We start from the raw sequence: 72,089 nt of genomic DNA, 5'->3' as shown, positions 1-72,089 counted from the left end.
CTGACAATGCTAAGTATTGACAAGGATATGGAACAACTGAAGACAGCACACATTGTTGGTATAAAAGCAAGGCAACCTGGCCACTTAGGGAGAAAAAAATCAGTTTCTTACAAAGTTAAACAAAAATATAATGTAATTGTAGTAGTGTAAAACTGCTTAAAAAAAAAAAAACCTCTAAAAATATGAGCAGCATAAAACAATAAAGTAATTTTCAGCTCATTCAGTGACTAATGCTGATGTTTGTAATTCACAGGCAGTCTTCCTTCTGGTCACTCAGGAACTTGGCCTCTTTCCATCCCATGGACCTGCCAATGACCAGAGCCTTTGTGTCCTCCACTGATCTTCTACACCATGCCAGGGGAAGAGAAAGTGGGGCAGACCTTGACATGATAAAGTTGACTTTTGTCTACCCTCATTCCATTCAGCAGACTTGACAACATGACAAGAACTAACTACAAGGGATCCTGGAAATGTAATCTAATTATGAGCCCAGAATTAGAGGAAAAGGATTTCCATTAACCCTTACCAGTGTACACTACTACTGTATATAAAATGTACAAAATCTCAAGACAGAGACATATCAAAGCAACTGTTTGCTATTCTTCCCCTAGGGCATAAATACCACCTAATTAGTTTTTGCATTAGAGAGACTGTAGAAAATAACATAAAGCTATATTTTATATTACAAACAGCAATTTTCACTTCAAGATCACAAGTTATTAGCTACACAACTGGTAGTTAAACATCAATAAATTGCTGTGTTCCCTATGATCAACTGCCAATCTCTAGTAATCATATATATTACTTTTAATTCACAACAGGTTAACTACTAATCCAGCAACAGAATTAAGAATTAGGGAGTAGAAGAATAAGTCCTATTCTGGGGGAGAACAATTCCTATTCTTAAATATAAAAAAGCCACAAAAAGGAAGAACTGTGCATTGTTATCTTCAAAAAAATCAAAATAAGTATAAAAACAATTATGTAATTTTCAAAAAAAATTCTTCTTGATGAAAGAAAAAGCAAATAAAATATATAAATGTAGAATTTTTTAAAATATAGAGGTCACTGTTATCATTTTAAAATGTTAGGAGGAAGTTTTTAATTAAAGTTTTTATTTTGAGATAATTATAAGTTCACATGCAATTGTAAGAAGTAATACAGAGAGATCTCAGATATGCTTTACTCAGTTCCCCCACTGGTAACATCTTACAAAACTATATTACTATATTATATTACAATATCTCAACCAGGGTCCCTCATGTTGCACTTTTATAGTCACACCTACTTCCATCCCTCCCCACACTTTCCCTAGCAACCACTAGTCTGTCCTCCATTTCTAAAATTTTGTCATTTCAAGTATATAAATAAATAACATTTGGCATTAGCTTTTTTCACTCACTATAATTTTGTGTATATAAAAAGACAAAATACTATAGATGGCCAATAGGCACATGAAAATATGCTCAACATAGCTAATTATTAGAGAAATACAAATCACAACTACAATGGGGTACCACCTCACACTGGTCAGAATGGCCATTATTAAAAGTCTACAAATAACAAATGCTGGAGAGGGTGTGGAGAAAAGGGAACCTTTCTTCACTACTGGTATGAATGTAAGCTGGTGCAGCCACTATGGAAAACAGTATGGCAGTTTCTCAGAAAACTAAAGAGACTTGTCATATGATCCAGCAATCCCACTCCTGGGCATATATCCAGACAAAACTCTAATTCAAAAAGATACATGTATCCCTATGTTTACAGCAGGACTACTGACAATAGCCAAGACATGGAAACAACGTAAATGTCCATTGACAGAGGAATGTATAAAGAAGATGTGGTACATATATACAATGGGATACTACTCAGCCATAAAAAAAAAAAAAAGAAAGAATGCCATTTGTAGCAACATGGATGGACAATGTATTATCATACTAAGTGAAGTAAATCAGAAAGAGAAAGACAAATGCCGTATGATATCAATTATATGTGGAACCTAAAATATTACACAAATGAACCTACGTATGAAACAGAAACAGACTCACAGACGTAGAGAACAGACCTGTAGTTGCCAAGCGGGAGGGGGCTGGGGGAGGGATGGAGTGGGAGGTTGGGGTTAGCAGATGCAAATTATTATATATAGAAAGGATAAACAACAAGGTCCTACTGTTGTAGGTCAAGGTTTAGCACAGAGAACTATATTCAATATCCTATGATAAACCATAATGGAAAATAATATTTTTTAAAATGTATATATATGTATAACTGAATCACTTTGTTGTACAAGAGTAATTAATACAACATTGTAAATCAATTCTATGTCAATTAAAAAAGTACAATAAAAAATTTCAAAAGACAAACCAATATAGTAAAATAATAATCCTAAATTGTTTATGCTCAATGATATACTTTAAAAATACCTGAATAATCGACAGAATGAAAGGAGAAATAGACAAATCTACAGTCGTGTTTAAAGCTTTTTCTTTTTTTTTGTGGTACACAGGCCTCTCACTGTTGTGGCCTCTCCCTTTGCGGAGCACAGGCTCCGGACGCGCAGGCTCAGCGGCCATGGCTCACGGGCCCAGCCGCTCCGCGGCATGTCGGATCTTCCTGGACCGGGGCACGAACCCGTGTCCCCTGCATCGGCAGGCGGACTCTCAACCACTGCACCACCAGGGAAGCCCATGTTTAAAGCTTTTTAAACAACTGTTTTAGTTACTGAGATAATGAGAAGATAACAAAAATAATCAGAATATGGGAGATTTGCAGTGAATCTTAACAAATGACATTATTAACATTTTTAGAATGCACATCAAACACTGTAGAATACATATTTTTTTCAAGTGTATGTGGAGCATTCACAAAAATAGACCACATATTGGGCTCCAAAGCAAGTATAAATAATTAGAAAAGATTGAATTCATTCAAATATTCCCTCTAAGTTCACAGGATTTAAAGTCAAAATCAATAATGAAAAGTTAACTAGAAAAATGCCCAAATATGTGGAAATTAAACAACAAACATAAAATAAGGTGAGTGCAAGAAGTAAAAGAGAAATTTTTAAATATTTTGAATTAATATGATAATGAAATAATAGAATTTTGAGATTAAGCTAAAAGAATTAATGAAAGGGAAATTTCCTATAAATACAATAATTAGAAAAAAAGGCAAGTTTAAAATCAAACTAGTTTTTACTCAAGAGGTTAGAAAAATAAGAGCATTATTTTTAGTCTGGAAAGAAGAAAATAATAAAGGAATGAATAGAAATCAGTGAAGTATAATTTCTACTGCTGTCCATGTTACTGCCTTTTCATCATAAAGAACTGGAAAACTGGACACTATATATGAAACAGCAGTTTTTCAGGCATTAAATTCCATCCAGCATAAGACTATAATTCCAAAATAAAATCGAATGAAATGAGGTGATATTTATGATACACTTGGATTTTCTTCTCTGGAAGTAAATTCTAGACAGTAGAATGGGGAGATGAGACCAAGCAGAACATTTTGGTATTGCACAATTGAATAAAACAGATTCAACTTTACAGACCATGAGTCAGCTGGAATTTATAGGGAAGAATATGCGTGAAGAGGGAGTTACTCTGAGAAACACCTCCACATCTCTGCATAAGAATCCCTTTGAATCTGTTACTAAAGAATTATCTGCACATATGTTGGATGAAATGTAGCAGACCAGAAAAAGTATTTCTCAGGAGATGTAAACTGAACAATTCCAAGAGTTTTCCAGGCCTGAAAGGCTACTGAGTTTCAATAAACTATAGAGGAGAGACATCATGAAATATCCAGGCTATACAATAGGGGTTCCAGATAGCTCACTCCTGAGTAGGAGGGCTAGAGTAAAAAGGCTACTTTAAACCTGCCTTAACAAAGCTTAAAAAAAAAATGGTTAAAATTACTGAATTGATCCACAAGTTAATTAGCTTCTTGCAAAAACATATCCAATATTCCTTAAAAGAACACAATAAGATCCAAGCACTCAAAGTTATAATAGCAATGTTCAGCATTTAATCAAAATTACTAGGTATGAAAGGAAGCAGGAATATGTGACCCAGAACCAAGAAAAATCAGCCAACAGAAGCAGATGCACAGAGGATAGAGTTGATGGACTGGCAAACAACAACTCTAAAAGAACTAGTATAAACATGCACCTGGATTTAGAGAAAAACTTAATATACAGTTGACCCTTGAACAACTTGGGGATTAGGAGCACCAACCCTCTAGAGCAACTGAAAAGCCACATATAACTAACTTATAGTCAGGCATCAGTGTATGTAGTTCTTCTGCATCTGTGGTTCTGTATCTGTGGTTCCACATCTGTACATTCAACCAACAACAGATTGTGTAGTATTTACAATTGAAAAAACTCTCAGTGTAAGTGGACCTGTGCAAGTTCAAACCTGTGTTGTTCCAGGGTCAACTGTATTGAAAAGGCACATAGAACATTTTTTAAAATCCTATTACGAATGAAAAACACAATCTCTCAGATGAAAAATGTACTTGATGAAGTTAATGGCAGATTAGACATTGCATAATAAAAGAAGACAGTTGAGCTTGACAATGTATAAGTGGAAAATATCCATATTGAATTACAAAGAGTAAAATGACTGAAAAAAAAAAACAAGTTATCAAGAATCCCATATCAGGTAGTTAAATGTTATGTGTAATTTGAGTCAGAGTGGAGTGTTAGAAAAAATATTTATATATATTATAACAATTTTTATTGTTATATGTTAACAATTTTTACCAAATTTGCTGAAAACAGAAGACCTCAATTCATTGACCACAAAACAGATTAAAACAAAGAAAAACAGACCAAGGTATATCATAATCAAATTGTGTAAAAACAACTGAAAAAACAGCCAAAGAATAAAGAAATAATACATAGAGAAAGAAATATAAGAATATCACAATCTTCTTACAAGAAGCAAAGCAAGTCAGAATATTATGGAACAATATTTTTAAAGTGCTGGAAAAAAGGCCTGTTACTTCAACATCCTATATTGATAGAATATATCCTTCAAAAATAAAGGTGAAATAAAGACATTTGTATTCAAACAAAAGTTTAGAGAAAGAGTTAGTAGTAGATCTGAACTACAAGAAATTAAACAGGAATTTCTTTAAGGAAATAGAAAATAATACCAAGTGGAAATCTGGATCTGCAAAAATAAATGAAGAATGCTGGAAATAATAAATATTTGGATAAATTAAAAGGACTTTTTCTTATTTTCTAAAATTCCATAAAGAAGTATTTACTGTTTAAAGAAAATTAATTTCAATGAAAGTACACTCTAAAGTTTTAACACATGCAGAAAGAAGACATTTGACAAAACAGAACAAAGAATCAGGTGGGGTATGTACAGGTGAAAGATTGTTACATTATACTTGAATTGACATGATGTTACAAGGAAGTAGAAGATAATATTCTGTAACATCAAAAAACCCGAACGAAGTTTTTGGCCAGCCCAAATAAATTAAAGATGCACGTTGAAAACCTTTAGATAGGAGTCTGCAAACTTTCCTTCAAAGGGCTAGACAGTAAGTGCTGTAGGCTTGCAGGCCAATCATTCTCTGTCTTACCCACTCAACTCTGGCAGAGTAGCACAATAGCATCCTTAGACAACTACAGAGACAATATGTAAACTAATGTGTTTGGCTCTGTTCCTTTAAAACTTAATCTGCAAACCACACTGCCATCTCAAGGCCATAGTTACCAACCCCTGCTGTAGAGTAATGACTAAAAATTTCAAACAAAGGTTATAAACAATACGTCAATAGGAGAGATAAATAATAATTGATTATGAACTCAATTCAACTAAAAATTCAACAAAGAAGAAAAAGAGATTAGAGGAGACAAAGAAAACAATAACAAATAGAAGGTTTTAGAGGTTTTCTTCCATGCTTTAAAAAACTAATAGCAAGATTATAACAGTTGATAATTTTAGTACATGTAAATGTCCTAAACACTCAAAAAAACAAAGTAGCGAATACAGCCTAGATAAAGACATGAGACCCAATCATACGTTGTCTACAAGGAGCTCACTTTAAATATAAGATACAGAGATTTTAAAAGTAAAATGATGGAATATGCAGTTCCGTGGAAAAAAAATTCCAGGTCCTGTATTAACTTCAGATAAAATGGTCTTTAAACAAGTAGTATTGCCAGGGCTATAAATGGATATTTCCTAATAATAAAGGCTCAGTTCATCTTGAACACAAAACTATTCTAAATATGTATGTATGGACATCATAACTAAACTTTAAAACATCTGAAACAAGAATTGAAGGAAAAATTGAAAAATCCAAAATTAGATGTGAACATTTCAATACTCTTCCTAGTATTTGACAGTATAGCTAAAGTGAAGCTTATCAAGCTTATAGAAGATTTGAACAATACTACTAATAATTGACATTTATAGGGCACTCCACCCAATAACATCAGAATATTCTTTTCAGATGCATATAAAACATTCACACACAAAAAAGACCACACTCTGGGCAATAACACATCTTCATAAATACAAGAAGATTTAAATCACAAACAGTAAGTTTTCCAATTCATAGGTAAATAAAAATCAGTAAGATAAAAGAATCTGAAAAATCCTGACATATTTGGAGATTATACAATGCACAATTTTCCAGTTGTCAGATAAGTAATGGGGATGTAATGTACAATGTTGATTAATGTAAACAACACTGCTCTGTGTTAAGACAGGAAATCACAGAGTTCTCATCACAAGAAAAAATTTTTTTTCTCTTTCTTTTCTTTTGTATTTATATGAGATGATGGATGTTCACTAAACTCACTGGTGTAATCAGTTTGTGATGTATGTAAGTCAAATCTTTATGCTGTAAATCTTAAACATATACAGTGCTCTATGTCAATTATAGTTCAGTAAAACTGGAAGAAAAAAAAAGAATGCACTCTAAATAGTCCATTGTCAAATAACAAGATACAAGTGGAATTAGAAAATAATTTGAAAATTGGACAATAACACAACATATCAAAATCATGAGATACAGCTAGAGCAGAGCTTAGAGGAAATTTTGCAACTTTAAATGTTTGTATTTGACTAGAGTAAAAAGGTCTAAAAATCAATAATTTGTTTCCACCACGAGGAAGTGAATGAAAAAAAATAGTGTATATCAAATGCAAAGTAAGTAGAAGGAAGAAAATGATAGAAATAAGAGAAGAATGTAATCGAATAGGAAATGGACACAGAGAAAATCAATGAATCCAAAAGATTTTTCTTTCCTAAAGATCTGTAAGATTGATGAACTCCTGATCATGAACAAAGAAAGAAATGACAATCCTCCCAATATCAGGAATGAAAGAAGGGATATGTCTGTAGATGTTACAGATATTAAATGTATATTAAGAAAGTATTTTAGGAGATCGGGGAAGATAGTGGAAGAGTAAAACGCGGAGATCACCTTGCTCCCCACAGATACACCAGAAATACATCTACATGTGGAAAAACTCCTATAGAACACCTACTGAACGCTGGCAGAAGACATCAGAACTCCCAAAAGGCAAGAAACTCCCCACGTACCAGGGTAGGGCAAAAGAAAAAAGAAAAAACAGAGACAAAAGAATAGGGACGGGACCCGCACCAGTGGGAGGGAGCTGTGAAGGAGGAAAGGTTTCCACACACTAGGAAGCCCCTTTGTGGGCGGGTGGAGGGGGGAAGCTTCAGAGCGGCGGTGGAGAGCACAGCAACAGGGGTCCGAAGGGCAAAGCCGAGAGATTCCCGCATAGAGGATTGGTGTGGACCGGCACTCATCAGCCCGAGAGGCTTGTTTGCTCACCCGCCGGGGCGGGCGGGGCTGAGAGCTGAGGCTTGGGCTTCGGTCGGAGCGCAGGGAGAGGACTGGGGTTGGCGGTGCAAACACAGCCTGAAGGGGGTTAGTGCACCACGGCTAGCCAGGAGGGAGTCCGGGGAAAAGCCTGGGCCTGCCGAAGAGGCAAGAGACTTTTTTCTTCCCTCTTTGTTTCCTGGTGTGCGAGGAGAGGGGGTTAACAGCGCTGCTTAAAGGAGCTCCAGAGACAGGCACGAGCCGCGGCTAACAGAGCGGACCCCAGATACGGGCATGAGACGCTAAGGCTGCCGCTGCTGCCACCAAGAAGCCTGTGTGCGAGCACAGGTCACTCTCCACACCTCCCTTCCGGGGAGCCTGTACAGCCAGCCACTGCCGCGGTCCCGGGATCCAGGGACAACTTCCCCAAGAGAACACACGGCGCGCCTCAGGCTGGTGCAACGTCACACTGGCCTCTGCCGCTGCAGGCTCGCCCCGCGTCCACACCCCTCCCTCCCCCCGGCCTGAGTGAGCCAGAGCCCCCGAAGCAGCTTCTCCTTTAACCCCGTCCTGTCTGAGCGAAGAACAGATGCCCTCCGGCGACCTACATGCAGAGGCGGGGCCAAATCCAAAGGTGATCCCCGGGAGCTGTGCGAACAAAGAAGAGAAAGGGGAATCTCTCCCAGCAGCCTCAAAAGCAGCGGATTAAAGCTCCACAATCAACTTGATGTACCCTCCATCCGTGGAATATATGAATAGACAACAAATCATCCCAAATTGAGGAGGTGGACTTTGAGAGCAAGGTTTATTATTTTTTTCACCTTTTCCTCTTTTTGTGAGTGTGTATGCTTCTGTGTGAGATTTTGTCTGTACAGCTTTGCTTTCACCATTTGTCCTAGGGTTCTATCCGTCCAATTTTATTTTTTAAAAAAATTTATTTGCTTAATAATTATTTTTTATTTTAATAACTTTATTTTATTTTATCTTACTTTATTTTATCCTCTTTCTTTCTTTCATTCTTTCTTTCTAATTTTTCTCCCTTTTATTCTGAGCCGTGTGGATGAAAGGCTCTAGGTGCTGCAGCCAGGAGTCAGAGCTGTGCCTCTGAGGTAGGAGAACCAACTTCAGGACACTGGTCCACAACAGACCTCCCAGCTCCACATAATATCAAATGGTGAAAATCTCCCAGAGATCTACATCTCAACAGCAGCACCCAGCTTCACTCAATGACCAGCAAGCTACAGTGCTGGACACCCTATGCCAAACAACTAGCAAGACAGGAACACAACCCCACCCATTAGCAGAGAGGCTGCCTAAAATTATAATAAGTCCACAGACACCCCAAAACACACCACCAGACGTGGACCTGCCCACCAAAAAGACAAGATCCAGCTTCATCCATCAGAACACAAGCATCATCCCCTCCACCAGGAAGCCTACACAACCCACTGAACCAACCTTAGCCACTGGGGACAGACACCAAAAACAATAGGAACTATAAACCTGCAGCCTTCCAAAAGGCAGACCCCAAACACAGTAAGATAAGCAAAATGAGAAGACAGAAAAACACACAGCAGATGATAGAGCAAGATAAAAACCCACCAGACCTAACTAATGAAGAGGAAACAGGCAGTCTACCTGAAAAAGAATTCAGAATAATGATAGTAAAGATGATCCAAAATCTTGGAAATAGAATACAGAAAATGCAAGAATCATTTAACAAGGACCTAGAAGAAATAAAGATGAAACAAGCAACGATGAACAACACAATAAATGAAATTAAAAATACCCTAGATGGGATCAATAGCAGAATAACCAAGGCAGAAGAACGGATAAGTGATCTGGAAGATAAAGTAGTAGAAATAACTACTGCAGAGCAGAATAAAGAAAAAAGAATGAAAAGAAACGAGGACAGTCTCAGAAAACTCTGGACAACATTAAACGCACAAACATTCGAATTATAGGGGTTCCAGAAGAAGAATAGAAAAAGAAAGAGACTGAGAAAATATTTGAGAGATTATAGTTGAAAACTTCCCTAATATGGGAAAGGAAATAGTTAATCAAGTCCAGGAAGCACAGAGAGTCCCACACAGGATACATCCAAGGAGAAACACGCCAAGACACATATTAATCAAACTGTCAAAAATTAAATACAAAGAAAATATATTAAAAGCAGCAAGGGAAAAACAACAAATAACACACAAGGGAATCCCCATAAGGTTAACAGCTGATCTTTCAGCAGAATCTCTGCAAGCCAGAAGGGACTGGCAGGACATATTTAAAGTGATGAAGGGAAAAACATACAACAAAGATTACTCTACCTAGCAAGGATCTCATTCAGACTTGATGGAGAATTTAAAACCTTTAGAGACAAGCAAAAGCTGAGAGCGTTCAGCACCACCAAACCAGCTATACAACAAATGCTAAAGGCAAGAAACACAAGAGAAGGAAAAGACATACAATAACAAACTCTAAACAATTAAGAAAATAGAAATAGGAACATACATATCGATAATTACCTTAAATGTAAATGGATTAAATGCTCCCACCAAAAGACACAGACTGGCTGAATGGATAAAAAACAAGACCCGTATATATGATGTCTACAAGAGACTCACTTCAGACCTAGAGACACATACAGACTGAAAGTAAGGGGATGGAAATAGATATTCCATGCAAATGGAAAGCAAAAGAAAGCTGGAGTAGCAATTCTCATATCAGACAAAATAGACTTTAAAATAAAGACTATTACAAGAGACAAAGAAGGACACTACATAATAATCAAGGGATCAATCCAAGAAGATATAACAATTGTAAATATTTATGCACCCAACATAGGAGCCCCTCAATACATAAGGCAAATACTAACAGCCATAAAAGGGGAAATCAACAGTAACACATTCATAGTAGGGGACTTTAACACCCCACTTTCACCAATGGACAGATCATCCAAAATGAAAATAAATAAGGAAACACAAGCTTTAAATGATACATTAAACAAGATGGACTTAATTGATATTTATAGTACATTCCATCCAAAAACAACAGAATACACACTTTTCTCAAGTGCTCATGGAATACTCTCCAGGATAGATCATATCTTGGGTCACAAATCAAGCCTTGGTAAATTTAATAAAATTGAAATTGTATCAAGTATCTTTAACAAACCCTACGCTAGGAGACTACATATCAATTACAGGAAAAGTCTGTAAAAAATACAAACACATGGAGGCTAAACAATACACTACTGAATAACGAAGTGACCACTGAAGAAATCAAAGAGGAAATCAAAAAATGCCTAGATACAAATGACAATGGAGACACGATGACCCAAAACCTATGGGATGCAGCAAAAGCACTTCTAAGAGGGAAGTTTACAGCAATACAATCCTACCTTAAGAAAGAGGAAACACCTCGAATAAAAAAACCTAACCTTGCACCTAAAGGAATTAGAGAAAGAAGAACAAAAAAACCCCAAAATTAGCAGAAGAAAAGAAATCATAAAGATCAGATCAGAAATAAATGAAAAAGAAATGAAGGGAATGATAGCAAAGATCAATAAAACTAAAAGCTGGTTCTTTAAGAAGATAGACAAAATTGATAAACCATTAGCCAGACTCATCAAGAAAAAAGGGGAGAAGACTCAAATCCATAGAATTGGAAATGAAAAAGGAGAAGTAACAGATGACACTGCAGAAATACAAAAAGATCATGAGAGATTACTACAAGCAACTCTATGCCAATAAAATGGACAACCTGGAAGAAATGGACACATTCTTAGAAAAGCACAACCTGCCAAGACTGAATCAGGAAGAAATAGAAAATATGAACAGACCAATCACAAGCACTGAAATTGAAACTGTGATTAAAAATCTTCCAACAAACAAAAGCCCAGGACCAGATGGCTTCACAGGCGAATTCTATCAAACATTTAGAGAAGAGCTATCACCTATCCTTCTCAAACTCTTCCAAAATATAGCAGAGGAGGAATACTCCCAAACTCATTCTACGAGGCCACCATCACATTGATACCAAAACAAGAGAAGGATGTCACAAAGAAAGAAAACTACAGGCAAAAAACCTCAACAAAATACTAGCAAACAGCAAACTAGCAAACAGAATCCAACAGCACCTTAAAAGGATCACACACCATGATCAAGTGGGGTTTATCCCAGGAATGCAAGGATTCTTCAGTATACGCAAATCAATCAATGTGATACACCATATTAATAAACTGAAGGAGAAAAACCATATGATCATCTCAATAGATGCAGAGAAAGCTTTTGACAAAATTCAACACCCATTTATGATAAAAACCCTGCAGAAAGTAGGCATAGAGGAAACTTTCCTCAACATAATAAAGGCCATATATGACAAACCCACAGCCAACATCGCCCTCAATGGTGAAAAACTGAAAGCATTTCCACTAAGATCAGGAACAAGACAAGGTTGCCCTCTCTCACCATTCTTACTGAATATAGTTTTGGAAGTTTTAGCCACAGCAATCAGAGAGGAAAAGGAAATAAAAGGAATCCAAATTGGAAAAGAAGAAGTAAAGCTGTCACTGTTTGCAGATGACATGATACCATACATAGAGAATCCTAAAGATGCCACTAGAAAACTACAAGAGCTAATCAATGAATTTGGTAAAGTTGCAGGATACAAAATTAATGCACAGAAATCTCTGGCATTCGTATACACTAATGATGAAAAATCTGGAAGTGAAATCAAGAAAACACTCCCATTTACCATTGCAACAAAAAGAATAAAATATCTAGGAATAAACCTACCTAAGGAGACAAAAGACCTGTATGCAGTAAATTATAAGACACTGATGAAAGAAATTAAAGATGATACAAATAGATGGAGAGATATACCATGTTCTTGGATTGGAAGAATCAACATTGTGAAAATGACTCTATTACCCAAAGCAATCTACCCAATGCAATCCCTATCAAACTACCACTGGCATTTTTCACAGAACTAGAACAAAAAATTTCACAATTTGTATGGAAACACAAAAGACCCCAAATAGCCAATGCAATCTTGAGAACGAAAAATGGACCAGGGGGAATCAGGCTTTCTGACTTCAGACTCAACTACAAAGCTACAGTAATCAAGACAGTATGGTAGTGGCACAAAAACAGATAGATCAATGGAACAGGATAGAAAGCCCAGAGATAAACCCACACACATATGGTCACCTTATCTTTGACAAAGGAGGCAGGAATGTACAGTGGAGCAAGGACAGCCTCTTCAATAAGTGTTGCTGGGAAAACTGGACAGGTACATGTAAAAGTATGAGATGAGATCACTCCCTAACACCATACACAAAAATAAGCTCCAAACGGATTAAAGACCTAAATGTAAGGCCAGAAACTATCAAACTCTTAGAGGAAAACATAGGCAGAACACTCTAGGACATAAATCACAGCAAGATCCTTTTTGACCCACCTCCTAGAGAAATGGAAATAAAAACAAAAATAAACAAATGGGACCTAATGAAACTTCAAAGCTATTGCACAGCAAAGGAAACCATAAACAAGACCAAAAGACAACCCTCAGAATGGGAGAAAATATTTGCAAATGAAGCAACTGACAAAGGATTAATTTCCAAAACTTACAAGCAGCTCATGCAGCTCAATAACAAAAAAGCAAAAACCCAATCCAAAAATGGGCAGAAGACCTAAATACACATTTCTCCAAAGAAGATATACAGACTGGCAACAAACTCATGAAAGAATGCTCAACATCATTAATCATTAGAGAAATACAAATCAAAACCACAATGAGAAGTCATCTCACACCAGTCAGAATGGCTGTCATCCAAAAATCTAGAAACAATAAACGTTAGAGAGGGTGTGGAGAAAAGGGAACCCTCTTGCACTGCTGGTGGGAATGTGAATTGGTACAGCCACTATGAAGAACAGTATGGAGGTTCCTTAGAAAAGTACAAGTAGAACTACCATACGACCCAGCAATCCCACTACTGGGCATATACCCTGAGAAAACCATAATTCAAAAAGAGTCATGTACCAAAATGTTCATTGCAGCTCTATTTACAATAGCCAGGAGATGGCAACAACCTAAGTGTCCATCATCGGATGAATGGATAAAGAAGATGTGGCACATATATACAATGGAATATTACTCAGCCATAAAAAGAAACGAAATTGAGCTATTTGTAATGAGGTGGATGGAACTAGAGTCTGTTATACAGAGTGAAGTAAGTCAGAAAGAGAAAGACAAATACTGCATGCTAACACATATATATGGAATTTAAGAAAAAAAAAATGTCATGAAGAGCCTAGGGGTAAGACAGGAATAAAGACACAGACCTACTACAGAATGGACTTGAGGATATGAGATTGGGAAGGGGAAGCTGTGACAATGTGAGAGAGTGGCATGGACATATATCCACTACTAAACGTAAAATAGATAGCTAGTGGGAAGCAGCTGCATAGCACATGGAGATCAGTTCGGTGCTCTGTGACCACCTAGAGGGGTGGGACAGGGAGGGTGGGAGGGAGGGAGATGCAAGAGGGAAGAGATATGGGAACATATGTATATGTATAACTGATTCACTTTGTTATAAAGCAGAAACTAACACACCATTGTAAAGCAATTATATTCCAATAAAGAGGTTAAAAAATACTGTAAACATTTTAAGGTAATTAATTTTGATAAATTAGGTTAAATGAACTAATTTATTGGAAGACAGAATTATGAAAACTGATAAGGTGAAATAGAAATAAAGAATATAAATAGCTTTATATAAATTGAAGAAAGTTAATTAATAATTAAATCCTTCCCCAGAGTAAACACAAGGACCAGATGGTTTCACCGGTGAATTCTTTTAACTATTTACATAACACATTGTACCAAATATAAACAAATTCTTTTAGAAAGCAGAGGAAGAGGAAATGGTTTGCAAATCATTTTATGAGGTCAACATTAACCTGCTATCAAAAATAAAGACATTATTAATACAGATCAATGGCAGCTATGAATAGAGACACCTCCTTAAAATATTTTAGCAAATTTAATTCAACATATATTCAGATGATATTATATTGAGATCAAGGTGGCTTATTCCCAGAAATGAAAGTTTAACATTGGACATCCAGAATGACTGGCATTCACCATATTTACAAAATAAGGGAGAAAATCAAAACCAACAGACATGTGGAGGAAAAAATTTAAGAAATTCAAAGTTCATTTCAGATGAAAACTATGAGAAAATTACGAATATAAAAACATTTCTTGGGCTTCCCTGGTGGCGCAGTGGTTGAGAGTCCGCCTGCCGATGCAGGGGTCATGGGTTCATGTCCCGGTCTGCCAAGATCCCACATTCCGTGGAACGGCTGGGCCCGTGAGCCATGGCCGCTGAGCCTGCGCGTCCAGAGCCTGTGCTCTACAACGGGAGAGGCTACAACAGTGAGAGGCCCTCGTACCAAAGAAAAGAAAAAAAAAAAAAAAATTTCTTTAGGCTTATAAAAGTCTCCTACAAAACACTACAACTAATACCATATTTTATGATGAAATATTGAAAACTGTCTCTAAGAAAACTTACAAAAAATGTATGACTACACATATCACTTCTAGTTGCAGAAGACATGATTATGTCCTAATGTCTAAAAGCAGCTACTGTAAGTAATATGTGAATTGAGCAAGGTTGCATGTATAAGGTGATTAGACAAAAATCAGTTATATTTCTATATGCTAGAAATGAACTGAAAAATTAAATTAATAAAACAAAAATTAAATTAATAAAACAAATTAATAAAACAATTTAAATTAAATTAATAAAACAAAAAATTAAATTAATAAAACAATAAAACACCTATAATTGTATCAAAAATAAAATATTTAAGAATAAATTTAATAAAATATGGGCTTCCCTGGTGGTGCAGTGGTTGAGGGTCTGCCTGCTGATGCGGGGGACACGGGTTCGTGCCCCGGTCCGGGAGGATCCCATATGCCATGGAGCAGCTGGGCCCATGGGCCATGGCTGGTCTCTGAGCCTGCGCGTCCGGAGCCTGTGCTCCGTGGCGGGAGAGGCCACAGCGGTGAGAGGCCCACGTACCGCAAAAAAAAAAAAAAAGAATAAATTTAATAAAACATTTGCAAGGACTGTACCTTTTGAGACAGACAAAGGCCTTCTAAAAATCTGAAAGGTGAGCTCTCTAGATCTTCTCTGCTAAACAGTGGGGCTTCATATAATCCTAAAACTATTATCCCACATGCTTTTTGTTTACCAGAGTAAATTTCCATTGATTTGCATAATGCTCTTAAAGTTTTCAAATTAATTACATCAGCATGGACTAAAGAAACAATGTCTATACAAAAGGAAAAGATGACTTTGGAACTTCAAAGTACTCCCCTGCAAACACGTGCTGCGTCTTAAGGGAAAGAAAGAATGACTCAGAAGGCTAGACTAAGAGTCCGGATGCCAGAGTTCAGGGTCCTGAAGAACCACTTCCAGGCATAAGCCCTAATCAAGAAAAGAGTGTCTGGCAAGATTTCAGAATTGTTATGGACCAGTAATTGCTGTTTGCTCCCCACTCCCTCTCCCACACTACTTTTAAATAGAAGTGTCTCTAGTAGTTTCTCTATCCCTGTCCCACCATTTTATGTTGGATAACTTCTACATTTAGTTCCCAAAATGTAAATAAAGAGAACTTGCACTCAAAAGTCTGTGTCTTATGAATCACACGCAATGAACCTCATCTGCACATGGATCTGATGCAGATGATGAGAACCTGAAATTTTACATAATGCCATAAATGACAGGATGAAACTGGGAGCTTTGAGAACTTTTTGTTTTGTTTTGTTTTGCATGTGAGAGGGATGTGAATTGTGGCTAGAGAGCAAACTATTTTCCAAAAATGTTCATTACAACATACTATACATACATATACACATACTTCTTAAAATGTGACATTGAAACTACTTCTTAAGTCATGGTATGTAAGTTACTTCATCTTGAAACAGAGTTCACTTTTATGACTATTTTGATCAATAGAGTACAGTAGATGTGATGTTATATTACTTTAAACATTTAAACCAGGTCATAAAAATGCCATGCACTCTACCTTTTCTTGGGATCTTCACTCATAAACCAGCCAACATGTTGTGAGAAAGCCAAATAGCCAAATAGAAAGACATTTTGAAGGTGCTTTGTCAGACGGCCTCAGAGAGGTCCCCTCTGATAGCCAGCCATTGTCATCAGATATGTGAAGTGATAATCTTTCAACAGATTCCAGCCCTCAGCTGTCATGTCATTTTAACCTTCAGTTTGTCTGTAGGTAATGCTGTGTAGTTAAGAGAACATCTTTCCATGATGAGTTTATCCAAATTTTAGATTCATTACCAAAATAATAACTTTTTTACTTTAAGCCACTAAATTTGGGATAATTTAGTACATAGCAGTTGAACATATGGGCAACAGTTAATAGGAGTGATTCATATCCCTAGTGAATTGAGATGACACACTTATTGTGTTGAACAGCAGATCTGAAAAGTACATTTTTAAATTTCTGACAGATTGCTTCTTAATTTAATTTAAAATGTTTACTGGCTGTTTACCACAGTAGTTCTACACTGCACTTAAAATCACATGGGGCATTTCATAAGCCTTGTCTATGTAATCAGACTGCTCTGTGGCAAACTGATTTTCTATTGCCACAGAATGGAGCATTCCTCTTGTGAGGAAATCATCAAAACAATTTCTGCCTTAAATTTACTGAAAACTACTCACTTATTCACTTAAAAGCAATTTAATGTGCCTTGAATTTTGTAACTGAGTACTGGTATTTATGTCATAATGAGCTATTTTAAATTTAACATCTATCTATCTATCTATCTATCTATCTATCTATCACAATAGGAGAGACTTTGAGTAGATAACAAAAATTCATTCTAGTCTTTTAATTCTAGGCAACTTCCAAAATTCTTGAGAAGTAAGCATTACTGTCATAAGAATAAAAGTATCTTAAATTGACATTTTCCAAAAATAATAAAAAGTATTTGAGGAGGAGAGGTTAGGTGGTAGTATAATTACTTTGCTATTTTGCTGTATAAGGAATTATGCAAGTGCTCAATGAAGTCTTAGATATATAACTTTAAGTATAAATTACATGCAGAATAACATCATTAAGTGAATTATATAAAAATTCATTTATATAAAATTAATAACTTTGTGTATGGCCCATATGGTATTTATTTGAGAGACATTTTATAAATTAGGAAACAAATAGCAGTCATGTTATCCTGTCACAGAAGCCGACTAGCTCTAGGAGACTGATTAGATGCACATAAAATGTAACATGACACAGTTCTATTTACGTTTTTTTTCAGCCTAGTAATCTCTATGTTGCAATTCTAAAATGAGTAAGTTACCTAATATCATAATCTTTTTCATAAATTATTTGTTTTCCTCTTCATAATTTTTCTAATGTAAAATATCAAAGTAAATTAAAATTGGACAAAAGTGTCAGCTATGAGGGAATTTCAGGCTCCGTAATTTTCTTTCCATGATAAACAACTAGAAAATACATTAGACAACAGGAAGTAGACAACTGTAACCCCCCAAGAGAAGGTAAGTAAATTCCATGATCCTATGATCACGGTGGCTTTCTATATGGAAGCAAATTCCTGAATGTGATGGGGGTTGGAAGGTGGGGGTGGGGGTGGGGTGGGTACAACAAGTCCTGATGTTAATGAGGTGAAGAGGCAGAGATGCCATTCAGGAAGCTTAAGGCAGCTGTACAGGGCAGGGTAAAGCAAAGAAAAAAAAAATCCATTGACAGAGACATCTCGAAATCTTCATGGCAATGCTATTTTCTGTTTCTGTGCATACTGGACTCCACAAGCATAGAATAAACCTCCATGAGAGCAAGCAGGGAAAATTAATTACCAAAGTTCTGTAAAATAGTACTGGACAACATTTAAGTTTGTATCAGCCAGAAAGGAGACTCATTATTGAACATGTAGGAGAAACAGAAGCATAAAAATGTGACTTAAATCAGAAGAAAAATGAGTCAATAGAAATAGATTCAGGAATGTCAAAGATGACAGATGAGAAGAGAAATAGAAGATATTTTTTAAATAAAATTTCTATAGTAGAATAATACAATAGAAATTTTAAAATTAGTTAAGTCAATAACATATTAGACAATGCAGTAAAAATGATGACTTGAAGTCTTACAAATAGTACTCTTCTGAGCCAAAATAGAGAGAAAACTGCAAACAAAGGCACAGCACTTCAGTAATACGTGAGACAATATTAAGTGGCAAAATATGCAAGTAATTCTAATATTAGGAGAAAAGGGTGGGATGGACAATACTTAAAGAAATAATGACTAGTAATCTTATGAAAACAATAAACCAACATAATTAAGAAGCTCAACAAACTCCAAGTAAGATAAAAACACAAACAAAAATAAATCAGACTGCCAACTACAAACTGGCACTTTCCATCTACCTCTACAAGAATTAACTCATGAGCTGCTGCAGCTTCTGACCTTCAATACCCCCTGAAAGGAGTTCAAGGTGCGGATCAGGAATGAGGGACTCACTGCTCTCAGAGAAACTGGAAGAACAGGTCTTCAGATAGTTAGATATTTTTAGGAGAAGACTTTATGAGCCCAACTCTTGCATCTCCTAAATCCTTCATGGTGACAGCTGCTCCTTGTGACTAGCAGTAGCCTTCATGAGACTAGCAGCAACCTTCTGTAAAAATGTGTGCTTGATTGCATGTAGTCCCCCTTCACCAGATCACATATATACTGACCTTCCCCTCTACCTCTTTTGAGCAGTTTCTCAGAGCTATCTTAAGTGCTGTCTCCCAGGCTATAGTCCTCATTTTGCTCCCCAATAAAACTTAACTCACAACTCTCACATTATGCTTTTTTTTTTTTTTTCTGCCAACAAGATCACAATACATCATAACAAATTTCCAGGAAAAAAATCCTCTGAAATTAGAATTTTATATTCAATAAAAAAGTCATTCAGAAATGAAATAAGAATAATAACTTTTGTCAGACAAGCAAAGTGAAAGAATCTGTTGCCAGGAAACTTGCATTATAAGAAATGTCAAAAATAGGTCTTCACATGGATCTACATAAAAGCACTAAAACTGGCAAATATGTGGGTAAATATATAAGATATTTTCTGCATTTAAAAAATGTATTTAAAAGAGAATTGACAAAGTAAAAAACAATAGTGCAGTGGGTTTTATAACATATAGGACCAAAATGTACGGCAATAATAGCACAAGGGGCAGGAAGAAGAAAACCAAAAAATAGAGATTAAGGTTTTCATATTTGGTGTGAACTGGTATAATATAATCTAAAGAGAGAGTGTGATAAACTAAAGGTGTGTATTATAAACCCTAGAGAAACTGCTAAAAAATAATAAACCAATAATTATAACATATAGGACAAATCATAAAAATTTTATTTTATTCAAATGAATGCAAAACAAAAGGAAATAAGGAGCACAGAAAAAAAATTAGCAAGCTAATAGATTTAAACCAAATTGATAATTACATTAATGAAAATGATCTAAAAAGTGAAGTAAAAATTAGACATAGTTAGACTGAACAAGAAAGACCCAACTGTATACTATTTACAACCAACTTACTTTCCCACTTTATGTTTGAATTAAAATATATAAGATGAAAGAAGACAAGCAAACGCTAAACATAACAAAGTTGGAGTGGCTGTACACCTATCAGTCAATGTAAATGTCAGAAGAAGTAGTAGTATTAGAATAAAGAAGGACATTTCCTAATGATGTAGGGTAAATTCATTGAGAAGACATAAAAATTCTAAATGTGAATACCCCTAACAATAGGACTTCAAAAAATATAGAGGAAAAACTGACCAACCTACTAAGAAAAATAGGTCAACTGATAGATATGTTTGGATATATCACCATTTATTTCTCAGTAATTGGTGGAACAATTACTGAAAATCAATGAAGTATATAAAAAACTCAAAAAATACTACCAACCAACTTTTCTAACTGCCATATTAGAACACTTCACACAACAACCACAAAATGCACAGAATGTGCTACATTCTTTTCACATACATATGGAAAATTTATCAAGATAGACCATATGTTATGCCATGAAAATATACTCAATACACTTAAAAAAATGGAAATCATTTGGCATAGCTCTCTGATCCCAAGAGAATTAAACTGGAAATCATTAGCAGGAAGATTTCTAGAAAAAAATCATGGATAACTGGAAATGTAAAAACTCATTTCTAAATAGCCCATGTGTCACAGAAGAAATCACAAGGATATTGGAAAATACAAGAACTGAAAGGTAATGAAAACAAAACATATTAAAATTTGTGGGATGCAACCAAAAAAGTGCTTAGAGGGAAATTTGTGGCATCACATTCTTATACTAGAAGAGGAAAAAAGTCTCAAATTGATGATCTAAGTTTTCACTTTAGGAAACTAGAAATAGGAGGGAAAGTTAAATGAAAATAAGTATAAGAAAGGAAAAAAATAGAGACCAGAGAAGAACTCAAAGAAATAGAAAAACAATAGGGAAAATGAATTAATTTGTATGACCCTGGGCATATACCTGGAGAAAAACATAATTGATAAAGATACAGGCACTCAATGTTCATTGCAGCACTATTTACAACAGCCAGGACATGGATGCAACCTAAATGTCCACCAACAGAGGAATGGATACAGAAGATGTGGTACATATATACAATGGAATATTACTCAGCCATAAAAAGGAACGAAATTGGGTCATTTGTAGAGACACGGATGGACCTTGAGACTGTCATACAGAGAGAAATAAGTCAGAAAGAGAAAAAAAATATCATATAATAATTCATATATGTGGAATCTGGAAACACTGGTATAGATGATCTTATAAATATTTACAAAGCAGAAACAGAGATACAGACATAGAGAACAAACGTATGGATACCAAGGGGGTAAGGGGGGATGGGATGAACTGAGAGATTGGTATTGATATATATACACTGTTGATATTATGTACAAAATACATAACTAAAGAGAACCTACTGTACGGCACAGGGAACTCTACTCAATGCTCTGTGGTGATCTAAATGGGAAGGAAATCCAAAAAAGAGGGGATATATATATATATGTATAGCCGATTCACTTTGCTGTACAGTAGAAATTAACACAACATTATAAAGCAACTATACTCTAATAAAAATTAATTTAAAAATTTGTATGAAACTCTAATAACTGGTGGCAGAAAGCTGATCTATTTTTGTCTTGGCCAGTGGATACATGGAATTCACTCTTAAGTGATGAAAATGTTCTATATCTTGATTGTAATGGTAGTTATGTGGGCAAATTCACTGTAAAAATTTTAAAAAAAAGTGTTTTTTTTTTTCTTTTTTGTGGTACACGGGCCTCTCACTGTTGTGGCTTCTCCTGTTGCGGAGCACAGGCTCTGGACGCGCAGGCTCAGTGGCCATGGCTCACGGGCCCAGCCGCTCCGCGGCATGTGGGATCTTCCCAGACTGGGGCACGAACCCACGTCCCCTGCATCAGCAGGCGGACTCTCAACCACTGCGCCACCAGGGAAGCCCAAAAGCGTTGCTTTTTTATTATAAATTATCTCAGTAACGTTTATTAATTTTTAAAAAATCAAAATGTAAATTGAAATATCCAGGTAAGTTATTTTCCTTTTTTTTGGTAATACTTGTGCATTTTCTCTAATTTTGAACTATTTCTGTCTTACGAAAACAAATGGCTGTTACATTAAAATAAATTAAGACCCAGGGCATATTTGGTTCTAAATGATTATGACCTCCATAAAGAAAAGCTAGTGCATAGGAAATAGATGCAAAGTGTTGAAGTACAATTACATTCTGGACGAAATAGAATAAAATATGGATTCAATAAACACTGGTTTAATTATTGATATCAACATCTGCACCGGCCATTCCCCTCTCAGCCAACTCTGTGATTTTCAATGACAGTACCCTGGGAAAGATTCAGCAGAGAACGTATAGATGGTGGTGCTGGACACTATGGAAGAGAGGGAGCTGAATAGTGGGTCTAGGAAATATAGGTCACTGCGTTGGTGAGAGCTCTTATTTGTAGACAGGGATTACACTGTACTGGGTAGAAAGAGATCAGAACATAAAGAGAGAGAGGACTGAAAACAGATTCTAAGCTAAACCTCAGAGAATGTTAAAATCCACCATACAATAGGGATTTCAAAGAAGCTGATTTTTCTACCTCACCCAGGAGGCTGTAGGTAAAAAGCTGCAACTGCACAACAGCTCCGCCTCTGCTACGATCAGGAAGGCACTGACTTAGGAAACCACCGGCAAAACCTAAAAAATTCTGCCCTGGCCATGATCCATGACAAAAGAAAATGGAGGCTGCATGCTGTGCCCTCCTTCTATGTAGTTCAGTTTCAAATTATAGACTTGGCTTTGTGCATCCCGAAACAAATCAGGGACCCTGGCCACAAGAGCATCATCAGAAATCCTAATTGCAGGCTTTAGCTTTGAGAATTTGGAACTGAATAAGAAAGCCAAAAAGTGCTTGAACTCACTGTTTAGTGAAGCAGTTCAAAGACCCTGGGTCATCACCAAAGATCACAATTGTTACAAAAGTTTGCAACAATTTTAGGGTCCATATTTATATTTGCTAGGTTAGGGCAGACTGCATTAGCACATCAACTAAGATATGTAGTTGTTGCAAACAATGGAAGTTTAGATTAGGTAACAGACACAGAAAGCTAAATTAGCAACAAATGTTAAGGTCTATGTGAACTTTAGTTCTGGTATAAATCTTGTTAGGGAGGAAGACATTTTCCTCTACCCTTCTAGGGTCTCCTGACTGGACTAAGAATTAAATTGACATGAGAAATTTAACAGGAGAAAATTAACAGGAGAAAACCAAATGAAAGTTTAATAACATGTATACATAGAAGAGACCCAAGAAAACTGAGTAAATCACCAAAATGGTAGAAACCCTCGCCTTAAGTACCATCCTCAGTGAAAGACAAAGAGGATGTTAGGGGTGGGGAGAGTCAGTTATAGAAGGTTACCAAGAAAAGCACAATAAACTAGGGTAAGGTTGTAAACAGATTTCAGTCATTGACTTCACTGATAACAGTTTGTAGAAATTTGGTCATCTTTTTAGTACACAAGGAATGCACACTTACTAATGGAAAGTTCCCTTACAAATGTAAATGTTTACTATGAAAGGGTAACTCCTACTTGGTTTTCAGAGTTTTTCCCCTGTCTGCTGTTTCTTAGAAAATAACCAGTTTAAAATAATTAATATGCCAAAGAGACATATTTTGGGGTGGCAAATTCTGCTCCCCTCTACTCTAAACATGTTGGTCTACAAACAATAGCTCAATATAATAGTAGGTTCTTTTCTTTATTATATAACAGATCAGTATAGTTCCAGATTGACAGGAATTCTATTTTCCGTGTGTGTGCCGTGGTCACTCCTGTGTTGTTTCCACTTCAATCTGACTGAAAAGAGAAAGTGATGAAGAATTGTGTGTTGTAGAGATTTATGGAACAAATTTAGGAGTAGCAGGGTTCAGTTTTGCTCACAAAGGCATTGTTTAGATATCACTGATGTGGCCACACCTAACTGCAAAAGAGACTGGGAAACGTGGTTCAGCTATGTGCGCAGGAAGAATGGAGGTGGGTTTTGATGAAAAACTACCAATCTCTGCCAAAATATAAAAGAGAAGTTGGGTGGTTGTGTAACCAAGCAGGACCCTATGGGGCCTTCCTGGGACAGACCCTTCCCCCCATATCCTCTGCTGTAGCTCCTCTCTGAAGTATTCAGATAATAGTATCTCTCGCATATTTCCTGACTTTTTCAGCTGCTAAAACCCACCATCAAATGGAAGAAATTAACTTACTTGATGATCATGAGCATGTAGCCCCAGACCTTCTGGTGCCTAAGGATTGATAAAATTACATTCCTGGTCCCGGCCTGTTACCTCAACATCAACCAATCAGAACTGTGCTTGAGCTGATCACATACCCTGGGACATCACTCCCTCACCTGGCCTTTAAAAATGCTTGCTAAAACCCTTCGGGGAGTTGAGGGTTTTTCTGAGCATTAGCCAGCCGTTCTTGCATGGCCCTGCAGTAAACCTTTCTTTGCTCCAAACTCTGACATTTCAGTTTCTTTGACCTCACTGTGGGTGGGGCACGTGAACTTGCATTTGGCAACACTTTGCCATTTCAAGAACAGTTATGGTGGACAACATAAAGGCTACAGTGTATAGCTTGGGAAAGGCTGGAAATGCATAATTCGTAGGTAATGTGACTATGGATGAATTTACAGATGAGCCCAGCAAAGGATGTGGCTGATGATGGGCAATATCTTCAGCTAGAATTATGGAGTGTTTAACTTGTGGAAACTATTAAAGACAATCACAACTTATACAATTAAACATTCATGATTACTGATGATACGATACAATGAATAAAATCCTACTAAGGTTTCTGATTGAGCCGAAGGACAGTTTTCAGATGAATCTGGATAGGTTGAATTTATTGGGTGAGGGAGCTTAAGAAAAGGAAGAGAAATGGTAGGCAGGAGTCACTGAGGAAAGAATGGGGACTGCAGAAAGAGTATGTTTTCTGGAAAGATTTTTATCCTTTAAAGCTCAGCTCATTCATGCTTACATTAAAATGGAGCCATTAACTATTGATACAACAAGTTTCATTGACAAATCTATTCTTTGGATTCTTCGAACACTTACAAACCTCAGTATATTACTCACGCTTAGTTGCCATGGCTTAGGTTTGGTCACAATTTCATTCGGGTTTGTATATCAAATAAGAATCATCAAAATTACAGACAACATCATGTTACTGATACAAGTTTTATTAACTTCAAATATAGCATAAATTACTTGAAGGCACAGTATGGAATCTTATGCCCATACAAAGTTGTTAACACATATTCCCTTAGTTAATGTATAAACTGTGGATAATACTTTGAAGACACAGTCTATATTTTAGACCTCTAATATAATAATAGTACCTAATAACCTGTTGTAATATATTCCAACAATGTAACTTTTACCTCCCACAATGTGGCAATTCAGCAAATGTGTATCCATTTTGGAAAAGAATGAGAAAACTAACTCTAAGGGACATCTCATCTAAAGAATATTAAATTAAACATGCTGGCACTAATTTTGTTCAAAACTCAGATGCGATGCAAATTCTAGATTTGCCACTCAGATACTTTCAAATGATTCAAAACAATACAGATAAAAATATGTTCAATCCTGTTTTAACATGATGTTTATACATTTATGTGATTTGTGCTGCAAAGAATTATTTTTTCTTTCTGCTAAATGATGAAGTAAAAACCAGCAATTAAAAATAAAAATCTGCCTGATTTGTTTTTTATCAGAATACATTGTTCAAAAGCATATATATTTATAGGAAAGAAAATACAAATATCACATTGATAGGTTATATTTACTGTAAGTTGTTTTATGCAAAATAGATTAAAACATATATAAAATGCTTAGCTTCACACAAACAAAATATTCACAAAATCTTTGAGAAGATAAAGTTAATTATCACAGAAGAAACTGCATTGAAACTGTCTAGGTGAGATCAAATAAAACGTTAAAAATAAACTTTAGGACTTCCCTGGTGGCGCAGTGGTTGGGAGTCCGCCTGCCGATCCGGGGGACGCGGGTTCGCGCCCCAGTCCGGGAGGATCCCACGTGCCGTGGAGCGGCTGGGCCCGTGGGCCGTGGCCGCTGGGCCTGCACGTCCGTTTAGCTTACAATGCTGAGTACATTTTGTTCTGAATTTCAAAAATTATGCATGTAGCTATTTCTATTAGTTTCACTTCAAAAATTATGCATGTAGTTATTTCTATTAATAATGGTTTTGTAGATGACCTTGCTAAAGACCTCTGATACAGCAAGGTATTTATTTCAAAAGAATGACAGAGATCTAACACATTAAATAAGTGGTTCACATATTTGAAAATAAAGAAATGTTGAACATTGCTACTATATAGTTTTATACCTGGCAAAGCTGTATGCCTTTTTTTTTTTGTTTTTTTTTCTGGTAAATTGAGTATAATTTCCAAATTAATAACTTCCCAAAGAAGTCTTTATATTTTTTAATCTTTTTTCATATCATTATGTGGGATTTTTTTTTTAATTTTCTCTCGTAATTGTCTAATCTCTGACATTGAAATTAATTAGTTCAAGGACTTAAAATTTTTCCAGGAACAGAAATGAAAACCAAGTAACAAAAAGCAAAATGTTTTATTTGCTTCAAAGTCACATTTTTAGCAGGTGTCAGAGAGAAAGAAATTTTCCTCTACTCTTCTAGTGAAGAACGGTGCCTCCTGGAGTTAACAGAAGCTGATAACTAATAGAAATTCTCAAACTTGTGTTACAGAATAAGAGATAAGGGATCAGCTGGTTAAAACCCCTTTGCTTGTAAACTGCCTTCATGGATTAATTTCACATTAGGGTTTTTTTTTTTTTCTTCCCTTTCTTTTTTTCTCTCTTTAATTGCAAACCTTCCCAGCTTCACACAGCCCAGTAGTTTTACAGGAACTTGGAATCAGCCCCTGCCCAGTGCAAGCTGGCTGGGGGCTGATTGTGACCTCCAACCCTAAAACTGGGCCTGCAAAGACGTCAATGAATGGTCTTTTGACTTCAGAGGCTGGAAAACTCCACCCTCAGATCATGCTAAGAGGCACCATTTTGAATATGCAGAAGCATGAAACTGAGGTGCACCTGTGCAGAACACCGATTACTTCACATTTTCCTTACCTCCAATCACTTTTCCCAGCACTTAAGACTACCTTGCTTATACCATAAATATCCCAACCCCCTTGCCTTTGGGGAGGCAGATCTGAGAATTGTCCTCCCGTCTCCTCGCTTGGCTGCCTTGTGCATAAACTCTACCTTGGTTGTAAACCTCAGCATCCTGGCATTTGGCTTACTGAACATGGGGCAAGTGGGCCTGGCTCGTAACACTAGGTTCTTTTGGTTGGTCTAAGAATTAAATTGACATGAGACAGATTAACAAGATAAAATCAAACAAAAGCTTAATAACATGTATGTGTGGGAGAGACCCAGGAGAAAAGGGTAACTCACTCAAATGGCTGAAACCCTCACCTTAAATACCATCTTCAGCTAAAGACAAAAGAGGATGTTGGGGGTAGTGGTTTGGGACTTCAAAGGGGAGGAAGGCAATTCACATAAAGATGAAAAGCAAATGTTTGGAAAACAAATGTTTGCTTGGCCCAGGCTGAGACAATGGACACAGAGAGGAATTTTAACAGACTTTGCTAGGTTCCTCCCTGTCTCTATACCTAGTTCACACTCTAGTTATCTATGGTGATAGCCCCCTTCCTGGAACAGGTCCTCCATCTACATTCTTTAGTCAGGGGAAACTCAAACTTTCTTCCTGAGTCTTTATGACCTTGACTGTTTTCAGTTTGAAATAATCCATATGCCAAAGAGACATTTTGGGGTGACAAACTTTGTTCCCCTACAGTATACAAATGAGTAATTATTTTAAAAAGCAGACCTAGAAATCCTAAACTCAGAACTGTGGAATTTTTTCTATAGACATTGAAGAGTGAGGTTCTGCTTTAGAGCAAGAAAGAGTCACAATCCTCAGTTGCTTCTGGATTGTTAGTAATGTGATGTTTGGCTGAGAGAATAAATGAAAACATGGGGAAGACTGGTAGTGCAGAAGCCTGTGAGTCTTCTGCTCTGTTTAAGAATTGTTAAGGATTGTTTTAAAGTAGAATATTTGCAAATGCTGTGCAGCATATACACAATTGTGTAAGGAATTCAGAGGAAAAATATCGTCATTTTCAGTGGCTGTGGATTTGACAAACTTAATGGAAAAATTAATTATGAAGTAAGCATAGGATTTGGGCATTAAGGAGAAAGTATACTCCAGGTGAAACCAAGTGGGACCCTGTGGGGCTCCTGGGCACAGAAGCCTTTCTGTGTCCCCTGTTTCTTGTTTGTAGGGAATAGGCTTCAGCCTCCATGACCCTCCCTAGGTTCCAAAGGGGGCAGTTTAAAACAGTTGCTAATCAGGGAAGGGATGGGATGCAGAAACAAAGGAGGAGCAGTCAAGAAACAATAGTGCAGCCTTGGGGCAGGTCCTGGTTCCCCCTCAAGGGATACACATAACAGTATCTTTGAGCTCTTCTGAGAACTAAAACCTCCCCAAATGGAAGATGTTAATGACTTTATGAAGCATTCTTTATTCCAGAGAGAAAGTCACAGTTTGATAACCTTGAGAACCACAGAAGCTCATCAGGAGACCACCTGAGGCCAGATTAAAGGAGTGCAGGCCCTGGGCACACCTGATCCTTATCAGCAACCCTGCCCTTGAACCATCGGTATAAAACGCCTCATCAAATCCCCCCAGGTTGGGACACACAGTTTTGAGAGCATGAGCCTGCTGTGTCCCCCTTTTCCTGGCAAAGCAATAAAGCTATTTTTTTCTACTTCACCCAAAATTCTGTCTCTGAGATTCGATTTGGCCCTGGTGCACAGACGCTGAGTTTTTGGCATCACAGGAAAAGGAAACAGCAGGATGATGGGAATAAAAAAGCTACAGTGAATTGATAGTAGACATAGGGGTGTGTAAGGAGTTGAAACAAGGATGAATATAAAATAAGAAATAGCTCAAGTTTCAGAGTTTGTATTTGATTTGGTAAATAAATAGGCAAAATTAGGTGCTTACATACAGAATCATACAATGATACAAAATGATACACAAATTGTATTCAATTACCAGATTTTCTGATGATTGATTTCCTTCATAAATGAAGTATTGAACATAGAGATAATCTGAAAGCTTTCTTCTTTGGTTTGAATTGGACATTTCTACTAGGTATGTGCTAAGGACTAATCTTGTTTTATATAGGATAATTAGTAAAGTTTCCCATAAAATAAAATAAACTTATGGTATCTAACTCTGTGGAAATCTGGGCTTTCAGCTACTGCATTTTCGCCTTCAGAACAGGAAAACGGATCTTCAAACAACAGCAATAATGATGAGTTCTGTTACCTGCTTTCTGCCAAGGCTCGCTTTATTTCAAAATTCTTCCTGATTACATAGAATTCTTCACAGGATGAGCCATCTGGCAATTTCTCTGAATGTCTCACTGGGATGATGGCAGAAAATAAGAACAGAGCCAATTCGCAGAGACAACAAAGGAAGAATGTCTAGATTGCCATGGCAGATTTTACATCAATGCCAAGAATCTCTGCATAGATGCCAGGTAGACTATTATCACTGAAATCTGATTTAACTATAGAAGGACCTCTGACTCTGAGCTTACTAACTGAAATTTGCAAATCACCATCATCTGCAAAATTTAAAAAAATCTCAACCATATATTGATTTGCAAAAAAAAAAATGTTGATATTAATGAAAGTACCACTAAATTTTAGTAAGCTTGTTTTAGGAAATAAAAGCATAGGATGACTAATTTTACCAATCAAATGTGGGTTTAAATAAGCATAAAACTAGGACAATATAAGAATAGATATGAGATAATGACTGTTGCAAACAAGAAAGCTACTACTTCATTTTTAGATGAATTTCTAAAAAATTTTTTTTTGATAATGAAATTAAAATATGGCTTTTATAAAAAAGCTCAAAATAATATAATTTATACTTCATCCTGATCTCATAAGCTCATTATTAAGTAAATAGAAATAATCTATTTTTTTCTCCAATTAAAGTACTGAATTAAGTTTTAGTAGTTATGTTTTGTTTTCTTTTTACTAATTCAGGTTCAAGAATTTTATTCACTCATTCATCAGATATTTATTAATGCCTACTATTGATCAATTATTGGGGGACTATTAGGAATAAAAAGAATAATAAAACAGATTGCAGCTCTGGGAATTTTTAGAAACCAATATGGAAGACAGAGAGCTAAATAAATTACATGCAAATATTAGACTCTTTCCATCTGGGGAGGAAAATATATTTATATTATGATATTCTTCAATCCTGATTAGATATGTCTTTAAACAGGCATTGTCAAAATCCTTGGTTTCTTAGCTGTTGAGTTTCTTTAAGATACATATTAACTCATTCTACCATACTCAAAGCTCATTGAGACTAGCTATTATACCATGCAATTTATGCTCAGTTAATGATTCAATAAATATTAATAAATAAAAATAGTTTTGGTATTAATACCTGATTGTTTTATTAATTATATATTCCCATTTCATGGTAACACTGGGAGAGCTAAGAGTAATACTAGCTCTGAGGCTCAATACCCAGCTTGCTTCTTACTGCCCCAGGTACTTTCCATTTCTCCCTGCTGCCATCTTCAGGGATGAGGGAGAGGGTTCTCTTGTGGTCACAGATAGCTGTAGCAGTTCCAGGAATTATACTGATGTATGATAAATCCAGATAAGAGGAATTATTTGTTATACTGTTCCATTTTAGAAATAAGTATATTTTTCCAGAATCTCCTCCTTAGATTGACTTTATGTCTTATTGGTCAAGATTTTGTCCTGTCAGCATCCCTAATCCACTCATTTATGGGGTCATGGTTTACCTAGGTGACCTGGATTCTTAGATTTATAATTGGGGATGATACAGATGTTTGAGATTCAGCCATTTTGACTCATTCCGAGTTATATTTCATTCTTTTTGCTCATTCAGAGATGTGAGGGCTAAGGATTTTCATGGTAAGAAATTCATTCTATCAATTTACATTCCCAAAAACAGTGCAGGAGGGTACCCTTTTCTCCACACCCTCTCCAGCAATTATTGTTTGTAGATTTTTTGATATGGCCATTCTGACCAGTGTGAGGTGATACCTTATTGTAATTTTGATTTGCATTTCTGTAATAATTAGTGATGTTGAGCATCTTTTTGCGTGCCTCTTGGCCATCTGTATGTATTCTTTGGAAAAATGTCTATTTAGGTCTTCCACCCATTTTTTGACTGGGTTGTTTGCTTTTTGATATTGAGCTCCACAAGCTGTTTATATATTTTGGAGACTAATCCTCTGTCATTTGATTTGTTTGCAAATATTTTCTCCTATTCTGAGGGTTGTCTTTTCGTCTTGTTTATGATTTTCTTTGCTGTGCAAAAGCTTTTAAGTTTCATTAGGTTCCCTTTGTTTATTTTTGTTTTTATTTCCATTACTCTCAGAGGTGAGTCAATAAAAGATCTGTCTGTGATTTATGTCAGAGTGTTCTGTTTTCCTCTAAGAGTTTTATAGTGTCCATTCTTACATTTAGGTCTTTAATCTGCTATGGAGAACAGTATGGTGGTTCCTCAAAAAACTAAAAATAGAGTTACCATATGACCCAGCAATCCCACTACTGGGCATATACCCAGGGAAAATCATAATTCAAAAAGACACATGCACCCCAATGTTCACTGCAGCACCATTTACAATAGCCAGGTCATGGAAGCAACCTAAATGTCCATTGACAGACAAATGTATAAAGAAGATGTGGTACATATATACAATGGAATATTACTCAGCCATAAAAAGGAACAAAATTGTGTCATTTGTAGAGACGTGGATGGACCCAGAGGCTGTCATACATAGTGAAGTAAGTCTGAAAGCGAAAAACAAATATCGTATAGTAACACGTATACGTGGAATCTAGAAAAATGGTACAGATGAACAGGCCTGCAAGGCAGAAATAGAGACACAGATGTGAGAACGGATGGACACCAAGGCGGGAGGGGTGTGTGTGGGATGAATTGGGAGATTGGGATTGACGTATATGCACTAATATGTATAAAATAGATAACTAATGAAAACCTGCTGTATAGCACAGGGACTCCACTTCACTGTATAGCAGAAACTAACACAACATTGTAAAACAGCTCTACCCCAATTTAAAAAAAAAGAAATTCATTCTAACAGAATTGATGTGCAGGCACATCATGTTTAAATAAAAAGATGGAGTAGTTTACATTTGGATACAACAGAGTGCACATTATTTGGAGACTCCACTAGCCCAGTTTTCTCCAAACAGAGGAAGCCTCTGGAAGAAAAGGGACCAAACACTGGTGTCTTTAAGATTCTGATTGGGCACTGACAACATAGACAGACTGTGAATTAAAGTCTCATAAGGTTTTGATGGGCAGTACTTTCCAGTACAGACACTGTTAAAACCTATTGGATAATGAGGGAAGAGTTTTGCATCAGAAACAAGAGTGATCCACGTGATCACTGCTGATAGGAAAAGAGGAAAGAAGTACAATTACGTATGGTAGTATATGTGAACAGTGCTTAGATATTGAAAATAATTCAGGAAATTTTGTAGATTCAGGTGAAGCCAGAAAGAATATTGACTATTATTATTAATAAAATACTGTATCTCTCATAATTTTTGGCCTGGCAAAATGTGAGCTATCAAGGACAATTAATGAATAAGTTTTTTGAGGAAAGGCAATGAAATCAATTTTGGAAATACTGGCATTATTGTGTCATTTAGACACAATTTTTTAATAATTTAATACAATATAGCCATAAAATTGACTATGATTCTTGATATTTCATTGCCTAACAGTTACTTCAGAAGTATATATTCTAAGCTACATGAATGCAAACATTTCAGTATATGGAAAACTCAGACACACACACAACACAAACACATAAAAACTTCATGTTTACTGTGTGATGTATCAAAGATACTATTTCTTCCTAGTTGTTTGAAAAACAGGATGCTATTTCCTTTTTTTTCAAGATGGAATTTCTTATTTGATGTTAGGCATAATTCAGTTGATAGTACTTCATATGACTGTAAAAATTGCTAATAACCTTACATAATTGGCTTTTTTAATGAACAACCAAAGGCTATTAAAACACGCAGCTGTATTTTAAAAGTGCATATGTGCAACTACTGATTTCAGAATCACAGTTTCTCAGTATAATAAGGATTTAATTTTATCACACTATTGATGCTGGCCTCCCTAAATCTCTGAGGGATTGAAGTAAATTTGTTTATGGGACAATTCACTTCAGAGAATTAATTCATGCTGTATCAGTTTTTTTCTTATTTCTTCTTATTCTTCAACTGCAACCTTTGAGGGGCTAGCCCCCATTAGCCACTGTTGAATAATTAAGAATGAGAAAATGAAGTATGAGTGTTTCTTATTAATAATACCCTGGTTCTTTTCCTTCATTCCCCTTTTGCCCCTCCTTAAACTCAATTATTCATACTGTTGCCCAAATAATCCTTTAATATTCTATCAGATCATGGTCACACCTCTTCCAACACTCTTTCCAAAGTTCTTACCAAAGCCTGATACTCTCTTAATTGTCGATCTTACACTCTCACTTGCTCACAGAACTCAAGACTTCAGCCTTTGGGTGATTCTTCTGATACCAAGCATATTACTGCCCCAAGGTTTTGCACTTGCTATGTATCCTCTGCCACTCCACAGTCACATGACCCCCTCGCTCCTTTCATTCACGTTTCTGTCTAACTGTCTTCTCAGGAAGGACTCTCTGATTCTTTATAGTAACAACCCCTACCATTATTTCCTTCTTATTATTTATCATTACTGTCTTAACATTTAATTGATCATATACTTGTAAAATTATTGATCTATTTTCTTTTCTCTTTCCTACTAGAATATAAGTTCTATGAGGTTGGAACTTTTATAGGTTTAGTACACTGCTATATTCCTAGTAACCGAAACAATATCCAATATACAGAATATATCTGGGAATATATGACAAAGTAAAAGGGACAGTAGGCTCTATTCTGGGAGTTAAAAATGGTTAGTGGGGACAATAGGTAGTGTATCAGTCTGCTAGGGCTGCCATAACACAATGCCACTGACTGGGTGGTGTAACAGAAATTTATTTTCTCAGACTTCTGCAGGCTAGAAGTCCAAGACCAAGGTGCTGGAGAGTTTGTTTTCCAGTAAGGACTCTCTTCCTGGCTTGCCAATAGTTGCCTTCCTGCTGTGATCTCACATGGTCTTTTCTCTGTGTGTGTAGAGAGCACGTGAGAGAGACAGAGAGAGAGAGAAAGAGAGACACAGAGAGAGAGAGAGAGAGAGAGAGATTTGGAGTCTCTGCGTCTTCAGCAGTCTTATGGGATAAGGACCCCATCCTTATAAACTCATTCAACCTTAATTACCTCCTAAACCCTCTATCCCCAAATACAGTCACATTAGAGGTTAGGATTTCAATATACGAATTCTTGGGAGACAAAACTCAGTTCATAACAGGTAGTAAAAAAGATTAGAAAGGTAAAGAAAAATCAAATACAGAACTTCTATTGCATAGTGGAAAGTCTGAAATTTACCTTAGGTATTCCTCTATTATTCACTATGTTCTATTAACACTATGTCTACTAGATCAATTACTAATCTACTTGATTCTTCTACACCAAATCTATTTTTTGGGGGTATTTTCCCTTGGTAATTATTATTTTTTCTTTTATTACATGACTCAAATGACTTTTCTACTGCTGAATTTGACATAAAATATTCTAATATATTTAAGGTCATCTGAATTATGTCAGAATTATTTGAAACGTGTGGCTTAATTCCATTGAAAAGGTTGTACTCTTCTTGCTATTTACCATTTTCATAGTTAAACACAACAAAGTATTTGATGTGGATGGAGACTATTTCAAATTAAAAACTAAAATAGGAAATAAAAGAGCACAAACTTTCAGTTATAATATGGTTAAAGTCAGGGGATCTAATGTATAACATGAAGACTACCATTGTTAATACTATATTGTATGATTGAACTTTGCTAAGAGAGAACTTAAACGTCCACAGAAAAAACAAAAATGGAAATATGCGAGGTGATGGATGTGTTAATTAACTCGATAGGGGAGATTCTTTTCACAATGTATACATATATGAAAACATCATGTTGCACAGTTTAAATACCTTACAACTGTATTTATCAATTATACCTCAATACAACTGGAAAATATTTTAAAAGCATAATAAAACTAAAATAAGAGAATAAAATGTAGGATGACTGGACTTGTGCTATATGTATACATGGAAGAGAAATATTAAACAACTCAGTGATCATCTATAAGCTGCTCTCAGCTCCATCAGATTTAATGCTCATTAGTCCAAAAGAAAATATATACAGAATAAAACTTGTCTATATATGTAATTTTAAGAAAATCAATATAATGTCCAAATTGTAGTATAAAGGAGAAAAAAAGAAAACTATAAAAGGATTGTATTTTTAATATGTACATGCTGGACAAAACGACGCAAGAAATTATGATGAAGATCACAGACACACTTACGGAATGTATCACCGTAAATGCAATAACCATAAATGCATTTTTATATAGACACGTTTTAACAGCAACTCAACATTCAAGGCATTAAAATATTTTTGTGAGTGGTGAATACTTCTCAAGAAAGTTCTAATGAAACAAATTACACTTTTATCTCAATTTACATGGTGTCTGTATTCTTGGAAAGTTTATGGTGCCTACAACTATGCACAAAGGGTTTCTGTTTATGTAGAAAATGAAATTATTTCTAAGCTTAGATAATTATAAAGAGGTATTTCACCCGCATGACATTCTAAAGCCAAGTAACACACAGGGTGATATTTAATGGCCAAAACTGTCACGGGCCCTGCAGGAAAACATCATACCTGGCTCACAGCCACTGAATGTCAGTGGCACTCCTTAATCGTTGTTACAACCTAAAATGTCCTCAGACCATTTGCAAGACATCTGCAGTGAAGTATGGAATTGCCATCTCCCTCTATCCCAGCAACTGAAAACTACTGAAATGCAGTCACTAAAGTATCCAAATAAACTTTCTCTTGTAGGCCATACCAGTCTTTTGAAAAATTCATTTCTAACAGTCTTTATTCTTCTGTGATTATAATTCTTAAATGCATTCTCACACTCCTTCATTCATTTAATAAACACTTATTAAGCACCTACTACTCTTTTAGTTCCTAGGAATATTTTAAAAAGAACCAAAAAAAGTCTAAAAACAAGCAAACAAAAATGAGTTCTTCTCTTAGTGAACGTTACAATCTAGTTAAGTACAGAGATTCTTGGCCTGTAATTTTAAGTAAAAGCTCTCAAAACCTATAACTTTAAAGCTCCTAAAGCAACAGTTATTCAACACAGATCACACAGTTTTTCCTGTGCTACTGACCCTCGACCCCTACCTTCATACCCCCAAAGTCATCACCAAAGAAATTCAAGGTTCCAGTAATCACAGTGGCTTGCACTTCTGGTGGCTACTGTTGCAGGTAGACCAGCCAGTGGAATAAAAGGTATATTTTTAAGTGAGTTATACCGAAATTCTATTTATACACAATGAAATTCACTGTTTTAAAGCACACAGTTCTATGAATTTGCATAAATAGATACAGCCATGTTACTGCCAAAATAATCAAGATACAGATTATCTCTTAAGCTCCTTAAATTCTCTCATAGCGTTTGGCAATCAATCTCCTCTTCCAAAAACCACTAGTTTGTTTTCTGTAGCTTTGATTTTGCCTGTTCCAGGAAGTCATATAAATGGACTCATACATAATGTAGCATTTTGCTTCTGGCTTCTTTCATTTAGCATTAGTCATTTGAGAATCATTCATGTTTTTGCATTTGTCAGTAGTTCATTCTGTTTATTTCAAGTAGCATCCCATTTTATACCTAGGAATGTGATTGTTAGACAGTGTGGTAAGTGAATATCTAACTTTCTAAGAAATTGCTAAAGAATTTACAAAGTGGTTGTAAAATTTTACATTCCCACTAGCAATAGATGACATACCATGTTGCTCCACATTTTTGCCAGGATGTGGTCTTATTAGTCTTTTAATTTTTGTCATTCTGGTGAGTATGTAAAACCTTAATACTGTGGTTCTAATTTGCATTTGCCTGCTGACTAAGAGTGCTAAGAATCTTTTCCTATGCTTATTAGCCATTTACACTTCTGCTTTAATGAAATGTCTGGTCAAATCTTTCCTTCATTCTTTAAAGTGTGTTCTTTGTCTCACTGAGTTGTAAGGGTTCTTTATATACTTCTAATACAAGTATGTTATAAAATATACGTTTTGAAAATATTTTCCCCCAGTATGCAGTGTGCCTATTCATTTTCTTAATAGCATCTTTCAAAAACAGAAGATTTTAATTTTGATGAAGCCCAATTTATCATTTTTTATGATTTGTTTTTTTTTGTATGTCTTAACACATATTTGCTTATTCCAGGATCACAGAAATATTCTTGTTTTCTTTTTCTTTAAAATAAATTTATTTATTTTATTTATTTTTGGCTGCATTGGGTCTTCGTTGATGCACGCAGGCTTTCTCTAGTTGTAGTGAGTGGGGGCTACTCTTCGTTGCAGTGCGAGCGTTTCTCATTGCGGTAGCTTCCCTTGTTGTGGAGCATGGGCTCTAGGCATGCAGGCTCAGTAGTTGTGGCTCATGTGCTCCAAAGTGCAGGCTCAGCAGTTGTGACACATGGGCTTAGTTGCTCTGCAGCATGTGGGATCTTCCCGGACCAGGGCTCGAACTAGTGTCCCCTGCATTGGCAGGCAGATTCTTTAACCACTGTGCCACCAGGGAAGCCCTCTTCTATGTTTTCTTCCATAAGAGTTGTCGTTTTAACTCTTACACTTACGTTTATGATCCATTTTAAGGTAACATTTACATTGTATGTGTTAATAGTCAAAATAGTAATAATTTATCTTATTATTATTATTGACTTATGGACTGTCAGTTAGTCCACCATCAATTGTTGAAAAGACTTATTCTTACTCAACTGATTCATCCTTCTCTTTGTAACAATGAATGGCCCATGTATATGTGGGGTCTACATCTTGACTATTCATTGTTTCATTTACCTGTGCAGCTACCCTTGCTCCCAAACCACATTATTTTGATTATTACAGCTTTACATTAAGCATGTAATTAAGTACATTAAGTACACATTATTTATACAATTAGTTTTTTTTCAGTATTATTTGGCCACTCTAGGTCCTTCACACTTGCATATACATTTTAAAATAAGCTTGCGTGTAGATATAATGAATTGCATTGATTGATTTTCAAACAACAACAACAGCTACTGTTGTTTTAGTCTTCTATAATCGTGCTAATTTTTTCTCCACTTGGTCCATCAGTTACTGAGAGAAGAGTGTAGAGGTCCCAACTATAGTTTTGGATTTTTTGTCTCATTTCTCACTTTAGTTCAATCAGGTTTTGCTCCATGAACCTTGAAGCTCTGTTGTTAAATGCATACTCATTTAGAATTATCACGTCTTCCTGCTGAATTGTCTCCTTATCTCTAAAGTCTCCTTTACCTGAAATTAATAGAGCAGCTCCAGTTTTTTTAAGTGTTTGTCTCTTTACCTTTAACATATCTGTGTTTTCACATTTAATGTGAATTTCTTATAGACAGCATCCAATTTAGTCTTATTTTTTTAATTTAATCTACCATTTGCTACTTTTTAACTGGAGTATTTAGACCACTCAAGTTTAGTGCAATGAAGAATATGGTTGTGTATAAACATCTTGCTATTTTCTATTTCTCCCATGTATACTTTTTTGTTTGTTTGTTTTTTTGGCGGTACACGGGCCTCTCACCGTTGTGGCCTTTCCCGTTGTGGATCACAGGCTCCGGATGTGTAGGCTCAGCGGCCATGGCTCATGGGCCCAGCCGCTCTGCGGCATGTGGGAACTTCCCGGACCGGGGCACGAACCCGCATCCCCTGCATCGGCAGGCGGACTCTCAACCTCTGCGCCACTAGGGAAGCCCTCTCCCATGTATTCTTTGTTTGATTTTTCTTCTTTATTTCCCTCCCTTCTAACTATTTAGACTATTTCTTTTATTTCATTTTATCTCCACTACTTGCTTCTGAGTTAAATCTCTTTATTTTATTTTTGCAAATTGTCTACCTTTTCCTCCAGAACCTTGAACATGTTACTCAGTTATTTTACAGTCCCATATCTGGGTTTGCCTCAGGTGACTATTTCTTCCTTTATCAATCAGTTGGTTTTACAGTTTGTGTGTCTCATAATTTTTTTAATGATTTCTGGACAGTAGAGACCAATAGTTTTCTCTCCCTGAAATGATCACATCTCTTCCCTGTCTCAGTACAAAATTACTGTGGATTGAATCAATCTCATAAGTAGTTGAGCTGGATTTGGGATTAGTTGTTGCTTTCCTCATATTCAATGACTTTAAATTTCACCAATGTGATACGGCCTCAACATTCAGACATTTTTTAATAACTTCAAACCACTCAGGATAAAATTTTAAAACCTGCCATGGCCCAAGGGTCCCAGATCTCTCTGTCTTCCACCTTCCTCAAATTTAACCTGTTATCTTTAAGGTTTGTAGGCAGGATAAGCTCTCCACTGTTTTCAGAGACTGTTTTTACTTTTGTCTTCTAGGACTGTTCACAGTTGGCAATTATGTATTCATTTCTTGCTTACTATTATTTTTTACTCCCTTACTGAATTATAATTTCCATGAGTGCTTAATACAGCCTGACATATTATGTGTTGTCAGTAAATACACGTTTAAAAAATAACAAATGAACTGTAACAAGAAGAAAACACACCAATTAAATTAAGACTAGATGTTAATTAGGAGGGTAATGAAATTACCTAGAACATGTGTGCAGTACTGAATAATTTCACTTATAAAGTTATTTTACATAGTGATTCTCTGTTTTAAAACAATATTATACTTGATGTATTTCCTTAAAATATGCTAAAACCATCAGAATTAAATAGATTTTGCTCTAAAAGTGGCCTGTTCTGTTTAGCGAAGTACAGTTGCTCTGACTTAAAAAAAATGGCTGACCTCTGTGTATAAATTCAATATTTAATCTAAATGTATAAATAGAAGCATACCATTAATTGAACCATGTGGGATTTATATGAGTTACTTTGAAATTTGTCCCACACACCTAACCACTTTTTAAACGTTTTGTCACTGTGGTTGTGAAAATAAAAACTAAAAAAAATTCTGAAAGATAAGAATTGCAACCACTATGATCTTCTTCAAAAAGTGTTCATAGTATTTCTTTTATGTCATTTCCTAACATTTAGCATGATAGCACAAACCTGCACACACTGGAGACAAAATAAGATAATTATAATCTAACTGTACGACACCAGAAAATGTCATTTTCATATTAGTGTAACATACTACAAGAGTGATTTTTAAACCTTTCTAAACCCATCAGTTTCCATATATTTACTAAATAAGCACGGGATTATTAAGAGACTTCATTATGCTATAAAATGTGTAGTTCAATTGCAGAGTCATGTGATTATTTGTATATGTATTCAATCGGTTAGCATATATTTTAAACTAGATTTTAGCTCTCCAAATTTTATTTTAAAACTTTGGCTAACAACAAACTTGAAAACAATATGATGATTTTCCTTAATAAAAAAATAACTTTGTAATATACATACAGATAATCAGGAATTATAAAATCTTCAGGTACATCTCCCTGGCTATGTTGAATTTGGAGGTTAAAGTAATTTGTATGCAGGGGAGAAGAAGGAGATAGAAAATTTTGGAAAAAAAAATTCTGAATTTTGTATTTTTGACAAACATCAAATACAATGGGTAAAGGCAAAGCTAGAAATATAGAAAATATTTTTTCTACATTGTGCGATATGCTTTCTTAAATAAAATTCAGTGTGTCTATGGCTCCATATATCAGTAAAGTTCATTAAAAGGACTGTAGAATTATGATAAAGGAGTAGTCTGGTACCATATTTAGAAGGTGTAGCTTAGAAGGTTATCAGCATCTTTGCTTCAGTCAAGTGGAAAAGCAACAAAACCTCACAGCCCACCCTGTGACTTCATCACTATAAAGGGGCAGAGGGCAAAGAAAAAAAATCAGCTGGTCAACAGCACACTGGCTGATTGTGTCCAAAGCATCATACTATATTTATCATCCTTATAATCATTACACCATGATTATACATTATCATTTTATGTATTGTATAATGTATTATATGTCATTAAAATTGTATATCACCATTATCTGTCTACTATGGACTGAATGTTTGGTTCCCCCCCAAACGCATATACTGAAACCTAATCCCCAGTATAATGTTACTTGGAGATGGGGCCTTTGGGAGGTGATGAGGTCATAAAAGCAAAGCCCTCATGAATGGCATTCAATCTCATGAATGCCCTTAAAAAATAGATCCCACAGGGCTCCCTCACCTCTCCCTCCCTGTGAGATTATAGAGAAAAGACTGCCGTCTATAAATCTGGAAGAGGATTCTCACCAAACACCAAATCTGCCAGCTCCTTGATACCTTTATGTTGTACTTCTTAGCCTCTAGAACCATGAGAAATAAATTTCTGTTGTTTATAAACCACTTAGACTATAATATTTTATTATAGCCACCCAAGCGAACTAAGACAATATCATGCACCATTGTGTTTTATATAATCCTATACTTATATATTATTATGAAATTTATATGTCCTTCTAATAATTATATGTATATAATCATCATTCCTGATAGACATCACTCATTTGCACTCATTTGCATTGTATTCCTTTAGCAGAATCATAACACTGATTAAATTTGAATTTCCACCTGCCTTGGGCATATACAATGATGTCCTAAACATGACTGTAGATAAATATGTAAATATGCTGACCGAATCCACTTTGAATTCATAACACCTAATGTGAATTGGGTACTTAATCCTGCTTCCCTAGTTTATTCACTCTTGAAGACCTGAAATACCTATTCCACAGTTTTCCTTATATCTTCCTATTTCCAACACCTCCTCCACGTCTTCAAACTTGAGGACTTTGCTTTCTTTTCAATTGAGAAAATTAAAACAATAGTATGAAGATTTCTATCTGTGCACCTACAAACATGGGTATCCACACCACCGATTCAGACTCCCTTCCTGACATGAACTAAGAATCCATTCTACTGTCACCTACAAATTGGCACTTGCCATCTACCTCTACAAGGACCAAATCATGAGCCGCTGCAGCTGCTGAACTTCAACACCCCCTGAAAGGAGTTCAGGGTGAAGATGAGAAATGAGGCACTTTGTGCTCTTGAAAAAACTGGCAGACCAGGTCTTCAGATAGTTAGATATTTTGGGGAGAAGATTTTATGAGCCCAATTGTTGCATCTCCTCATAACTAGAAAAACACTAAAATCCTTCATGGTGATGTCTACTCCTCGTGACTAGCAGTAATCTTCATGAGACTAGCAGCAACCTTCTGCAAAAAATACGTGCTTGACTGCACGTATTCCCCCTTCACCAAAATCACACACATATATATACTGATCTTCCTCTCCTACCTCTGTGGAGCACTTTCTCAGACCTTTCTGAAATGCTGTCTCCCAGGCTATAGCCCTCATTTTGCCCCAAATAAAACTTAATTCACAACTCTCATGCTGTGCATTTTTTTCAATCGACACTACTATCCAAAATAATTTTAACCTGGGAACCTGATTTTCGTGGATAGGATTCATACAGTTAATAAACTTGGGTGGGGGGGTAAAAACAAATGAAATTATATCTTTATTTTCACTAACAAAAATTATAAATTTTGATTATAAATGTAGGTGAAAAACCATGGTTGTATTAGCAGATTTGTTTTCTGCTGGTGTCATCCTATTAATAACCAGTGTTGGACTGGCCCTTGTGGTTATTAAGACTCCAAGACACCCTTTAGCAATAACCATGAGGAAACTTTGAAAAACTAAAGGTTTTTTACTTACAAGACCTGGATGTTACACAGCAAACCCGGGGCTACAAAGCGAGGTTTTGGGTAGAGAGAGAGAGAGTACACAGGCTTTTATTGGAGTTGAAGGTGGGGACCTTGGATTTAGGGGGCCGACTCACTCTTTACTGACAAATTTAAAGCATTAGAGGGAGCGTTTAAACCAAGAGAAGAGAACAAACAAGTGGCACAAATGGTCAGTTACTGAAATCAACCAAGATCTCTAAAACAAAAGAGCTTCAGGGGGAGGTGGCCTGGCACTTTATCTAGTCCGTCCTGTGGTTGGCAAATTGTTTATTCAGGATAGCTCTCTTGAGGTGGATGCCTCTTAATCAAAGATTAAGTCATGTACTTGCACCACAAACAAAACAAAACAAAAACAACAACAACAAAACAAAGAAAACCCCAAATCAACAACACTCAGGGTTTACAGTACAAGATACTATGGCTTTATCTCCAATATTTTCATACTATATTATAAATGGTGCAGGTATCTTGGAATTTCCAGCCTCCAGAACTGTAAGAAATATATTTCTTTTGTTTATAAACCACCTAGTCTATGGTATTTTGTTATAGCAGGCCAAAGGGACTGAGATAATTACAATGTCTTTTACATCCATCACCATCAAGTGAAGTTGTTCAGCCATCATTCCATCTAAGGAAAAGTAATCTTCACATTTATATGCCTTTAAAATAATAAGTTTAAATTTATCTGTATTATATTGTTTTATCTAACTGAAATGATAATAAGCATATATTATACATTATAATTATAAAATATTTTGATGACAGTATTTAATTATAATTTTGTATAATCCTATGGGAATTCATTTTATACATTTAGGACTCATTCATGATAAGAAGCCCATAGGCAACCACAGAACTTCAATGGGGTTCACGAAATACACACACACACACACACACACACACACACACACACACACAGATTAAAATTTCTTGACCTAAAGCCATAAACCACTCTTCCCAATTGTCTACTCCACTTCATTCCCTCTCATCTATTCAAGGGCATCCCTTAGTGGATCTTTGTTCTCTCTCTTATATTAGCATTTATTATGTCACGTTTCCATCAGCTGGCCATTATTTCTATGTTCTCAAGGAAAGAAAGAGAGAGAGAGAAAAGAGAGGGAGAGAAAGAAAGAAAGAAAGAGAGAGAGAGAGAGAAAGGAAGGAAGGAAGGAAGAAAGAAAGAGCGAGGGAGGGAGGAAGGAAGGAAAGAAAAGGCAAACTCTTTTTCTCGAGTATCTCACACTCCTAGATGAGACTATGCCAGAACTGAAAATACAGTCTTTGAAATAAATGTAGCTTTCTTTAATGGCACTATAATTAATAATGAATTGTTACAAACAAGCTATCACTAAAAATAAAACAAAACAAATGCTAAATTGGAGAGGCTAGACCTTTCCTAGTCAAATCAGGATATGGATATGTAACTGAAGCTGAGTGGAAGCACCAAACTGAATGAATAAGAATTTAAGAATTTGCTGGAGGGAGAGAATAAGTCATAAAGAAATTGAAAAAAAAGAAGATGGGCTCTAACCAAGTCTTGAAGAACCCTGATATTTAAAATGTAAATTGGGAAAAAGATAACAACTAAGTGGCTGATAAAGAGAGGTGGAGAGTAGTTTGTTTACATAAAATAAAAAAAGAAAGCAGATGTTTTCCTCTATAATTAGCCAGTGTAAAATTTATTTTTCTTCTATCCTCAGAAAGTCTACCATTTATTTGTGCAATAAGCAAAGGAACATGAAGAGAGGCTCTATACATGGATACAATATTACAGCCAAATGCAACTTGGTTATCACATCAACCAAATGTTCTATTTAGTAATAAATGCAACCACAAGTTACTGAAATTCTGTACTTCTTCAGGTCAGCTAGTCATGGAGGGGCTGATCATAGAGATAGTGAGTTATTCTCCCCAGGGTAGATTTATATTATCAATTTTGAATTTTCTATTCTTATGACTCAATTGCGTTACCCATTTCTGTCTTAGTTAGTCCAGGCTGCTGTAACAAAGTACCATAGACTGAATGGCTTAAAATTTATTTCTCACAGTTCTGGAGGCTAGAAAGGTCAAGAGCAAGGTGCTGGCAAAGTCAATGTCCAGTAAGGGTCGTAAGGGTTTGCTTCCTGTTTTATAGATGTCCATCTACTTGCTGTGTCCTCAGGTGGCAGAGGGGTGAGAGATCTCTCTGGGGTCTCTTTTATAAGGGCCCTAATCCTATACAGGAGAGTTCTACTCTCCTGACCTAATCACCTCCCAAAGCCCCCACCTCCAAACACCATCACGCTGGCAAGTAGGTTTCAACATATAGGTTTGGCTGGGACACCAACATTCAGTCTATTACAATGTCCTAGTTAAATGTCTTATATCACATCAGAGTAGTCCTCACATCATTATTCCCAACACAGGAACACACATTAGATTAAAAACAGACTTGGGGGAAGAGGAGCCATAGGACTCACTTACTGATAACTGACATGCACTCTATCAACTGGTATCAAAGACCTTCCATAACAACAGAATGCCTACTATACAAACTGAGGAATACCAAATTGGCAGCTAGAAGCTGGCTTAAAAGATACAAGACAGTCTATGATTAAGGACTGTTCCTCCTTTTACTAACACATTAAAATGAACCTACAAATCAAGAGGTGGAAACCATAGGTGGTGCTTATAGTTGCAACAAATAATGGACTTTTAAAATAGATGTTTCTGATCCCTGTGATTCTGAAATATGGCAGTTTAGGATATGACTTCTTAGGGACAGGAAACTTAAATCAGGGAACATAATAATATTTTTGAAGTATTGAAATCTGATAGTGCCACCTGATTCTGGATAATGGGTCATGTTGTTGGTTGGAATGATTGACTTTAACTAACAAGAGGAAACTGTTGGAACTATAGTTGCAATGATACCAGAAGTAATAAAGATGTGCTGAAGACACATTTGGGTTGTCTGCACAGTTTTTATTAGTGATTCATTCCTTTCTGAGAATTACTAATCTTCTGCAAGCTTCCATTTCCAAGCATACAGTGGAAGCAACATATGTGTTCTATATAACCACCTCATGACCACAGCTGAATGGACCAAACATAGGAACAAGACCAACACAGAGACACTCAAGTTCTTCCCGAAGTCGAGACTGCATAGTAAATTCAGGATTTGATGCATACTACCAGCCATAAAGATAGATACGATGTTGAAAGTGATAATAAATAAAAGAGATTGTTGGGTTCAGAAATAAGCCAACCAGTTTCCTGAGCCAGCAACAAAACTGATATTTTGAAGACGGAACAGGAGTATTTTGCTCATCAAATATGAAGATCTAATATCAAGAATAGTAATTAAGACACTGTGGTATTGACACAGAGACAAAAAGACCAATGAAACAGAGCAAGAAGGCCCATTTGGAACCACACATATATGGAAACTTGATATATGACACAAGGGGCTCTACAGCAAAATAACATGATAAACTCTTCAGTAATTGTTAAGTGGTTGTTAATTTTTTTTTTAAAAATTACCTCTTGCAAAAACAAAATCAACTCAATTTAGCATAGATATATAAATAAAAGCCATTTTTTTACATCATTTAGGAAAAAATGTCAGAGAACATGTCATTAGCCTTGGGCAGGGTAGGACTTATATAGGTACAAAACGTACAAGCCATGAAAGTAAAGTTTAATAAATCTGACTACATTAAAATGTAAAACTTCTGTTCATAGAATGACACCTTAAAAAGAGTTAAAAGACAAGCCACTGAAAGAGAAATTATTTTTAAAACATGAATAAATAATCAAGGAGGCATATTAAGAATTGAAATAAATAAATAGATGTATTCTTAATGAAAATGAGGAAAAGAAAGTTAACTCACTAGAGGAAAGGGCAATTCACAGAAGAAAAAACTGAATGACTAGTATGTGAAAAGATGTTCAAACTTTCTAATATTCAGGGAAATGCAAATTAAAATAAGATCCCATTCCACACCAATAAGATATATAAAATTTTAAAAGACTTACAATATCAAGAACCACTGAGACTATGAAAAGAAACTTCTAACGTGTCATTCTTGAGCAATGCTGAATATGTTACTGCCCTGCAATTTGGGGGAGAGGAAAGAAAGACATAAATATCTTGAGACTAATTACAAAACAGAATGATCCACTGATATATATGCTAACTCAGTTCTAGGGCCTTTGGACTAGCAAATGATACTATGAAATAGATTTCATTTAAAAATACTAATCTGCATTTATAATTAAAAATCTCTCAGAGACTAAAAAAAAAAAACAAACTTCCAAAATTGTCCAAAAGAAGGACTTGCCACAAGTCTTTCATTTACATAGAAAGAAAGAGAATCTGGCATCCATGGAACCCCAACTTGCTGCAGACCCTAAAGGCAAAAAAGAGACGCAAACTTTCCAAAACTGTGGGCAGTGATAGTCCCTGAAAGGAGAGTATTTTTAAGATCTGGCTGCTGTGAGGAATGTCTCTGCTGTCTTGTGTGAGAGGGCACACTGTACACATTTTTGAAAATGCATCTTGCCAGGACGATCCTGAAACTACTTCTCCAATTACTCAAGGCCTTGATGACATGGGCAAGATCGAATATTCCCCTCTAACTAAACATTCTCTTTTATTGTCCAATCTTCCTGCTTCTGCGCTTAGCGGTAGATGTTCTAAAAGTGTTGTGCCTTAGCTTTCTTAGCAATGTTATCCATTTCTTCGCGCCAACTCTCACTTTTCCATGGGTGACCACAAAATCAATAATTTTATACAAAATCCCACCCCTTCCCTCATTTTCAAAGCCAGATTACCAAACGTTTGGACATCTTCAATTGTAGGTCTACCTTTGGATTGCCCAACTGAACTTCTAAGACCATGGAACTGTTTTCTGTGTTCACTGCTGGCATAGCCTCAGATGGCTAGTGAACCTTTAAAATGTGGCTACAGAAACTGAGCAACTGAATTTATTCTATTTTATTTTACTTTATTTTAATTATAGTTTAAATAACCGTATAACCACATGTGGCTATGGGCTACTGTATTGGAAAGCCTAGTGCACCTGAAAGCACAAAACCTGCCTTGTAATATTTCAATTGCCAAGAATAAATTTCTCCAATTCCCCTCTGGCCTCAATAGTACTTTTGTGTGGCTTTGTCAGTTATCCCAGGGAAATGCTTACTCAACCTTTTTATTTTCAAGTGGTATAAAATAAGAATTGACAGGGCTTCCCCAGTGGTGCAGTGGTTAAGAATCCGCCTGCCAATGCTGACGACATGGGTTCGAGCCCTGATCTGGGAAGATCCCACATGCCGTGGAGCAACTAAGCCCGTGCGCCACAACTACTGAGCCTGTGCTCTAGAGCTGTGAGCCACAACTACTGAGCCCATGTGCCACAGCTACTGAAGCCCGTGCACCTAGAGCCTGTGCTCCGCAACAAGAGAAGCCACCACACCACAACCAAGAGTAGCCCCCGCTCACTGCAACTAGAGAAAGCCCACGTACAGCAACGAAGACCCAACGCCAAAATAAATAAATAAATAAATATTTTTTTAAAAAAAAGAATTGACAAAGATGCTCTACAAAAATCAATTCTTAATGTTTTGTCTTTTAACAAGTATATCTTTTAACATTTTATATTTACTGTATCAAGCCTATTTTGCTTTACTTCAAGATCTGGGGCTGTGTTGCATTAAATTATCCCTCCTTTATAAGCCTTAGCCGAATGCAAACGAACTCTTAGATTCCAACTCTCAAACCAAAATTCTAATCAACATTTCCAAAGGTAAAATGGAGCCTATACTACACCAAAAGTGAGCACATAATTTCTTGATGTGTGCTTAATTTTCTCTGCAGGTAGATGATAGAGTAGAAAATTACAAAAACCAATTAGCTATTGTTTGTGAATAGATAATTATAGACTGGCTGCTTTGAACTTGTTCATGTAAGAAAAAATGAAAAGAAAAGCATGTTGCTCCATTTTAAAACAAAATGTCAGGATGAAAAGCTGGCTGAGAGGAAAACTGAACCACAAGTGAGTGGTTACTATTCATGAATATATATGAAGTACTATTGTTACTGTTAATTTGCATAATGAATAATTTCTCTTTAATTTTTCATTTTAAATAGAACTTTCTTACAATTTAACAACATACAGAACATTAACAATGTTAATATTCTTTACTAATACTGTCACAAATAAGGTTAATATTCTCACATTACAGTGAGAATTAAGAATAATGCTTCCAAGATCACCTCTATATTATCAATTGAATCAAAGTCAGAAATAAGAGTTTTGCCACATCGATATAATTACTTAGATATTAGAAGAATAAAAAATTTTAACAGTGGTTCTTTAGAGCCAACAGATGTGTTGGCTCTAAACAAATCTAAGGAAAAGGCAAGGGACATATTCATTTCCTTGCCTTTTCCTTAGATTTCTTCAGACCTGCTTTGATGGGACACTTAGGGCACAGAGCCCTGCCTTCAAATTCATACACGCAAAAGGCACATCATGAAAAAAACATAGTGCAATAGCAATATATGGTTTTTAATACTGTGAACTCAGATCCAAACCCCAACATCCCAAACACACCCACCCACCCCCAAAATAAATTATATACGCATACAAATAAAAAGGCTAACTTCTCAACATACATTCATTTTCTCTTTCCTTTCTTTCTTATGATTGGAGCCACTTTAAAATAAAATGGATCGTCTAAAGTGTCAGTAAGTTCCTCTCAACAGAAAATTTGAAGTTAAATCAGGACAAATGCAATAAGCCAGCTGTTGAAATGACAACCAAGCAGATGCTGGAAAAATAAATTAATTATTACTTCCTACCTTCTTTATAATCTCAACGATCTATGAGTTTTCCCTAATTCCATATTTTGACAAGCCAGAGTGTTTAGAAATAAATAATGGAAGCTTAATGGCATACTTTCTTACCAAAATTCTAAAATAAGCTAAGAAATATAAAAACATGGAAAAGCAACTATGAATACTGAAAACTAAGGCATGGAGCAGTCGAAATAGTCAAAATATAATAACTTGTAAGGAATTCTATCAGATGCACTGCAAATGGAATCAAATATAGAAAGTTGCTCCCTCAGAGAGGAGCAAGGCTTTGGGAAAAATTTTTATGTTCTGTAAATGGGCTCTCTCTGTGTGGAACTATCAGAGTTGTTATCTTTTTCAAGTAAATTGAGAAAATTAATATGCAAATTCTTCTAGTGCCTGGAGAGTTATTATGCTACCTATATTGCATGTTATTTGAAACTTAATTGTATTATTTTCTAAAATTATCTGTACCTGGTATACCTGGGCTGTAATTCATTAACAGCTATTTGGCATATATTTATTAGACTGTCCAGATATTCTACTTTCAATTATGTTTTTATAGACTTTATTAAGGGGGGCGCAAATTTAGGTTCACAGCAAAATTGGGAGAAAGACACAGAGATTTCCCATATGCCCCCTCCTCCCACACAGACATAGCCTCTCTCACCACAGTGGTACATTTCTTATAACTGATGAACCTACACTGGCACATCATAATCACGTAAAGTACATAGTTTATCTCAGGGTTCATTCTTGGTGTTATACATCCTACAGGTTTGGTTTTTTCAGTCTTTGTTCTCTCTACTTTTTGGTGCTCAAAGATTCTATTGATATATCCTCAAGTCCAGATACTATTTCCTCAGCTGTATCCAGTCTGCTTATAAGCCCATTAACTTCATTCTTCATTTCTATTACAGTCATTTTAATCTCTATCATTTCTTTTTGGTTCTTTTTTAGGATTTCAATCTCTCTGTTTACATAATCTGTTTGTTTTTGCATGCCGTCTACTTTAACCCTTACAGCATTTAGTATATCAATCATAGTTGTTTTAAATTCCCGCTCTGATAATTCCAACATCCCTTCAATATCTGGTTCTGATGCTTGTTCCATCACTTCAAAGTGTGTTTTTTGCCTTTTAGTATGCATTGTAATTTTTTCTTATAGCCAGACATGATGAGTTAAAAAGAACTGCAGTAAATGGAACTTCAGTAATACGGTAGTAAGGTGTAGGGGAAGGGAAGTGCTCCAGTGTCCTATGATTAGGTCTGTCTTTTAGTGAGCTTACACCTCTGGATGGTAAGCTTCACAAGTATTTGTCAGGTTTTTCTCCTCCTTTGGGTGAGACAGGATGGCTACCAAGAGCTAGAGCTGAATACTTCCCTTCTCCTATGTCAGTTATGCTCTGATAATACCTTTTGAAGTTTAGACTCTAGTTAACTAGTTTATCAGAGGGCGGGTTTTTATAAGAACAAAGTGCCGTGGTGTATTGCAATGTTTTCTTTCCCTTCCCTGCCTTACGGAAATTATGAGTGGATTTTTGTCTAATATTTACTATGAGAACCTGGTTGGGCTCCTGGAGGTAAATCTCATAATACTGTATGATCTCTACTAGGACTAGGTACCCCTAGAGTTTTTAACTCTCAGATGTGTCCACAATGAACCCCCATAAATTCACCAACTATGGTTTAAAATTTCCCATTCTGGCACTGGTTCCTGTGGTGGTTTCCACTCATAAGTCTCTGTCTCAGTAAGCTACGACTCCCTGTATTCACCCGTTTGTTTCTCCAATCTTGGCTGCCATGGTTTGACCTATGCACCTACCTCTCTCATGTATCCAAGTCTGTTCCACTTTTTACTTTTGTTAGGACAGAGTGTCAACTTCCTAGTTCCTTATATGTGGAACTGGAAACTAGAATTTGATTTCTTTAAGTAAACTCCTTTTGCCTGGAAAAATTATTATTTCATCACGATTAAGAAAAATGTTTTGTAATAGAATTGCCTTACAGAGCAGAATCTATCCTGTTATGATTCTTAAGAGTGTATTTGTGCACAAATGTTTGTTATTTTTGATATGTCTTGAAAATTTCTACTATATATTCTTCTATTGAACTACATGGTTTTGATTTCTACATTTGTATTTGTTTTCTAATTTCTTAATAACTAGACTTACATGGAATATATTTGTGTTTATATTTAGCTTGACGCAGAACAAAACCTCTTAAAATGGGTGGCTGTTGCCCACATCTAAATATGCAGTTACCTTTGGGGCTGTCAATCAGTAAACTTCCATTTCCCCTCTCCCAGCTATTTTTGGCATTCCTATTGCTTGTACAAGTGTTATATTCCGCACAATTCATTGTTATTGTATTATTCAAGTTCATTTCACTTGCAAATGATGCAAAACCAAATTAAACCAAGTTGAGCAAAAACTAAAAGGGAGGAGGAATACATTGTCTTAAGTAGCCAGAGGGTGGAACTAGTTGGATCCAGAAACTCAAATGCTGTTGGAATGCTATGTCTTCAACTCTCAGATCTATTCTCTAAATTTCTCCATTTGCATGGACATACGAACACAGGACATGTAGAAATATATATCCTTACAGGCTCCAGAAGTGAGAGTTTCCCTGCTCTGTATGTGATAATAAAATTTTGTAAAAAATACTACAGGCATAAGTTAAATATACATATACATTTATGCACCAATAATTTCAGCCAAGTCAATACAAATACGCTACTCACAATAGTCAAGTCTATAGAGATTGGAAAGGAAAATTTAAAACTATCTTTATTCACAGATGATATGATCCTCCCTGAAGAAAATATGAAAGAATCTACGAAAAAAAACCCTAAAATTAATACTTCAGTTTTGAAAGTTTGCAGAATGTAAGGTCAATATACAAAAGTCAGTTGGATTACTATGTACTAGAAAATAAAAATGTAAATTTTAAATCTGAAACATATTTAGAATAGAATAAAAAAATATAAAACAATAAAAAATACGTTTGTCAAGAGATGCAAAAGATCTATACACTGAAAATTTTAAACACTGCAGAGAGAGATTAAAGAATGAAAAACTAAGTGGAGAGATAGATATACCCTATTCATGAATTTGGAAAGTCAATATTGTTCAGATGTCTATTCTTACCCTAATTGAACTACAGATTTAAGGCAATGACAGTCAAAATCTCAAACTGCTTTTGGTAGAAATAAATAGGCTCATTTAAAAATATACCATGTTCTTGGATTGGAAGAATCAACATTGTGAAAATGACGCGACTACCCAAAGCAATCTACAAATTCAATGCAATCCCTATCAAACTACCACTGGCATATTTCACAGAACTAGAACAAAAAATTTCACAATTTGTATGGAAACACAACAGACCCCGAATAGCCAAAGCAATCTTGAGAACGAAAAACGGAGCTGCGGGAATCAGGCTCTCTGACTTCAGACTCAACTACAAAGCTACAGTAATCAAGACCGTATGGTACTGGCACAAAAACAGAAAGATAGATCAATGGAAAAGGACAGAAAGCCCAGAGATAAACCCACGCACATATGGTCACCTTATCTTTGATAAAGGAGGCAAGAATATACAGTGGAGAAAAGACAGCCTCTTCAATAAGTGGTGCTGGGAAAACGGGACAGGTACATGTAAGAGTATGAAATTAGAACACTCCCTAACACCATACACAAAAATAAACTCAAAATGGATTAAAGACCTAAATGTAAGGCCAGACACTATCAAACTCTTAGAGGAAAACATAGGCAGAACACTCTATGACATAAATCACAGCAAGATCCTTTTTGACCCACCTCCTAGAGAAATGGAAATAAAAACAAAAATAAACAAATGGGACCTAATGAAACTTCAAAGTTGTTGCACAGCAAAGGAAACCATAAACAAGACCAAAAGACAACCCTCAGAATGGGAGAAAATATTTGCAAATGAAGCAAATGACAAAGGATTAATCTCCAAAATTTATAAGGAGCTCATGCAGCTCAATAACAAAACACAAACAACCCAATCCAAAAATGGGCAGAAGACCTAAATAGACATTTCTCCAAAGAAGATATACAGATTGCCAACAAACACATGAAAGGATGCTCAACACCACTAATCATTAAAGAAATGCAAATCAAAACTACAATGAGATGTCATCTCACACCAGTCAGAATGGCCATCATTAAAAAATCTAGAAACAATAAATGCTGGAGAGGGTGTGGAGAAAAGGGAACACTCTTGCACTGTTGGTGGGAATGTAAGTTCATACAACCACTATGGAGAACAGTATGGAGGTTCCTTAAAAAACTACAAATAGAACTACCATATGACCCAGCCATCCCACTACTGGGCATATACCCTGAGAAAACCATAATTCAAAAAGAGTCATGTACCACAATGTTCATTGCAGCTCTATTTACAATAGCCAGGAGATGGAAGCAACCTAAGTGTCCATCATCGGATGAATGGATAAAGATGTGGCACATATATACAATGGAACATTACTCAGCCATAAAAAGGAACGAAATTGAGATATTTGTAGTGAGGTGGATGGACCTAGAGTCTGTCATACAGAGTGAAGTAAGTCAGAAAGAGAAAAAGAAATACCGTATGCTAACACATATATATGGAATCTAAGGGAAAAAAAAAAAAGAAGAAATGGTCATGAAGAACCTAAGAGCAAATATGGGAATAAAGATGCAGATCTACTAGAGAATGGACTTGAGGATATGTGGAGGGGGAAGGGTAAGCTGAGACAAAGTGAGAGAGTGGCATGGACATATATTCACTACCAAACGTAAGGTAGATAGCTAGTGGGAAGCAGCCGCATAGCACAGGGAGATCAGCTCGGTGCTCTGTGACCACCTAGAGGGGTGGGATAGGGAGGGTGGGAGGGAGGGAGACGCAAGAGGGAAGAGATATGGGAACATATGTATATGTATAACTGATTCACTTTGTTATAAAGCAGAAACTAACACAGCATTATAAAGCAATTATACTCCAATAAAGATGTTAAAAAATAAATAAATAAAATAAAAATTAGCATGGAAATTCAAAAGACCTAAAATAGCCAGAAACGAATTTGAAAATTTAAAAAAATGTAGAACACCATTATTACCTGAATTCAAGATTATTTTAAAGTTACTATAATCAAGGGTGGAATTTGCATACAAATGAATACATAGAAAAATGGTACTAAATATAGAGAAAAAACCACCTCAATTACTTGATTTTTGACAGAGCTCTCAGAGAATTAAATGGTGAAAAAATAATGTTTTCAACACATAGTGTCATTGCTATTGGCTAGTCATATGCCACAAGAAATAAAAATAATCCTTGGCTCTTACCTTTAGCCATATACAAAAATTATTGCCGAAAGTCCTGAATGTAGTTGTTAAGTCTACAAAACTTCTAGAAGAAAATATGGGAGAAAATCTTAGGGAATTTAGGGTTTGGCCAAGATTTATTACATAGGCTGCAAAAATCACATTTCATAAAAGAAGAAACTTCATAAACTAGAATTCTTCAAAATGAAAAAAAATGGACTCTTTAGAGTACAGTTACAAATGAGACAAGTGAATCCACAAACAGGGAGAACATACTGTAAAACATAAATCAGACCAATGACTTATATCCAGAATATAGAATGTGTGTATATATATATATATATATATATATATATATATGTATATGCATATATATGTGTATGTATCAACCTTATACAACTCAAGTATAAGACAAACCAATATATTTTTTTTTTTTTTTTTTTTTTGCAGTACGCGGCCTCTCACTGTTGTGGCCTCTCCCGTTGTGGAGCACAGACTCCGGATGCGCAGGCTCAGTGGCCATGGCTCACGGGCCCAGCCGCTCCGCGGCATGTGGGATCTTCCCGTACCGGGGCACGAACCTGTGTCCCCTGCATCAGCAGGCGGACTCTCAACCACTGCGCCACCAGGGAAGCCCAAGACAAACCAATTTTTAAACTGATAAAAGATTTGAATGACACTTTGGAAATTAAAATATTCAGGTGGCAAGTACATGAAAATATACTTAACATTATTGCATTATTATTTATAGGGATATGAACATTAAAATGAAAATGAGGTACCACTACAAAGCCACTAGAATGTCAAAATTTAAAAGAATATTGTTTTCAACAATTGAAAAAAAATGAGTGCAATCCACTATATCAACAAACAAGAGAAATAAAATCACACACAGACCGATGGAAGGTATCATGGCTGCAAACGTGCCACGATTTTGGAAAACAACAATCTCCAAATTTGTGATGACAAGAGAATTGCAATGAAACTGAAAATGTCCATGCAAAGCTGTGCTTAAAGAAGATAAGGGAGACCAGTGTGGTCAGAGTGCAGTGATATAGGGGAGAATGGTAGAATATAAAATCAGGGTGTTAAGTAAGGAGGCTGGATCATGTAGGACTGTAAGTGTCATGGTAAGAATTTTGAAGTTTATTCTGAGTGAGGTGAGTCGCCACTGGAAATTGTTGAGTAGGAGGGTGACACTACCTGCGACAGGTAAAGGTTAACTTGTTCAAGAATGATCTCCTGCGAGCTGGCCTCCCAGAAAAGGAGCTGACCTCTAACAAATTTCAATGGACATCAGTTACAGCCTACTGATTAAAATATTAATCTTGGTCAACTATAAGACTTACATCAAAGGACCCTCCTCTCCAACCATAAGTGCTGAGGGGCAAACCATACTGTTGCCTTATCTCATCATATGGCTGCAACTATAACAGGGCATCACAAGTATCTTGTCACTACAATGGAAGTTATGCTCCTGCAACTGTGAGCTGGCAGAATAGGGCTACAGCCAAGGATTTGACACGCCATCTTACTACTGGATCTCAGTCCCTGATCAAGCCACAGAAGGCACTTCCAGTAAAAGCCTCAGGGCCAACTTCACTCTCCCTGTACCTTATGTCCATCCATATTAGTGTTCTATGCACTTTCTTATAATGCAATGGACAGCAAGGGGCCCATACATTTGTGATTTGTTATTGGCTTAATGAATTTTCCCCTGTAAGAGCTGCTTACAATGTCTTTGGTTTGTTTGATATTGGCTTAATTAAAAGAAAAAAAATACTATAGTTGCTATGCTAAGAATAGACCATATGGGGAAATAGGATAAGATGGTATAGTAGAGAGATCCCAGGCTCACCTCCTCCCATGGAGACACCAAAGTTACAATTACATATAGAGAAACTATCTCTAAGAATGAACTGAAGACCAGCAGAAAAGATTTTCCACAACTAAAGGTAAAAAGGAAAAGTTGCATTGAGACAGGTATGACGGGCAGAGAGGCAGTCTGCCTGGGACTCATACCACCAGCACTGTGACCCATAGGCGGGAGAGATATCACAATCTCAGAGGTTATCCCTGAGGATCAAGAGCTCCGAGCCCCATATTAGACTCCCCAGACAGGGAGACCTGCACCAGGAAGATGATGACATAACCTCTGGCCTTGAAAACCATCAGGGCTTATATCCAGGAGAGCCAGAGGGCTGTAGGAAACTGAGAATCAACTCTTAAAGAATGCACACAAAACTCAATTTCTTTGAGTCACAGCACAGAGGTAGCAGTCTAAAAAGTGCCTGGGTCATACATGAAGGAGATTCTTTGACTAATTTTAGGAATTTGGGGGACTTTATTTGGGTTTGGAGAAACTGGTATGCACCACTTTTTTGTTATTTTTGTTTGTGGCTCATCTTTTACCAGGGCTGGCAGGTGCACAACTACCCTGTTCTCTCACCTTGTTGCAGGTTCACCTGCAGAAAAGACACAGTCAGAGCTCTTCCAGAGTGGGTTCCCTGTTCTCTCAGTCCCAGTTAGTGCCCTTGGCCAGTACCAGTATATCCCCAAATTGGCTGCTCCCTGGGGTCTGGCCCCATATAACAGAGTGCCCACAACAGTTGAAACCAGGCCTTATAGCCAACTGTACCAGGGGCCATCCCTGTGTACCTGTGTGCCCAGAGCAAGCACAGCCCAGCCACAACAGGAGGACACATACATCCCACACAGAGGACACTCCTGGAGCACCTGGCTCTTGTGACCAGAGGACTGCATTACTGGGCCCCACAATAATACTAGGGGACTTTTAACACCCCATTTACATGAATGGATAGATCACCCAGACAGAATAACATTAAGGAAACTCTGGCCTTAAAGGACACATTTAGACCAGATACACTTAATAAATATATGCAAGATATTCCACCCAAAAACAGCAGAATACACATTCTGTTCAAGAATGGAACACTCTCCAGTATAGATCACATGTTAGGTCACAAAACAAGTTTTAATAAATTTAAGAAGATTGACATCTTATCTTTTCATGTTCATGATAATGGTATGAAGCTGGATATCAACTACCAGGGGAAAAAAAAAAAGAAAAAAATGCAAACATGAAGTGAAGTCAAAAAAACATGCTACTAAACAAACAATGGGTCACTGAAAAAAATCAAAGAGGAAATTTTAAAAATACCTGTAAACAAATGAAAATGGAAACATGATGCTCCAAAATCTATGGGATGCAACAAAGGATGTTCTAAGAGAGAAGTTTACAGCAATAAAAAACAAGTATGCCCACTTTCACCAATTTTATTCAACATAGTACTGAAGTCCTAGTCACAGCAATCAGAGTAGAAAAAGAAATGAAAGCATCCAAATTGGAAAGGATGAAGTAAAACTGTCACTGCTTGCAGATGACATGATATTATAGTATATAGAAAACCCTATAGATTACACCAAAAAACTATTAGAATAAATGAATTCAGTAAAGTTGCAACATACAAAATTAATAGACAAAAATCTGTAGCAATTCTATAACTAACAATTAACTATCAGAAAAGAAATTAAGAAAACAATTCCATTTACAATTGCATCAAAAATTATAAAATATTGGGGAATAAATTTTACTAAGGAGGTAGAAGACTTGTACTCTGAAAACTATTAAGACATCGAGGAAAACAACTGATGATGAAACAAATAAATGGAAAGATATACCAAGTTCATGAATTGGAATAATTAATATTATTAAAATGTCCATCTTACCTGAGGCAATCTAAAGATTCAATGCAATCCCTATCAAAATACTCATGGCATATTTCACAGAACTGGAACAAATAATCCTAAAATTTGTGTGAAATCACAAAGACCCCAAAGAGCCAAAGCAATCTTGAGAAAGAAGAGCAAGCTGGAGGTATTATGTTCTCTGATTTCAAACTATACTTCAAAGCTATAATAATCAAAATAGTATAGCACTGGCACAAAAAACAGACACATAGATTAATGGAACAGAACAGAGAGCCCAGAAATAAGCCCTTGTATGTGTGGACAACTAATCTTCGACAAAGGAGGCAAGAATATACAATGCGGAAAAAGCCTCTTCAATAAATGGTGTTGGAAAAACTGGACAGCTAAATGCAAAAGAATCAAATTGAACCATTTTTTTACACCATGTACAAAACTAAATTCAAAATGGATTCAAGAATTAAATATAATACCTAAAACAATAAAACTCCTGGAAAAAAACATAGGCAGTATGCTCTCTAATACTGTCTGAGCAATACTGTTTTGGATCTGTCTTTTCAGGCAAGGGCAACACAAACAAAAATAAACAAATGGAACTGCTTCAAACTAAAAAGCTTTTGCACAGTGAAGGAAACCATCATCAAAAGAAAAGGCAATCTTTCAAATGGGAGAAGATATTTGCAAATGAAATATTTGATAATGGGTTAAAATCCAAATTATATAAAAAAGTCATACAACTCAGTAACAAAAACAAATAAAAAAACCCAAACAATGCAATTAAAAAACGGGCAGAGAACCTGAATAGCCATTTTCCAAAGAGGACACGCAGATGGCCAACAGACACATCAAAAGATGCTTGACACCACTAATTACCAGGGAAGTGCAAATCAAAACCACAAAAAGATATCACCTCACATCTATCAGAATAGTTATCATCAAAAAGACAACAAATAACAAGTGCTGGGAAGGATGTGGAGAAAGGGAACCCTCTTGCAAGCTGGTTGGAATGCAAATTGGTATAGTGACTGTGGAAAACATTATGGAGGTATTTCAAAAATTAAAAATAGAACTACCATAAGATCTAGTAAATCCGCTCCTGAATATTTACCCAAAGAAAACAAAAACACTAATTCAAAAAGATATATGCACTCCTATGTTCACTGTGGCATTGATTACGATAGCCAAGATATGGAAGCAGCCTAAATGCTCGTTGGAAGATGAATGGATAAACAAGAAGCTTATTTCCTGAACTCATACTTTAATTATCTCTCTCTGTATTATAATGGCTATACTGGATTTTAACAGCATCCAGTATGGAGCTGTGCCTAGTGATTTTTTGTTGAATGAATGCATAATAGAATAAACTGTTTTACCTAAACTAATATTAGGCTTTATTTTACAGATCAAGATTATGATCAAGCTAGGACTAGCAGTTCCCTAGGACTTAAAGTCTAGCTTAACCTATATTAGAAATGGCTAAAAGATAGCTATTTTTAAGAGATAAGGTTTTAAAAGAGAGGAAAGGGCTAAAGAGCCATTCTAGGGAGAGTTTATGAACCACATTTCAGAGGCTTGGGTCTGTAGTTGAAAGAAGACATTGGGAATAACTGAGAAACAGTAAGATATTGAGGGAGAGAGAGGGAGAAGCAATTTGAGTTATGCTCTTCATTATAAATTTAACTCTGTCTTCAACCTGTTGGCATGTTCTTAGAAACTATTGGAAAGATGTTAAATTGCTTAGCAATTATTTTTGGATGCCATTCTGGTACATCTTTGAATGCCATACTGGATCAACATGGAGCCACAACATAGCCCCAAGCTATTTTCAGGTTAGGTGAATGAATGGAAATTCTCTTAGATAATATCCATGACTCCAGTCCTGAAATTTTTGAAATGGAGTTCAATGATGCGGTCAGAATAGAATTTTTGACGCACAACTCTTGCAAGTCAGTCCTCTGCTTAAAACGTTTTGGTGGTTTCATTCTTTTTTTTTTTTTTTTAACATCTTTATTGGAGTATAATTGCCTTACAATGATGTGTTAGTTTCTGCTTTATAACAAAGTAAATCAGTTATACATATACATATGTCTGACCAATCCCTTACAAAGACCTTGCTATAACAAGTTTAGGTCTCTTCTCTATGTCCTGATAGAGTAAGATAATCAGTTATTCCTTCTTTAAACTGGTAGTATCTTGAATATGTACTATATTAGTCTCAGAGCCTAGCCTAGTGCTATGATCTAAGTGTTTGTGTCCCCCAGAATACATATGTTGACATCCTAATGCCCAGTGTGTTAGTATTAAGGAGATGGGGGCTTTGGGAGATGCTTAGATCATGAGGATAGAGCCCTCATAAATGACGTTAGTGGTCTCGTAAAAGATACCCCAGAGAGCTCCCTAGCCCCTACCACCATGTGGGGACACAGCAATAAGTCAGCAATCTACAACTCAGGAGAAGGCCTTCATCAGAATGCGAGCACGTTGGCACCCTGATCTTCGACTTCTAGCTTCCAGAACTGTGATAAATAAATTTCTGTTCTTTATAAGCCACCAAGTCTGTGGTATTTTGTTACAGCAGCCTGAATGGACTGTTACCTAGTAATCTCAATAAGCATTTAAGAAGTATTCAATTAATACATGATATATTATTTCAAATTTACTAAACTTACTATATAATTTCAAAAATAAAGTACCCATTATATGTGAAATGTATGCATTTATTTCTAACAATGTTTTAAGAAAAAAATAAAGATGGCTGCAGCTATAAAATATATGAAACAAGTATATGTGGGAAAAAAAAGAATAAACAAGAAGAAATTCTTAAAATCAGTAACTATTTAAAAACCCCATATATCTACTATACCTTGTCCTATGTACCTAGTATCATATGTCTTCATTTTATGGAAAAAAAAAATTGACAAGACTATATGTAGTAAAAATGTAAAGGCAGCAGTAAGTTCAAAGTGAATCTTCTTTATTGGAAAAGTTTGTTAATATATTCTGTGTGAGTCCTTGGTTGATTCTCAACTCGCTAAAGTTTATATTTTATCTTATCTCCAATGATATGGTATCTGGCTCAGTGTAAAGACTTGTGATCATTTATTTGATTGCAACCATCTGTTCCCTAAAAGCCATTTATCTTTCTTGGGATTTGGAATGGTATCTACAGATTCCTAGGGTGTCCTCTTTCTTTTCCCTTGAGGGAAATTACTTTGTTTTGATTGCCACTTTCTTTTTTATTCTCTCCTGGGTTTTGTCCTAAATCAACCCTGTCCATGGGGAGTTCAAAGGCAGCAACTACAGAGCTTGAGTCTAAGAAGCACAAGTGACTGCATATCAGAGAAAATGAGTATGTGTGTTCACGGGCCCCTTAGGACTTTTCATCTACTTTCAGCCTTTCAAATTCCTATGCAGAAGCAATAGTATACAGAAAACTCTGAACACTTTTTGTAAAATGGTTTTCTCTAGATAAAATATGGAGGTGCTAGGAAGAGGAAATCAGAGAACTTACCTATAATGGGCAGGTAGTGTGTGTCCATCACTATGCAAAATAATTTACTTATATAATCCATTGAATCCTCACAACAAATCAATAACACAGGCATTCTTTTAGCTATTTTTAGTAAGAAAACTAAGAATTACAGACTTGCCCAAGGAGAACCAGTTAGTTAGTGGCAGAGCTGAATTCAAACCCATGTCTGAATAACTTCAAAACATGTTCTTTCATAAGAGTTTCTTTACTTCATACAGTTATATAACAGCATTTTAGTGCACTTTCAGCTTGATCTAAAGCTCTATTTTAGCTTGGTGGTTTATAGGTTCTATGAATGTCAGAGTACAGTCAGCCCTTGGTATCCAAGGGGGATCAGTTTCAGGACCTTTTCCCATACTAAAATCAATGGATTCTCCATTCCCTTATGTAAAATGGTATAATATTTACATGTAACCTATGCAATTCTCCCATATACTTTAAATCATCTCTAGATTACTTATGATACCTAATACGATATAAATGCTATGCAAATAGATGCCAGTGCACAGCAAATTCAACTTTTGTTTTCTGGAATTTTCTTGAATTTTTTTCTAAATATTTTCTAACCATGCTTGGTTGAATCTACAGATGTGGAACCCACAGATATGGAGGGCTGAAGTGTATTCGTAAGAAGAGTATTAGATGTTTCTGTCTCGCAAGGTCTGTATAGTCTAGTTTGGAAAATAGTACGTGAACTATTGTAAAACATTTAATTAGATGTAATGAAAATTTGAAGCCACATACATTTTTCTTTCTTCTTTCCTTCCTTCTTTCCTTCCTTCCTTCCTCCCTTCCTTCCTCCCGCCCTTCCTTCCTTTTTACCTTCCTTCCTTCTCCTTTTTTTTTTTTTTTAATTGGTTTTTAAGGCTGGAGGGTAAATCCCTTCCCGTTACTTACCTGGCTAGCACTGGAATTTACTTTAACTGTTAAAATCAATTGGTATCTTCCTCCAACTTTGTTCATTGCTTTAAAATTTTTTTGACTTCTATGTATCATTAATATTTCTATATAAATTTTACAATAAACCTAAAAATTTCTAAAAGATCTTGCTGGAATTATTGTTTGAATTGTTTGGAATTTATAGATCCATCTGGAATTAAATGACATCTTAAAAATACTAAGTCTTCCAGTTCATAAGCACAACAAATCTCCTTTACTTAGGCCTTCTTTATATCTCCCAGCAATTTTCAGTGGTTTTAATGAAGAGGTCTTACATATTACTTATCCTTAAGTATTCCATGACTTTTGGCACTATTGTAAAATATATTATTTTAATTTCATGTTATACTTTTGTCCTGGCAGTACCAAAAACTGTAACTGATTTTTGAGAGGTACTAAATAATTTGATCATTTTTGAGTACCTTCAATTACGGTTATCAGTAACTGAACGTTATTTGGAAATTATTGACAAATAATACTATTTGTTTAACTAGTCCTTTATACTATAAAAAACCATTTTATATTTATTACATCATTTTGTTCCTTCAACAAACTATGAGGCAGTCTGGGAAGTTATTTTAATTTTCTCAGTTTAGAACAGAAAAAATATATATAGTAGGCATCATTTATTGAACACATTAATTACACTTACTTGTTATATCCTAAATTTGTATCCTACAAGCTTATTACATTGATCTAATAGCTTTAGTAGTTGTTTTATCAATTTCTTAGTATTTAGTATGTAGACAACCATGTCATCTACTTATTTTTTGCACTGACTAGGACAAGCAGTGTGAATTTGTATAGAAACGTGATACTGGGCATCCTCCCTTTGTTCTCAATCTTAAGAGGAAAGTGCTAAAATTTTTATAGGATACATAATATTTTTGTTAGTTTTTTTTTTCTTGTAGATGCCCTTTATCAGGAAGAAGAATTACCTCTAATTCTTAGTTTCCTGAGAATTTGTATTGTGAAAAAATGTTGACTTTGACAAATCATTTTTAGTCTCCTATTGACATGATTTTTTTTTTTCCCCAGTACGCGGGCCTCTCACTGCTGTGGCCTCTCCCGCTGTGGAGCACAGGCTCCAGCCACGCAGGCTCAGCGGCCATGGCTCACGGGCCCAGCCGCTCTGCGGCACGTGGGATCCTCCCGGACGGGGGCACAAACCCATGTCCTCTTCATCGGCAGGCGGACACTCAACCACTGTGCCACCAGGGAAGCCCTACTGACATGATTATAAAGTGTTTTCCATTTGTTTTATAACATGGTGAATTACATTAATGATATTTGAATATTGAACTGATATTGCATTTTTGCAATAAATTCCACTGGGTCATAGTGTACAACCGTTTTTACATAGGAATGGATCTGAGTCACTAATATTTTGCTATCATTTTAGTAGTATTGATTATTTTTCATTTTCATTAATGCCTTTGTCTGGTTTTGCTTTTAGGATTATGCTGCTTCATGAAACTAATTGTAAAGAACTCCTGTTACTGTACTTTGTGAAAATACAGTATTGTTGATAAGATTTAAATTTTCAAAAAATATTGTATATAATGCACCAGTGAAGCCATGTGTGAATGAAAATTACTTTTTTATATTTACTACATAAATTAGTATATGTAAAGAATATTTTCTAACATATAACATCTTCCAAATGAGCCTTTTATATAAGTGCTGCAAAAGGTCTACTGTAGTCTTAGATAGCCTCATCCACCAGAGGGCAGACAGCAGAAGCCAGAAGAACTACAATCCTGCAGACTGTGGAACAAAAACCACATTCACAGAAAGATAGACAAGATGAAAAGGCAGAGGGCTATATACCAGATGAAGGAATAAGACAAAACCCCAGAAAAACAACTAAATGAAGTGGAGATAAGCAACCTTGCAGAAAAAGAATTCAGAATAATGATAGTGAAGATAATCCAGGACCTCGGAAAAACAATGGAGGCAAAGATCGAGAAGATGCAAGAAATGTTTAACAAAGACCTAGAAGAATTAAAGAACAAACAAACAGAGATGAACAATACAATAACTGAAATGAAAACTACACTAGAAGGAATCAATAGCAGAATAACTGAGGCAGAAGAACGGATAAGTTACCTGAAGACAGAATGGTGGAATTCACTGCTGTGGAACAGACTAAAGAAAAAAGAATGAAAAGAAATGAAGACAGCCTAAGAGACCACTGGGACAACATTAAATGCAACAACATTCACATTATAGGGGTCCCAGAAGGAGAAGAGAGAGAGAAAGGACCAGAGATAATATCTGAAGAGATTATAGTCAAAAACTTCCCTAACATGGGAGGGGAAATAGCCAGCCAAGTCTAGGAAGCACATAAAGTCCCATATAGGATAAACCCAAGGAAAAACACGCCAAGACACATAGTAATCAAACTGGGAAAAATTAAAGACAAAGAAAAATTATTGAAAGCAGCAAGGGAACAACGACAAATAACATACAAGGGAACTCCCATAGGGTTAACAGCTGATTTCTCAGCAGAAACTCTACAAGCCAGAAGGGAGTGGCATGATATACTTAAAGTGATGAAAGGGAAGAACCTACAACCACGATTACTCTACCCAGCAAGGATCTCATTCAGATTCAATGGAGAAATCAAAAGCTTTACAGACAAGCAAAAGCTAAGAGAATTCAGCACCACCAAACCAGGTCTACAACAAATGCTAACGGAACTTCTCTAAGTGGGAAACACAAGAGAAGAAAAGGACCTACAAAAACAAACCCAAAACAATTAAGAAAATGGTCATAGGAACATACATATTGATAATTACCTTAAACGTGAATGGATTAAATGCTCCAACCAAAAGACACAGGCTTGCTGAATGGATACAAAAACAAGACCCATATATATGCTGTCTACAAGAGACCCACTTCAGACCTAGGGACACATACAGACTGAAAGTGAGGGGATGGAAAAAGATATTCCATGCAAATGGAAATCAAAAGAAAGCTGGAGTAGCAATACTCATATCAGATAAAATAGATTTTAAAATAAAGAATGTTACAAGAGACAAGGAAGGATATTACGTAATGATCAAGGGATCAATCCAAGAAGAAGATATAACAATTATAAATATATATGCACCCAACACGGGAGCACCGCAATACATAAGGCAACTGCTAACAGCTATAAAAGAGGAAATTGTCAGTAACACAATAATAGTGGGGGACTTTAACACCACACTTACACCAATGGACAGATCATCCAAACTGAAAATAAATAAGGAAACAGAAGCTTTAAATGACACAACAGACAAGATAGATTTAATTGATATTTATAGGACATTCCATCCCAAAACAGCAGATTACACTTTCTTCTCAAGTGCACATGGAACATTCTCCAGGATAGATCACATCTTGGGTCACAAATCGAGCCTCAATAAATTTAAGAAAACTGAAATCATATCAAGCATCTTTTCTGACCACAACGCTATGAGATTAGAAATGAATTACAGGGAAAAAAACATAAAAAACACAAAGACATGGAGTCTAAACAATACATTACTAAATAACCAAGAGATCACTGAAGAAATCAAAGAGAAAATCAAAAAATACCTAGAGACAAATGACAATGAAAACAACGATCCAAAACATGGGATACAGCAAAAGCAGTTCTAAGAGGGAAGTTTATATCTATACAAGCCTACCTCAAGAAACAAGAAAAATATCAAGTAAACAATCTAACCTTACACCTAAAGGAAATAGAGAAGGAAGAACAAACAAAACCCAAACTTAGCAGAAGGAAAGAAATCATAAAGATCAGAGCAGAAATAAATGAAACAGAAAACAATAGCAAAGATCAATAAAACTAAAAGCTGGTTCTTTGAGAAGATAAACAAAACTGATAAACCATTAGCCAGACTCATCAAGAAAAAGAGGGAGAGGACTCAAATCAATAAAATTAGAAATGGAAAAGGAGAAGTTACAACAGACACTGCAGAAATACAAAGCATCCTGAGAGACTACTACAAGCAACTCTATGCCAATAAAATGGACAACCTGGAAGAAATGGACAAATTCTTAGAAAGGTATAACCTTCCAAAACTGAACCGGGAAGAAATAGAAAATATGAACAGACCAATCACAAGTAATGAAATTGAAACTGTGATTAAAAATTTTCCAACAAACAGAAGTCCGGGACCAGATGGCTTCAAAGGTGAATTCTATCTAACATTTAGAAAAGAGCTAACACCCATCCTTCTCAAACTCTTCTAAAAAATTGCAGAGGAAGGAACACTCCCAAACTCATTCTATGAGACCACAATCACCCTGATACCAAAACCAGACAAAGATATTACAAAAAAAGAAAATTACAGACCCATATCACTGATGAATATAGATGCAAAAATCCTCAACAGAATACTAGCAAACAGAATCCAACAACACATTAAAAGGATCATATACCACGATCAAGTGGGATTTATCCCAGGGATGCAAGAATTCTTCAATATACGCAAATCAATGTGATACACCATATTAACAAATTGAAGAATAAAAACCATATGATCATCTCAATAGATGCAGAAAAAGCTTCTGACAAATTTCAACACCCATTTATGATAAAAAACTCTCCAGAAAGTGGGCATAGAGGAAACCTACCTCAACATAATAAAGGCCATATACGACAAACCCACAGCAAATATCATTCTCAATGTTGAAAACCTGAAAACATTTCCTCTAAGATCAGGAACGAGATAAGGATGTCCACTCTGACCACTATTATTCAACATAGTTTTGGAAGTCCTAGCCACGGCTAGCAGAGAAGAAAAAGAAATGAAAGGAACACAAATTGGAAAAGAAGAAGTAAAACTGTCACTGTTTGCAGATGACATGATACTATACATAGAGAATCCTAAAAATGCTATCAGAAAACTACTAGAGCTAATCAATGAATTTGGTAAAGTAGCAGGATACAAAATTAATGCACAGAAATATCTTCCATTCCTATACACTAATGATGAAAAATCTGAAAGAGAAATTATGGAAACACTCCCATTTACCATTGCTACAAAAAGAATAAAATACCTAAGAATAAACCTATCTAGGGAGACAAAAGACCTGTATGCAGAAAACTATAAGACACTGACAAAACAAATTAAAGATGATACCAGAAGATGGAGAGATATACCATGTTCTTGGATTGGAAGAATCAATATTGTGAAAATGACTATACTACCCAAAGCAATCTACAGATTCAATGCAATCCCTATCAAATTACCAATGGCATTTTTTACAGAAATAGAACAAATCATCTTAAACTCTGTATGGAGACACCAAAGACCCCGAATAGCCAAAGCAGGCTTGAGGGAGAAAAACGGAGCTGGAGGAATCACACTCCCTGACTGCAGACTATACTAAAAAGCTACAGTAAACAAGACAATATGGTACTGGCACCAAAACAGAAGCATAGATCAATGAACAAGATAGAAAGCTCAGAGATGAATCCACGCACCTATGGTCAACTAATCTACGACAATGGAGGCAAAGATATACAATGGAGAAAGGACAGTGTCTTCAATAAGTGGTGCTGGGAAAACTGGACAGCTACATGTAAAAGAATGAAATTAAAACACTCCCTAACACCATACACAAAAATAAACTCAAAATGGATTCAAGACCTAAATGTAAGACAGGACACTATAAAACTCTTAGAGGAAAACATAGGAAGAACACTCTGACATAAATCACAGCAAGATCTTTTTTGATCCACCTCCTAGAGTAATGGAAATAAAAAAAAAAAAGGGACCTAATGAAACTTCAAAGCTTTTGCACAGCAAAGGAAACCATAAACAAGATGAAAAGACAACCCTCAGAATGGGAGAAAATATTTGCAAACGAATCAAGGGACAACGGATTAATCTCCAAAATATATAAACAGCTCATGCAGCTCAATATTAAAGAAACAAACAACCCAATCCAAAAATGGGTAGAAGTCCTAAATAGACATTTCTGCAAAGAAGACATATGGATGGCCAAGAAGCACATGAAAAGCTGCTCAACATCATTAATTATTAATGCAATGCAAATCAAAACTACAATGAGGTATCACCTCACACCAGTTAGAATGGGCATCATCAGAAAATCTACAAACAACAAATGCTGGAGAGGGTGTGGAGAAAAGGGAACCCTCTTGCACTGTTGGTGGGAATGTAAATTGATACAGCCACTATGGAGAACAGTATGGAGGTTCCTTAAAAAACTAAAAATAGAATTACCATATGATCCAGCAATCTCACTACTGGGCATATACCCAGAGAAAACCATAATTCTGAAAGATACATGCACCCCAATGTTCACTGCCGCACTATTTACAATAGCCAGGTCACGGAACCAACCTAAATGCCCATCGACAGATGAATGGGTAAAGAAGATGTGGTAAATATATTCAATGGAATATTATTCATCCATAAAGAGGAATGAAATTGAGTAATTTGTTGAGACATGGATGGATCTAGAGACTGCCATACAGAGTGAAGTAAGTCAGAAAGAGAAAAACAAATATCATATATTAACGCATGTATGTGAAACCTAGAAAAATGGTACAGATGATCCGGTTTACAGGGCAGAAGTTAAGACACAGATGTAGAGAACAAACGTATGGACACCAAGGGGGGAAAACCGCGGTGGGGTGGGGATGGTGGTGCGCTGAATTGGGTGATTGGGATTGACACGTATACACTGATGTGTATAAAACAGATGACTAATAAGAACCTGCAGTATAAAAAAACAAACAAAAGATAACCAACTAATACTAAACTTTCTTTCGGTTATTTGTATGGAAATATGTTAATATAAATGTTTCAGACATTACATGAAATTTCTAAAAATCTTATATGTTCTGGTATAATGTTATAAGTCATAATTCTAGTTATTACTTTAAAATGTATATCTCAGAAATAACTAAAAAAAAAAAAGTCTAATGTAACATCAGATCATTCTGATTGGCCATCCATCAAATGTAAGCTTGTCGTTTTTGAGGAGATCCCTCAAAGCCCATCTACTATGAAATGGTTAGTCCAAATTATTAATGTATAACACAAATGCCTCTAATTCTACAATTTGAAAAAAAATTTATGTTTCTAATGGCAAGTTATAGCATTTATTTTCACAAAGCAGTGTACATATGGAGAAAATGTATTGATTGATATAAATATTAAAAGTAGAATTTTATGCATACTACTACAAAATTATACATTTATTTAAATTACAGTCGTTGCAAATGCTTTCTATGTAATTTAGACTTTCTCAGCAAATTTAACATAATTAATATAAGTTAAAACACACGTTTATCAAGTCATTTCCTTTTGCCAGAATTGTTCAGAATTCCAAACTTTCTCTGAATCTAAACTATTGAGGTAATCTGAACATAGAGTTCCTTTCAATTTAAAAATGCTCTCTCTATAATGAGAATAGGGTGGGGGAAAATGGCATAAATTTTTAAATGTTCTTCAGAGAAAGCTCTGAAATATGCAGCATTTTTCTCATTTTCAAAGGGTGAAAAGTATACTGTCATGTATCTATCAATGAACAAATATGTTTGATTATACAAGATATAGCTTTCCAAGAAAACAGTTTGACTTTCTATTAGTTCTTGCCCCTAAGTTTTGCTTTGGAGACCAGAGGTAAAATTGTTAATGTCTCTTTCCCTATACCAGGTGGTACAGAAACACACACACACACACACACACACACACACACACACGGAAGTGCTTCTGTTTATTCCTTTATCTCCTGGAACACTATATATCAAATTACATTTGTTTATCTAAGAAGAGAGAGGACTTCCCTGGTGGTGCAGTGCTTGAGAGTCCACCTGCCGATGCAGGGGACACGGGTTCATGCCCTGGTCCGGGAGGATCCCACATGCTGTGGACCAGCTGGGCCTGTGGGCCATGGCCGCTGGGCCTGTGCTCCGCAACAGGAGAGGCCACAACAGTGAGAAGCCCGCGTACCACAAAAAAAAAAAAAAAAAAAAAAGAGAGAAAATAATAATGCATTATCTTATTAGTTATTTTTCATCTTTGCATCAGTTATACCAGACAGTAACGGTTTCTCTTATTCAGTAGTTCCTCTTT

Source organism: Tursiops truncatus, chromosome 16, assembly GCF_011762595.2.
Source record: "Tursiops truncatus isolate mTurTru1 chromosome 16, mTurTru1.mat.Y, whole genome shotgun sequence".
NCBI classification, from domain to species: Eukaryota; Metazoa; Chordata; class Mammalia; order Artiodactyla; family Delphinidae; genus Tursiops; species Tursiops truncatus.
Note: the sequence above shows the minus strand (reverse complement) of the source record.